At 41.2% G+C, this 72,089-nt stretch overlaps 1 protein-coding gene and 1 long non-coding RNA gene across 2 annotated transcripts in view; both read left to right on the top strand.

Annotated features, from left to right (window-relative positions):
* Nucleotides 1-30,098: 30,098 nt before the first annotated feature.
* Nucleotides 30,099-65,279, top strand: LOC147035111 (cysteine and glycine-rich protein 2-like). The gene is made up of 6 exons (XM_085893751.1): nt 30,099-30,240; nt 38,840-38,973; nt 41,537-41,705; nt 44,619-44,757; nt 44,871-44,964; nt 64,269-65,279. The coding sequence occupies exons 2-6, from the start codon at nt 38,868-38,870 to the stop codon at nt 64,343-64,345; spliced, it is 585 nt and encodes a 194-aa protein (XP_085749877.1). The 5' UTR covers nt 30,099-30,240; nt 38,840-38,867; the 3' UTR covers nt 64,346-65,279.
* Nucleotides 65,280-70,058: 4,779 nt separating this feature from the next.
* Nucleotides 70,059-72,089, top strand: part of LOC147035110 (uncharacterized) — a 7,564-nt gene continuing 5,533 nt past the window's right edge. The window contains exon 1 of the long non-coding RNA XR_015061377.1: nt 70,059-71,063. This is a non-coding gene — a long non-coding RNA (uncharacterized LOC147035110). The remainder of the gene's footprint in view (nt 71,064-72,089) is intronic.

Genomic DNA, 72,089 nt, shown 5'->3' with positions numbered 1-72,089 from the left:
GGAATTCCCAATTGTTTATTGTTCCCTGGGTGCGTATATCTGCTGGTGGGTAAGGTGTTTGCATTACCATTTATTTATGACATACTTGTTGATTGTTTGCTTCTTTCTGTTTCCTTCCCTGTGATCATTCTTATTATTAGCTTTTCTGGAATTGGAATTCCAGATGAGGTATTGTCATCATGCACCATCTGTCCGTCCGTTGGTCCATCTCCTCTTTCAACTTCTCCAGCCAAACTACTGGGCCGATCTTGCTGAAATATGCCAGCAACATTACACTTGTGACTGATAATGGGGATTGCAAAGCTTGTTCCAGTCACGTGATTTTAAGTAGGTCAAAATGGCAGAATTAGAGGATTTCGTAAATTCCTTCAAAAATCTTCTTCTCCAGACCCACTAATCAGAATGCTACTAGTCCAATCCACTGTGACCATACTCTGTACAGAGCATCAGTGCTGCTAAAGTCGTCTCCTGAACACAATCTTGGACAAGTCACCACTCCAATACAGAATACTCAACTGGCTCAATCATCCCAGAAAGCTGGCACTCATTTTGCCGACTTCGGAAGGATGACAGGCAGAGTCAACCGCACCTGGTATTAATTCAACAGCTGAGCGGGATTTGAGCTCAGGATCCTAGGATCCCAAGTCTTCCTTAACCATTAAGCCAACACCAGGCACCTTTACCCAGTCTCATCCAAACCCCTCTCCCATCTGGATCTGGATAGGATAATTATTTAATATTAAAAGTGATTCTTCACCATTGAGAGATTGGGCCAAAAAGGATGTAGTACTGTACAGCAAGATATTTTTAAAAATGTATTAGGCCCGATATGTTCTCAGGGATCAGGCTTTATGTGGTGGAGGTATGCGCTCTACCGAGTGCCCTTCTCGTAAGCAGTAGGTACGTTTTTGCTTCATGCACATAACTTAATGCACATAACACCTACACAGAGCTGTCAGTTGCCTATACACCGCCAAAATAAAGGTTTGTGTCAAAGAACGTGTTGCATGCTTGGAATAAGATCACCCACAGGATGGGTCCTCTGCTAGTTTGAATAACCCAAGATATTACACAATATGAATGTACATATGTATGTATTGGTGAATGTGTGTATGTATATTATATGTATTTGTGTGTTTGTGTGCATGTAGGAATGTGTGTATGTGTATATATGTGTGTGTTTGTGTGCATGTGGGTTTGTGTGTATGTCGGTATGTATGTGTGTGTTTGTGTGCATGTAGGTGTTTGTGTATGTAGGTATGTGTGTGTTTGTGTGCATGTAGGTATGTGTGTATATCGGTATGTATGTGTGTTTGTGTGCATGTAGGTATGTGTGTCTGTATATTATATGTATGTGTATATATGTGTGTGTTTGTGTGCATGTAGGCATGTGTGTATGTAGCTATGTATGTATGTGTGTTTGTGTGCATGTAGGTATATGTGTATGTAGCTATGTATGGGTGTGTGCTTGTGTGCATGTAGGTATGTTTCTATGTATATTATATGTATGTGTATATATGTGTGTTTGTGTGCATGTAGGTGTGTGTGTATGTATATTATGTGTATGTGTATCTATGTGTGTGTTTGTGTACATGTAGAAATGTGTGTATGTATATTTTATGTATGTGTATCTATGTGTGTGTTTGTGTGCATGTAGGTATGTGTGTATGTAGCTATGTATGTGTGTATTCATGGATGTGTTGCTGTATGTGTGTGTGTAGATATGTTTGTGTGTACGTAAGTATGTTGGTATATATATATATATATATATATATATATATATATATATATATATATATATATATATATATATATATATATATATGTATCCCGGTGTAGTAAGAGGCGAACAGGGTTGCGTCAGGAAGGGCATCCGGCGTAAAACATGTGCCAAATCACTATGTGGATCATACGGATGATCCGCTGTGGCGACCCCTAACGGGAGCAGCCGAAAGAAGAAGATATATATGTGTATGTGTGTGTGTATGTATATATGTATATATATATATATATATATATATATATATATATATATATATATATATATATATATATATATATATATATATATATATATATATATATATATATATATATATATATATATATATATATACATACATACAGCCTGGTGTGTTGGCGCAGTGGTTAGGGCAGCGGCTTGGGATCCAAAAGGTCCTGAGTTCAAGCCCTGTTGGGCCACTGAATTAATACACCAGGGGGTTTACTCAGCCTGTCATCCTTCCGAGGTCGGCGAAATGAGTACCAGTGTACTGGGCCGGTGTATACCCCGGTTAAAATAGGTGTACCATATCCCTGTGTCGTAAGAGGCGACCAGGGTTGCGTCAGGAAGGGCATCCGGCGTAAAACATGTGCCAAATCACTATGTGGATCGGATGATCCGCTGTGGCGACCCCTAATGGGAGCAGCCAAAAGGAGAAGAAGAAGATATATATATATATATATATATATATATATATATATATATATATATATATATATATATATATATATATATATATACATGTTGGTATACATATATATATATACATATAAATATATGTTTATGTGTGTGTGTACGTATGCATGTTGGTATATATATATATATATATATATATATATATATATATATATATATATATATATATATATATATATATATATATGTGATTGTTTGACAGTTTTGAGTGAATCATTTTGTTTATATATTATACAGGATATGACATACATTTGGTGAAAGTTTACTCTCTGCTGTTCATATTTGGGACCAAACATGGTTATCATTTGCACGTAGCGTTTCCTACCACTTGAAGGTGGCAAGTTCTGTCTGTGCTCGAGGAATGATTCGCATGTCCAGAATGGTGAGGAATCATCGCAAGCAATTCCGCTCCATATATGGTGTCACCAGACAGCCTCAGGAGGGAGAGAGGGAGGAGTTTTGTCTCAATTCCAGTAATGACGTCATACTTCCCTTCTCTTGAACACCATTGCATCACAATTAAACCGTTAATTATACCAATTGATTGACTTAATTCAGTCGTCCCAAGAATTCTGCTTCTTTACTTTGTCCAATGCAGTTGCTCAAACTGGATTGTGAGAGGTGGTGTGACTGTGTGACTGTGTGTGTGTGTGTGTGTGTGTGTGTGTGTGTGTGTGTGTGTGTGTGTGTGTGTGTGTGTGTGTGTGTGTGTGTGTGTGTGTGTGTGTGTGTGTGTGTGTGTGTGTGTGTGTGTGTGTGTGTGTCATTAAGTTTGTGCTGTTTCTCTGCCAAACGAAGATACACAAACTTTTTAACAATTGGCAAATGTTACTTTTACACTTGTGATTGTGAACAAGATAAATATTTGACCGTGGACCCCGTTGAAGACCGATCATTCGTGTCGTGTCGGATTGCTGTTGTGGTTGTGAATTGTGATGTTGATCTTTGAATGTTGGTGCCCTGTCTCTAGATTAAAACTTGACACCTAATGGATTTGAGATGTGTAAGTTCGAGTTGGCGAGATGGCCAAGAGGTATGCGCACTCAATGTCGCTTCGAAGCTGCTGACCCTGGGTTCGAATCTTGACACTGTTATTAACTTTCATCCTGATGTTTCACATGCAGGACGAGGCGTGTGTGTGTGTGTGTGTGTGTGTGTGTGTGTGTGTGTGTGTGTGTGTGTGTGTGTGTGTGTGTGTGTGTGTGTCGTCCCTCTGATGGATGTTTAACTGGGCGTTCCCTCGACTCGCATTAGTTGGTAGATGTTAAAGATCCCACGGTATCCTTTTTGAAGAGTCGCTGAGCTATCGCTGACACCCTGAACAAGTTACAAGTTGCTGCCAAAACGACTGCGCCAGAATGGTTAAAGGGAATCCCCAACGGAGCACCGAGGCCAAACACCAGTCTTGGTGAGGTTGAAATCAACTTTAATAACACACACGATACAACGTGCCCGGCTCGGCCAAGCCTTCCTCGACACAGCACCCCTGCACGGAAACCCCGTGCACCACGCTCGCACGACGAATTAAACCACGTACTCTACTGGCGCTGCTCGGAAAGCAATGGCAAACCACCCAGTGTAACCATTGCTCAGAAAGCTGATTTGGTGGCGGTGATGCTCTGTAACAAAGTATGAGGATTATCACAAAGTTGAACACACACATCATGTCGGCATTGTTAATAACAGTAGCCTGTACTGAAAGTCTTTAAACAAAGGTTGCAGTGCAACTAGATGAGCATTTAATTTTTATAAAAGAAAGAGGGAGTGGGAGGGAGGAGAGAGAGGAAGGGGGAAGGAGAGGGAGAGGAGAGAGAGAGAGGGGGGAGGCAGAAAAGACAAAGAGGATGAGGGAGAAGGAGAGGGGATAGGGAGGAGGAGCAGCAAAGAAGTTTCCTTCTGTATCCATCCTGTCCATCCCATTCCTCCCCACCCCTTTGCTCTCCAAATGGTCTTCCTATGGCATCCAAGGTCAACTCCACACATGGCGTTCTGACTTCCTCTACTCTCGTAGCCAACGTGTAGCACTCAATGGAATCCTTTCATCTCCTCTCACTGTTAATGCTGGAGTGTCCCAAGGCAATGTTCTGGGCCCAGTCCTATTCCTGATCTTCATAAATGTTCTCTGACTCTCTGGAAAATACTCTTTATCTATTTGCTGATGACTCCACACTCTACTATGACATCCCTCATCTTTTCGAGAGGCAGGTTGCAGCCTCCTTCCTTTATTCAGACCTTGAAAAAATATACGCTGGTCGAAAACTTGGAATATATCTTTCAATCCTGACAAATCTCACTCTCACTATCTCTCTCTAAAAGGACTGTCTGGAAAACCCTCCTTGCTCCGATGTACTTTATTAACAATCCTCTTGAGGGGGGTCAGTCGTCAAACTCCTGGGTCTCACTATCAGCCACGATCTTTCTTGGGCAAACCACAGACAGACGAACAGGGGTGAAAACAATGTCCATCCACCGGTGGCGGAGGTAATGACTGTAGAACAGGCATGAATAATGTCAAATTTTATTTTGCAAGCTGGATATTTCACCCCCTTTTTGGTTGAAATTTAACCTCCGCCACCCGATGTTGCACCACCATGGGTGGTATAAGTATCTCAGCTCTGAGTGAAACCAGGAGTGCAACACAATTGGCCTTTTTAAAGTCCATGAAGTAATTTAAAGTGATCGAGTAACTGCTCTCTATTTTTCCTTTAAACTTTTCCAGTCACTGGGGATGGGTACTCCTCCTTGTTTCGAATAAGTTCAAGGGATGTGGATAAAGCACAAGTTTACCTGGGCTACCTGACCTCTTGCGTCGAACATTTTGTCATGCTGGACCGAATTGCCTTTTCGAAGGTCACCATCTCCACTATTCCTTGTAAAGACATGCTTGCTTGAAATGCACTGTGGAACTTTATCATCTTATCCAAACAAACTTTCCGAGTGTGTGCTGTGTTGCTTCAACGTTGGTGACATGATGTACATGGTCATGCTCTGGCATTCCCGACCGATTTCATTCTGTTACCAGTGTCTTTTGCCATGTCTCCACTTTGTCATGCCATGACTTCGTGCTTCCAAAGACATTTGTACATTAGCTGGACTCCCTTTCACACTTGTAACGCTAATACTGGAGTGTTGAGTGTAGAGTGTAGAGTGTAGACATGTTTAACATCCACATTTTTAACATCTTTAACATCCACCAACTGTTGTTGGGACATGGGACACCCGGCTTCACGTCAGTCCGAGGAACGTCACACGTCACCTTGTGATGGAACCCCCTGCCTGTGAAGCAACAATCTGATACGAGTTCATACTCAGTTTGTGAATTTAACTCAGACGAGACAGCTCAAAGCTAAGTGCACTACTCCTGCATCAGTTCATCTTGACATCATAATCTACACTTAAAGTAAGCTTGACAAAATCCCATGACTGGTTCACAAATTAGCTCGGTTACAGAATTTTTACCTAACTGGACCTCTGGCCTTTTACCTCTTGACCCCATAATCTAATCAGTTCATCTTTGTATCATTATACAGACTGTACTTGCACCAAGTTTCACTTACATCCCTTCAGCCATTCTTAAGTTATCCCGGACGATCATACATATGGACGATCAAAAGTCCCTCTATTTCTACAATGTCTAAAGCTCATGGAAATGCTTTTACATACATTACATGTTGGACAAGCACATAGGAATACATCTATATATAATGGAGGAAGTGTATGTATAGCCACGAAACCATGTGATTATATATCTTTTAATTACATACTGTTTGAGCATCAGTTGCACCTTGACAATGTCTATTAATTACGTACTATTGGAACGTACCTTTTAAATCTTTAGACCCTAACTCCTACTGGAGTGTACCCTTTAGAGTAATTACAGTGTCTCCAGAAAGTCTACACCCCCCTTTCAAATTTTTAATCTTGTGTTTCCTTATAGCCTGGAATTAAATGACATTAAATCAGACTTTTTCCACCTTTATTTACACATCATATCCCACAACTTTCAAGTGAAAAACAAATTCAACAAATTTCAGAAAATTAAAGAAAAATACAAAACTAGAATATCTTAGTTAGATAAATGTCCACCCCCCTTATAATGGCAATTGTAAGTTAGCTCAGGTGTAACCAATCACCTTCAAAATCGCACTCCAAGTTAATTGGCCTCCACCTGTGTTAAATTGTAGTGATTCTGATTGTTAACTCTGCCACCAAAGGTGAAGGAGGTTATGTTTTCACCCCTTTCTGTCTGTCTGTCTGTCTGTCTGTCTGTTTGTTTGTATGCGGATCTGGATACGAGAATTATTTAATTTTCAAAGTGATTCTTCACTATTGAGAGATTGGGCCAAAAACGATATAGTACTGTATGGCATGATATTTTTAAAATGTATTGGGTCTGAGATGTTCTCATGGATCAGGCATTAGGTGGTGGAGCTATGCACTCCACCAAGTGCCCTTCTAGTTTATAAATGAAGAGATCAAACGAAACACTGTTGCAATTGAAGGAGGATACATGTCAGGAATACCTGCAAAAAACATGTACAAATTAAAATTCACTGGTTGCAAAAGTATTCAGCCCCATAGGTCAGTACCTGCTGGAAGCACCTTTTGCAGCAATGACTGCTGTGAGTCTTTTTGGGTCACTTTGCACAAGTCTCCCAGCTTTGCACGGTGCGATAGTGATATCTTTACCAATTCTTCATGTGATAATTGCTCTTGTTCAAAAATGTATTGGGCCCGATATGTTCTCGTGGATCAGGCATTGCATGGTGGAGGTATGCTCTCTACCGAGTGCCCTTCTAGTTTCAGAATAAAATCACCTCTTCATGTAGGTTTCCTCTGCTGGGTAGTGCATTTCACAGCAAAGACTCAATCATGAGCACAAAGGAGCTTTCAAAAGACCTCTGGGATAAAGTTGTGGAAAGGCACAGATCAGGGGATGGGTATAAAAATATTTCAAAGGCCTTGACTATCTCTCGGAACATAGTCAAGACAATCACTAAAAAGTGGAAGGCATATGATACCACCAAGACTCTGCCGAGGTCAAGCCATCCCTCCAAACTGGATGACCAAGCAAGGAAGGAGGAGACTGATCAGAGAGGCCACCAAGAGGCCAATGGCAACTTTGAAAGAGCTACAGACCTTTATGGCAAAGACTGGTCAATGTGTGCATGTGACAACAATATCCCAAGCACTCCACAAGTCTGGCCTGTACGGTAGGGTGGCTAGAAGGAATCCATTAAGCAAAAACTCTCACCTTGAGCCCCATTTGAGGTATGCAAAAAACCACTCCGGAGATTCTCAAGCCATGTGGTAAATATTTTTGTGGTCTGAAAAAACTAAGATGGAACTTTTTGGTCTAAATGCAAAACGTTAAGTTTGGCACAAACCCAACACAGCACATCACCGAAAGAACACCATTCCTCCTGCGAAGCATGGTGGTGGCAGTATCATGTTATGGGGATGTTTCTCATCAGCAGGGAGTAGGGAACTTGTCAGGATAGAATGGGAAATGTATGGAGATATTTTGAAAAGGACTTCTTCAATAAAATATAGAAAAGGATTCTTCCAAAAAGAAAAATACTAGAGGAAAACCTGCTTCCCTCTGCAACAAAGCTGAAATTGCAACAGAACTTCACCTTTCAACATGACAACAACCAGCAGCACACAGTCAAAACTACAATGGAGTGGTAGAGGACCAAAAAGATAAATGTTCTTGAGTGGCCCAGTCAGAGCACCGACCTAAATCCAATCAAAAATCTGCAACATGACTTGAAGATTGCTGTCCATCAATGCTTCCAATGCAACCTGACTGAGCTTGAACAGATTTCTGCAGAAGAGCGGGCAAATATTGCATAATCAAGGTTATGCAAAGTTGGGAGAGACCTATCTCAACAGACTAACAGCTATAATTGCTGTCCAAGGTGCTTCCTCCAAATATTAACTCAGGGGGTGGACACTTATCCAACCAAGATATTGTAGTTTTGTGTTTTTAATTAATTTTCTGAAATATGTAGAATTTGTTCTTCACTTGGAAGTTGTGGTTTACGATGTGTAAATAAAAAGGTGGAAAAAGTCTGATTTAATGCAATTTAATTCCAGGCTTACAAGGCAACAAAAGGTGAAAAATTTGAAATGGGGTGCTGACTTTCTATTGGCACTGTATACCTTTAAATCCTGTGGACCATCTAGAACCTTTTATATGCACACCACACAAACATCTATAGTCTTCTTGCAAAACACCGACTATACTTTTTTCAGTAAGTGACATGCAAACTCTACCCACCCTTTGGGTGGGTACTCTGCTAATGAGTAATTTTAGAGTAAGGTGGTGGAAATCCTGAGCCCCTCCTGTATCACATCTGTAGTCCTGCTTACGTCTGCACAAAAAAGGGTTCGTTGGCTGATGAAAAAGTGAGCAATGTCATCAGGAAAATGTTCAGGAGAGACAGAGAGAGAATGTGAATGTGTGTTGATTGTTATCTCCATATGTGGGTCTCAAAAGGTGGAACAGAGTCTTCCCTGGTTTTGAAGTATCCACCTCTGTTTTGGTAAGGGATCACGATTCATGGACTAAGCTGTGAAGTTTTGTTGTTCTCACAGTTTTGTTCCGAGGGCTTTTTTCAAGTTCATCATTGAACCCTGGACATCTTCAAAACTGGAGTTAATTTGTGGTAATATTCCCAGGGATGGTTTTAAAGATCTGATCACCATAAGGTTCCTCTTTGTCATTCCCATTGTTCCAATTATCAGTTACAATTTTGGCACTCTTCATCTTCCAATATATTTTGACTTCATTTTTAGGGATCCTGGTATTTGGTCATTTTCTTAATTTCTGTGTTGTTTAGGCCAAAAAGGCTGGGTACTGACACATCAATTAGCAATGCCATTTGTTTTTCTTAAATTGTGACCGGATATACTACCCAAGTAGTATATCCGTTTGCAATGCTTTGTTTTCAATGTTCACTCTCGATGAGATCATCAGGTCATACGTGAGTATTACATACTTGTTCTCAAGTATCACTTTTGGTTCCTGTTTCCATGAGTTTAGTGGAACTGGGATATCGGACTTCTTGAAGATGTGCCAGTGGATTACTCTAAAAACCCTGGTGTGCCTTTGTGTGTACAGCTGTTCTGACATGAGTTGTTTTATATCCCGATATGAGGTGCCTCGTATTTTCTGTTTCTATCTAGAATAACCAACACTTGTCCAATTGACTTATTCCTGCCATTTTCTTAAAGCCATTGGGAAAGTGTCCTTGGTCTTTTATTATTTTATTAGGATTTGTTCTTCATCCCAGTTGAGCTGATCTCTTCGAAGCCACTCCAATGAGTCTTATTTGTCTATGCCCAATCTGGCCAACTTTTTTTGTTGTTGTCGGTGTCTATTTGCTGATATGTTGTTTATTTTATATTTATTTTGTCGTTTTTGCAATATTTGAGGCTGTCTTCACTACTGTTTCACTTTCTTGTGTGAAACCGATTTGCACCTGTTTTTGAATTTTTTTGCAAGGTCGGTTAGGATACCTTGCTCTCTCTATTTCGAGTGCAGACTTCTGGCTGCTTGTTGCATAATTGGTTGGGACGCGGCTATGCTGCTGATGCAGTGTCCCCCTTACCAGTACACTGGTACTCAATTTGTTGACCTCGGAAGGACGACAGGCTGAGTCAACCTCCTGGTGTATTAATTCAGCGGCTAACGGGGCTTGAACTCGGGACCCTAGGACCCCAAGCTGCCACCCTAACCACAAAGCCAACCCCAGGCTATTCTGGCTTGCTGTCTTCATATTTGCATACAAATTAGATTCTGTAGTCTGTTGAAATTTTCACATACTCAGTCAATCCTACAGTTGTCGTTCTGTGCATTTTGTCTAGCTCAATCAGGCCGCTACCTCCTCGTATCGGCAGGCACATTCTTGGGATGCATTGGTTTTTGCGAACCATTTTGTGAATAGTGAGGAGTTTCCTTGTTTTGTTGTCTAGTTTGTCGATTTCCGATTGTGGGCAGTTTATTACTCTGCAGCTGTATTGGAACACTGGCACTGCAAATTCGTTTATGGCTTTTATTTTGTTTCTTGGGGTGAGATATGTTTTCAGGATCAGCCTCGTTCTATACAGGTATTCTTTGCCAATTGTCTGTGACATATTTGGTGGCCCTCTTCCACTCCAAGGTATTTATATGATGCTTCATTCTCTCGTTCCTGTGTTGTTGTATTTTGGTCTATTTTTATGTTGTCTGTTTTTGTTGGATTACCTTGCATGAATGTGTACTTGGCACACATATCTAGGCCAAATTCCATTTGAATGTCGGAGTACCGTTTCAGTTATTCGCCCAATTGTTTTGTCATTCAATGCGAAGAGCTTTAAATCATCTATGTACTATGGATGCGTCACCTTTCCAGTTTCTTTGGATGTTATAGTGTGTGTTTATGTTTGTGTTTGTTTATAGACTGTGAGGGTGGGGTGGGGGGCTATTGCCCCACCTTAAGATCTACATTCATAGACAATTGACAAATCAACTCAGAATATAGGATTTGAACATGGTGTTACAACTTCCAACTCATGAAATAATTGCTCACAAACGTGATAAACAGCAGGCCAACCCATATGTTTCGATCATATTTTGAAATTTGGTGATTCGAGTTGGCTTGCGGTGGTAGTTGAGCATAAAAAAACTTATGAGGGCATCTTTCATTGTGAAGAGGTTGGAATGGATTAACTTAATTCACTTTGCAGATGCAACTACAAGCTCAGCCAACAACTACAGGCTTAGGCCGAGACTGCATGGAAATATATCAGATTTGTTGGTGCCTTTACTGTTGAAACTTGGACTTGTAAAATAATACAAATTGGATTTTAGTAGGATATAAATGTAAGCCATTGGAATTGCAGTATTGTCAATGCCACAATGTTGGTTTACCATTAATAACCAAGATCAATTATTTAGTTTGTCATGGCGACTCGATTATGATTATGTGCTCAGTACAAACAGTGTGAAACCTTCCATGCCTTAGACATCTGCTTGCAAGTTTTTTCAGCTAATGGCTGAACAGCAGATCAGTGAAAAGGTGTCAGCAACAGCATTTTCTTTACCAGGGCAATAAATGACATCAAAGCTGTAGCATGACAGCTCAATGCGCCACCTTAAAATCTTCTCATTCTTGATTTTCCCAGCTTGTTTGTTAACGAACAGGAACGCAACGGATCCTTGATCGGTAACAAGCTGAAAGTGATTTCCCATCAGATAATGCCTCCATTTACGCAGTGCATCCACAATCACATGTGCTTCCTTCTCTATTGCCGAGTGCCTTTGTTCACCATCAGAAAGAGCTCTCGAGAAGCATCTAAGTCAAACCTCGATTTTGCTGTCAAACCTCGACTCATATTCTGCAACCGGACCAGACGGCATCAGCCCACATGTCCTAAAAACATGCTCTGCTGCTCTTGCTCACCCTCTCTCTGTTCTATTCACCCTCTCATTTTCTCAAGGTCATCTGCCATCTGCTTGGAAATCAGCAAACATTACCACTCTGCATAAAAAAGGTGCAAAAACAAATCCCTGCAACTACAGACCAGTCAGTCTGCTCCCAATCGTCATCAAGGTTATGGAATCCATCATCGCCTCTGACATTAAATACTTCCTCTTTTCCAATGGCTTGATTTCTGATCATAAATTAGGTTTCAGAACAGGTCACTCTACCCTGGATATGCTGCTTCTGCTCTCCCATCAATGGATGGAGGTCCTCAATGCCAGGCATGAGATCAGAGCCATCTCCCTCGACATATCAAGAGGTTTTGATACGGTCTGGCACCCTGCCCTGCTCACCAAACTCTCTTCCTCTGGTATCCAAAAACATCTCCACTCATGGCTCGCAGACTTCCTCAACTGTCACAGTCAAATTGTGTATCGAAATGAAATTCTGTCATCCCATCTTCCTGTCCAGGCTGGAGTTCCTCAAGGCAGTGTTCTGGGCCCTGTGCTCTTTCTGATTTTCATCAATGATTCTGCCGACTCTGGAAAATCCACTTTATCTTTTTGCTGTTGAATGCACTCTCTGCCATACCATATGTTATCCCTCTGATCAGCAGGTAGTAGCCTCTTCACTTTCTGCAGATTGGATAAAATCACAAGCTTGTCCAACTTTTGGAACATGTCTTTTAATCCTGACAAATCTCACACCTCACAATGTCTCTCTGAAAGGATGGTCTGGGAACACTCCCCCCCCCCCTCATATACGTTTTCAACAATTCCCTTGAAGTCCTTTCATGCAAGATTTTTGGCCTCACTATCTGCCATGATCCTTTCTGGGAAAGCCACATTTCCAAACTGGCCTCCAAAGTCAGTTGCCGACTGGGCATCTTCCGTCATGCAAAGTCCTTCCCTGGCACACCTAAGGTCCGAATCACATACGAAGCTTTCATCCGCAGCCTGATGGAGTACTGCTCTTCCCTCTTGGCTGGTGCTCCTGCCTCACACCTTGCTCAGCTCCACACTGTGGAAACCAAGGTTTTTAGGACCATTGAAGTGATGAAGCTGAGTCTTTGGGTCTCTCACTCTCCCACTGCAGACAGGTCAGTGGTGTTTCTGTCTTCTATCGACTCCTCTGGCCTTCCCCCCCCCCACCCCACTTCTCTGTTTGTGCCATGTCCCCTCAATATTTCCGCAGAGCGCTCAAGGTCTGCCAGCAACCCCCTTCTGGTAAAACTACCAAAATCAAAATCACTGCTCACCTTCACTCTTTAATTCCTCTTTTGCCCGCCTCTAGAACAAACTCTCACACTCCCTTCAATCCCACTCTTCCTTCCAGGGCATCCAAATAGTTCTTCACCACCACGTCATATCTTCCCCCATCCAAAACCATGATCTTAAATACCTCCATTAATCTACCCAAAACCCACTCTTTCTAATTCCCTATTTTCCTTCCTGAAAGTACCTGTAGTGTCCATCTTGTTTAAAAATGTGGATCGTGTGCCATCCCTCTCCCTTCCACAGATCTCCTAATGTCCCTGTTCCTGACTGTTGTTGTACTTCCCTCCCCGGCCTCTCTTGTCTCCTCCTTTTGTTGTATGATCTGCGATTTTGCTCGAGATGGTTACCATACCCAAGAGGTTGCTGTAGCTGTTGTCGTGGAAAATAACTCAATTTCCACAAGTTGGATCAGCATACCAATGGAGAATGTTTAATTTCATATATACGGAGGAAGAACATTGAATGATTGACTGAAACATTCGAATGGACTTCACTGAAACGAAAGCCGAAAGCAATTCCTCTTATACACAACTTGACATTCCAAAGAATGGGAGGGGAGACATTTGGCAACTCAACTACAGGGTAGCTGATAAGCATTAGGCAAAAAACTCAAACTGCAATACGTGTCCACTGGGTGAAAGAGAGAAAGACACAATTGTGGTGAAAGTTTGCAGTGTTATCAACCAGGTTACCCTGTTTCATAGTAAGACATTCCTTTTATCAATATGCAGGTCAAAAGCCTCTTGGGTAAAGGGAAACATCAGTAAGAGCCAATTTGACTATAGCATAAAAATTAAATTTATAAAGTACCAGCAACAATTATAATTGAGAGTACATGAATCTAATTCTTCTTCTTCCACACTGTGTTCAATAAGCTGATTCCAAGGAAAATTGAGGTAACACCAATCAATGAGCGTATTATGAAACTAAGGATTCATTCCTCTTTGGGTGTCATTTACCTGGTCTCTGCATATGCTCCGACTGAAGCGAATGATCTCACAGTGAAGGAGGCATTCCATACCACGCTCGAGTTTGTGGTTGATTCATGCCCCAGGCAAGATACTCTTCTCATCTTGGAGGATTTCATTGCATCACCTGGCACTGATAGAGATGGTTATGAGACGTGTTGGTCCTCATGGGTCTGGAAATGTGAACGAGAATAGCACTACATTCCTTGACTTTGCAAGAAGTCATGGACTTAGGGTGACTGGTTCATGGTTTCAGTGCCCACAGGCACATCGCTGAACTTGGTATTCCAACGCTGGTGGTGTGGCAAAGGCGATTGACCATATGCTTGTTGATGGCCGCTGGAGGATGATTCAGAACTGCAGGGTTTACCGGAGTGCTCAGTTCCTCAATGCCGACCACAGGTCAACTCTTAAGGTTTCAGGTTGAATCCAGGAAAATGGTACCATCCCAGCCTAGGCTGGATGTTGGCAAGTGCAGGGATGAGAGGGTAGCTGAGGAGTTTGCGAACAGGCTGAGTGGGGATTTGGGAGGTCGAGGTGTTTTGGGGAATCCTGAAAAGTTGTGGAGTGCCTTCAAGACTACCGTCCTTGATGTTGCCAGTGGATGTCTTACAACCCACTGTCAGGCGAAGAAGAATTTTGTCTCTCAAGGGACACTAGATACAATTGAGTCGCAGGGCCAGGCTAATTAACAGAGCTGAGCTGTTCAGGGAGTTGAGGCATAACACTGTACATGTGCTGATGGCAGTTAAGGAGGCCTATGTGTGAGTAATCTGTGAAGGGGTAGAGCAACACCTGTGGTCAAGTGATTCTCATCCTGCTTACAAGGGAAGTCGCGCATTGCATTCCACCAAGCCTGTCAATCGGTGTATGACAGTTGGAGTGGAGAGTGGTGGGCTCCTGAAAGAGGAGCCCTAAGTGAAGGCCCGCTCGGCTGGTTACTTTGAGTGGCTGTACCAGGCTGATCCACCAGCTGTTGAGTTGGACATCAAGGGTGTTATTATCCCTATTACTGACCCTCCAATCAACTGTGATCCACCTTCGTTTGTGGAAACACAGGTTGTGGTGAACCACTTACAAGGGGGTAAAGCTCCTGGGATCGGTGGCATCCATGCTGAACTTCTCAAGGCTGGTGGAAATGCTGTACTCGTATGCATTTCTATGCTCTGTGTGGAACACAGGCATCATCACAACGAACTGGAACATGGGCCTTGTTGTCCCTCTCTGCAAGGGGAAGGGTGATCACCAGGACTACAACAGCCACCGAGGGGTGACGCTGTTCTCAGTGTCTGGTAAGGTCTTTGCTCGGATAATTATTAATACGGTCCACCACCAACTGCTTGAGCACCAACACCCAGAGCAGTCAAGCTTTACACCAAATAAGTCAATGGCTGACCGTATCCTTACTCTCCGGGTCATCACTGAACAGATGAAAGTTTCGGCAGGGGCTGCTCACAGTCTATGTTGATGTCCGCAAAGTATTTGATTCAGTGCATCGTGTGGCCCTCTGAAGGATTCTTTGTCTTCGTGGGGTGCCACCAAAACTGATCACTATAATGTCTGAACTGTACTCTGGTACTGAGAGTGCTGTGAGATGTGGTGATACCATCTCCGACCTATTTCCAGTTGTTACTAGAGCTTGTCAGGGGTGTGTACTGGCCCCCACACTTTTTAGCGCTTGCATGGATTGGATTCTGGGGAGAATGTCAGACAGATCAAGCTGTGGTGCATGTATTGGGAATGTCAAAATCTCTAACCTTGATTTCACAAATGACTGTCATCTCTGCAGAGGCTCTGGAGATCCTTATGTGGCCCCTCGAGGCACTGAATGAGGAGTCAGAGCAACTGGGATTATGGGTTTCTTGGGGCAAAACTAAGATCTAGGCTTTCAATGACATCTTGGATGCTGCTACATCTTGTCTGCACCTGTTTGTGATGAGGGTGTTTATGTTACGGAGATATTCACTTTCCTTGGCAGTGATATCAGGCATGAGAGTGAGTCTAAAAAAAATTAGCCGAAAAAAAACGATGGGCCGAGGCCGAAGGCCGAGGTGTAAAAATTTTCAGGCCGGGATTCGGGGGGCCGCCCAGGCCCCCGAATGCTAAAGGTTCCAGGTGTTCTCACCTGCATTCTACTGCATTTCCTGGTCCCTTTTGAGAGGATTGTGTATAGTGTTGTCCTTGTTAACAGGGTAAAAGCACTGAAGACAATCATTGAAGACATGAAATTCATCTTGCAAATTATTAATCAATGTTCCTTTTAAGTACGGTCCCTTTTAAGAGGATTGTGTATAGTGTTGTCCGTGTTAACAGGGTAAAAGCACTGAAGACAATCATTGAAAACATGAAATTCATCTTGCAAATTATTAATCAATGTTCCTTTTAAGTACGGTCCATTTTAAGAGGATTGTGTATAGTGTTGTCCGTGTTAACAGGGTAAAAGCACTGAAGACAATCATTGAAGACATGAAATTCATCTTGCAAATTATTAATCAATGTTGTAATGTAAAATGTTGTCAAAATTCAATGTACAAATCATGACTCAATCTGTAGGATAATATTCTTTCATTGTCTTTATAGCAAATTAAACAAAGTTGACAATAATTGATACCGAGTTGCATAATAAGTTTGCATAATAAGTTGACAATAATTGATAACAAGTTTCACTAAAAGTTTGCATAATAAGTTCACAATTGGTAACACTGTTGCATCCACTGGTTGTTGAGTTCTTGAGTCGATAATGTCGACAGGCGCCTAACCACTGAACATTGTTCACTTCTTTGTCTTTTGGTTCAGGTTGTGCTTTTTCTTGCTTGCACGTTGGTGGGAAAGTCTTGCCTTCTTTGCAGCCTTCTCAGTCAGTTCTTTGGTCTTGCGCTTTGTCAACTTACTGAGAGCAGCTGCACCCACTTCTCGCCTTCTTTCTTCTTCTTTGTCCCTCCTGTCTGCCAGTTCTGCCTTGTAGGTTTTGTAGGCTCCCCTCATGTTCTTGCACAGGTCTAGGTCTATGGGACTGTGCAGCTTATCAGTCCTACTGTAGTACTCCACTGCAGTTTTTCCTGATGATCGAAGATTGTACTTGACACCCATCACTGCGCTGTAGGTCTCCATGTTTAGTCGGTGTGATCTGACATCCAAGACATCTCTCATGAGATTGAAGGCACTCTCAACTTGTGGCCCATGGAAGCAGGACAGCAGAGCCTTCACCATTCTTGAGAGAAGGGGGTACTTTCCACCTTCAAAGACCTTGGTCCACCAGTCGTCAATGCGAGCAGACTCATCTTCCTGAGCTGTTGCCAGGCTGGAGTCGATCTGGAAACTCCGAACCTCCAGTTCAAAGGCATCACATTCCTCTGGTGCAAGGACATTTGTCACCAGGCGTGGCAACTTCAGGAGCTGCTCCTGGCTGACAGTGTGCCCTCTGCTGAGTGGATCAATTGCTGAGGCACTTCTGAGGACAGCATTATGCAGGGTATTTTCTTCTGGAGGTACTTTCCACATGCACATAGGCCTTCTCCACACTCTGCAAGAAGTCATGCACTTCTCAATCTCCACTACGGGCTGTGTTGACAATCTCAGACACACCAACTCCAAGAAACATCTTCTTCACTTGCAGCAGATTGGCTTTCTCATCCAGGTCGAGGGTCTGAAGTCTCTTGCTTGAGGATGGCAGCTTCTCAGGTTTGACAAAGCAGGCAATCAACTCTAGGACAAGGTCCACCTGCTGGTCATTGGGCTTGTGGATCAGTGGGGCCTTCATCTCAAACAGGAGGATGTACTTCTTCAGCAGCGGGAACACTGATGTATAGAACATCAATATCAGTCTCATCAATTTCTTCTTGTGGAAGACTCGCTTTAGTATACGCTCCTTTCGTGCCTTTTTTTTTTTTTTTTTTTTTTTTTTTTGTATACCTTGGTCGAGGCTCGTATGAGAGCTAACACACAACTCACAGCAAGGAGGCATGAGACAAGAGGGGCGGGAGTGGAAGGGACAAAACATTGGGGAACAGACACAGGTGAACTGTGGAAGGGAGAGGGATGGGGATGGGACGGGGAACATGGCGAGGGGAAGATGGACATTAAAGGGACTTTCAGGAAGGAAAGCAGGAGAATTGAAGGAAGTGGGCTTGGGTGGATTATCGGGGGTAGAAAAGATCGAGGATTTGGATGGGGGAAGATAAGAGGTGGTGGTGAACAGCTGTTTTGAAAGCCTGGAGGGAAGAATGGGAAAGAATAGAGTGAGGAAGTTTATTCCAAAGGCGGGAAAAAAGAGGAATGAAAGAGTGAAGATGAGCAGTGATTCGTGATTTTGGTAGTTTTACCAGAAGGGGGTTGTTGGCGGACCTTGAGCGCCCTGTGGAAATGTGGTTGGGACAAATCGCAGAGAGAGCAGGGGGGCAAGGCTGGAGAGGAGTCGGTAGAAGACAGAAAGACCACCGACCAACCTGCGGTGATTGAGTGAGAGGCCCAAAGACTCAGCTTCATTGCGGGAGATGCCAATGATCTTAAAAGCCCTGGTTTCGACAGCGTGAAGTCGAGAAAGGTGGGAGGCAGGAGCACCAGCCCAGAGGGGAGAGCAGTACTCCATCAGGCTACGGACAAAAGCTTTGTAAGTGGTCAGGAGCTCAAGAGGGCCGAGGAAGGACTTTGCACGACGGAGGATTCCCAGTCGGCGACTGGCTTTTGAGGCAAGGTTGGAAATGTGACTTTCCCAGGAAAGGTCATGGCAGATAGTGAGACCCAGAAGCTGGAAAGAAAAGACTTCTTCCAGAGGATTGTTGAGAAAGTGGATGGGGGGGTTTTGTAAACGGTCCTTTCGAAGAGACATAGTGAGAGTGTGAGATTTGTCTGGATTGAAAGACATGTTCCACGTGTTGGACCAGTTTGTGATTTTATCCAGATCTGCAGTGAGCGAAGAAGCTGCTGCTTGCCGGTCTGAGGGATGACAGATGGTACGGCAGAGGGTGGAGTCGTCGGCAAAGAGAAATAGAGGATTTTCCAGAGAGTCCGAGAGATCATTGATGAAAACCAGAAAAAGAACAGGGCCCAGAACGCTACCTTGAGGAACTCCAGCCTGCACAGGAAGAGGGGATGAAAGAACTCCATTTAGGGCCACACGTTGACTGCGACAGGAGAGGAAGTCTGCGAGCCATGAGTGGAGATGGCCTTGAATACCATGGGAAGAGAGTTTGGTGAGTAGGGCAGGGTGCCAGACTGTGTCAAAAGCACGTGATATGTCCAGGGATACGGCTCGGATTTCCTGTCTGGCATTGAGGACCTCCATCCATTGATGGGAGAGCAGTAGCAGCATATCTAGGGTAGAGTGACCTGGTCTGAAACCAAATTGATGATTGGAAATCAAGCCATTGGAGAAGAGGAAGGATTTCATGTCTGAAGCGATGATGGATTCCATAACCTTGCTGATGATTGGGAGAAGGCTGATTGGTCTATAGTTACAGGGATCTGTTTTTGCACCTTTTTATGCAGGGCAGTGATGTTAGCAGATTTCCAAGCAGATGGCAGATGACCTTGGGAAAATGAGAGGGTGAATAGAACAGAGAGAGGGTGAGCAAGAGCAGAAGAGCAGGCTTTGAGGACACGTGGGCTGATGCCGTCTGGACCGGTTGCAGAATCTGACTCGAGGTTTGAAAGCAAGCTCTCCACCTTGTCAGGAGAAAAGGATACAGAGTCCAGGGACAGTTGGGTGCGACTGGGTAAAGTGGGTAGAGATAGTGATGGGTTTGGGACACAAGATTTAGCTGCAAACACCGAGTTTAGACATTCAGCTTTATCACGTGTGGAATCAGCAGTGCGGCCATTTGAGGTAAGGGAGGGGATGGAGGGGGAACATACACCAGAAACAGATTTGATTAAACGCCACCAGGATTTTGAGGAGGGAGAGAGGTTTGAGAGTTCAGACTTGAGATGAGAAAGATGTTGTTTTCTGGCTCTCCTGAGGGTAGCTACACACTTGTTCCGAGCTTTGTGGAAAGAACTGAGATTGCCCTCAGTTGGGTTTGCTTTCCATGAGGCAAAGGCAAGTTGTTTCAGGACAACTGCCTCGCCACAAGCTTCAGTAAACCAAGGGCGGGAGGAAGGGTAAGACAACTGAACACGAGAGGGGATAAATCTGTGCATGAGGGAGAGCAAGTTTCTTTGAAAGAATTCCCAGGATGAGTTGATGTTTGAGAAAGTAGTGATAGGAGACCAGTCTGTAAGTTTGATGGCTGCTCGGAGACCCTGCCAGTCGGCTTGAGTGAAATGCCAGACTCGACGGCGGTGAGGTGGTTCTCTGATAACAGCCAGAGAGATGTCCACTTTAACAAGGACGTGGTCAGAAGAACCAATTGGAGCGAAGGAAGAGCAGCAGATATTGTCAGGGAAATTTGTCAAAATCAGATCCAGAAGAGATGGAGTACCATTGGTTGAGATCCGGGTCGGGAAGTTGACCGATTGAGTCAGTCCCAATGAGTCACAGAAAGCTTTTGCTGATGTCCCATGGCAGGTGAGAGAGGTACCCACACCTAGCCAACTGGCGTGATGACAATTGAAGTCGCCACATAAGAGGAAGAGAGAGTTTGGATGAGAAGATAGAAGATGGTCCATGTTTTCGGAGAGTGAGGTGTAGATGGAGTCATCACTGTTCGGTGGACGGTACAGTACACATATAAACATGAGGTGGGAGTGGAGGGGAAGCCGAAGCCAGAGGTATTCCTGGGGGTGTGGGGGAGTGAGAGCAGTGCAGGGAGAGTGAGGAATAGAGTCTTTGATGAAGAGAGCAACACCTCCACCAGGACGAGGCTCAGATCTGTCATACCGTAAGAGGGAGTAACCAGGGAGAGATACTTGGGAGTCAGACACGTCTTGGGAGAGGAAAGTTTCTGTTAGGCAGATAATGTCTGGTTTGACAGTGGCAACCTGCATGGAAAGATCTGAAAGGTTTGAGCGAAGGCCCCGGATATTTGAGGTCCACACTTTTAATGAAGAGGTAGGGGAGGAGGCTTTGGGTGCAGGAGGTGGAGGGGCGGGGGAGGGTAGGACGAGGGACGAGAGGGGGAGGTAAGGAGGGTTGCTGAAGGAGTGTGGGGTATTGCAGAATAGCGAGGGGAGGGGGCCGAATGAGGAGGAGAAAAGGCTCTGTGGTGCAGGGAGAGAAGGGGGACAAGAGACAAGGAAGATGGCAGTTGAGTATTTGAGGAGGTGGAGTGAAGAGATGGAGGTGAGAGGGCAGTGGAGGGAGGCAGGTTGGTGGATGAGAGGGGGGCAACTTAGAGAAGGAAGAGTGAGGGGGATGAAAGGTGGGAGAAAGGTGAGGGGGAATTTTTGAAAGAGGTGAGAGGGAGGCTTGGAGGGAGAAGAGTGGGATGGTTGCTTTGAGAGTGAGAGTGAGGGGTGAGGGGCGTGAGTTGGCACTGAAGTTGGAAAAAAAGAATGGTTGATGGAAAGCGAGCATCCATGGCAAACTGTGGTTTTTAAAAGTTTTAGGTCAGAGATGCGATTTAACACAATTCTTGATGGGTGCAATGAAGGCGAATTCAGAGAATGGAGAGAAGAAGCGCTGTAATAGTTGGATTTTTTAGGCAAGGAATGAAGGAGAGGTCGAAATGAGAGCAGTCTGTTAAAATAGCAGAAGAGTAGTGCATTGTGAAACAGTAAAGAGTACCACATGTGTGAGAGAGGAAGATGAAGCATTATAAGATCGTTTTTGTTGTTAATATTAATGTATGAGAGAGTTCAACAGATTAGGTCATGGAAGTGTAAAAAAAAAAAAAAGAAATCGAGGAAGACGAGGAGGAAGTTAAGAGGAAGAAGAAGTAGCAGAATCGGGAGAAGGTGAGCGTGTTGTTGTTGTTGTTGTTGTTGGGTATATATATATATATATTTTTTTTTTATTTATTTTTTTTTTTTTTTTTGAGATAAGAAAGAGATTAGTTGGGAGAATGGGGGATGTTTGGAAAGTGGGGAGGATGAAAATTGAAGGTAATGGGGAGGATAGAAATTGAAGGTAATGGGGAGAAAAAACAAACAAACAAACAAAAAAAACCGATCGAACACCAAGTGGAACCGGTAGGCCTCAAGCCTAGGACTAGGCCTCAAACACCAGGTAAGAACGTCGACATAAATACTCACAAAATAGCACGATTTTTGAAACAAAACCGAACTAGGAACACACATTAACATGTAGGTGAGAAAATTAAACAGTTAAAACGGGACAAATAACAACCGGAACTTAACTTTGAGAATGTCAGCAGGGAGCCCCGAAGGAGACCTCTTGCCGCTCAAAACCGGAACCGGAAGTCCCTTCTTCAGATTCTTCTTCTTCAGAACATCATGGATCTGGCGTATTCTCTCCTTGGCTTTTGTGTCTACATGCCTGCGATGGTAGACCTCCACAACCCGTGACAAGTAGTACGTGCGATCAGCTTGAGAGAGGAAGCCAAAGTAGAAGACAACAAAGGCATCCCACAGCCGCAGAGTGTCAACACTGACAATCATACACAGAGAGCCACCTGTGACTGACATACCGCTCTGGCATGGTATACCTAATACCAATCAGCCCACAGATTTCCTGCAAGAACTGCTTTAAATCAGGTGACCACTTGAAGTCATTGTAGATGTCAGAGAGCATGCGCTCTGTGAAGTTATCGAATGGGTCGCTCAGCTTCTTGGACGCATTGTGAGCATGATGACAGGAGTCCCCATCTATGTCCAACATGTGCGGGGAATTGTTTTCCCTAATGCGAACTTCGACTCCTGACTTGGATCCCCGCATGACTGAGCAGGAGTCCATGAGGATGGATATGCAGTTCTTCCACGGTAGCTCATACTTCTTCAACAAGTCAACCAGTTCCTGGTGCAACGAGGCACTGTCCACTTTGATCACAACAAGGGACTCTAGATGCTGCACTATGACCTGCTTATGCAGTGGGCTGTAGTAACTGGCCAGGACACATAAGACCCTCTGATTGTTTGTGCTTATTGACTCATCAATGTTCAGAGAGAAGTATTCCCTCTGCAGTGCTGATATCAACTGGTGATGTACGGTATGTCCTAGTCCAAACCTAAGCTTGTAGGAAGCAGATGTCCTGTCCATTGTGAGCTGACCAAGGGCCTTTGCATCCAGGTTGAGTGCTTTGGCCAGGCTTATCAGTTCAGGGGCAAGGCTGAATGGTCGGGAATGCTGTGCGAGGAAGGCAAGGACCATGGCTTGAGCATTGGATACCCTGTCACCTATTGGTACAGCAGGCATCGGTGTACAGGGGATGGTGGCAGTAGAAGCAGCAGTGCAAGAGGTAGCAGAAGGTGAGGAAACACCTGGAGAAAAAGCTAAACCCAAAGCCAATGCAGAGTAAAAAAGAAAAGCCAATCACCATTTATAATACGTGCTTCAGAAAGTGAATACAGTGACCGGTGCAGTGATTACACTAAGCCTCAGACTACTAGTCATTGCCAGGTGCTATTGGTGGTAAACAAGATTGACCCAATTCTGAGTTGTGGCTTGCTTGCCAATTAACATAATTTATTACTGTAGTGAAAGTGCACCACACCACACTACACTACATTGACAGCATAGATGTCTACTGTGTACATGTATACTGATAACTGTACATGTATAAAGCCCAAGGCTATATTTACCAGGAAGACTGTAATTGGATGCCCGGATTCTCTGAATATCACGATGCTTCTTGCTCTCCACATGGGATTCCAATGACTTGTACCCACGTCCTCCATAAACAATCTCCTTTGAGCACCATGTGCATACAACCTTTCCTGGCTGGGCTATCTTTTGAATGAAAGCCCCACAAGCCACCGTACCACATGGCATACTCTCCAGCCATTCCCACTTCCAGGAATTCTTGCAAGTCTTGTGAATTAGTGCCTTCAAACAATCATCACAATCCCGGGACAGCCTGCAGCGACTGAATGCGGCCATGTTTTAGAAGCGACCTTGGCCTTGAATACTCGGAACACCATGCGCCTCGAGCTCGATTAATGCTGCTGTGAAAGTTTCAGGAGTAATGCGGCGAGGTGGTCTGAATGTTATGTTAATGAATCTGGCAATGACGTCAGTGCAGAGTGCCGGGAATCTGAATTAGGGACCTCGGAATACTTTTTTATAAAGATCGTCAGCGGCGTGAAATCACTCCCAACAATTGACTTAACCCCCCCCCCCCCCATACCTCCTATTTTTTTTCTCAACGGATTTGTGCTTAACTCAGGAACGTTCCTGGGTGAATAAATTCGCGGAAGTTTCTCATACCGGGATATTCATGTCTCCGCATGTTGTGAGCCAGAGGTCAATAGACATCTGGGTCAGACCTGGGGATTCCTGGATTCACTGGATCATGGAGTGTGGTGCTGTCGGTACCTGTGCAGGAGGATGAAAGTCCAAGTCTTTAAGTCCTTGGTGCTTCCAGTCTTGCTCTATGGATGTGAGACTTGGACTCTGACCAAGGACTCTGATGTGACTTATCTCCTTCAGTACCAGGTCTCCTCGGAGAATTGTTGGCATTTGCTGGTCAGACTTTGTGTCCAACAAACTGTTGCTGAGAGAAACGCAGATTAGATTTGTTACCTTATAGTCCTTGAGCTTCAGTTGTGGCTGTATAGTCATGTGACTTGTTTTCCTGATGCTGATCCTGCTCACTAGATTCTCTCAGCAAGGGTGCCTCATGAGTAGAGGAGGCCAACGGGCCAAACCACGTGCCTCGTGGTTGCAGCAGGTTGATTGATGTCTCATGGAGATGGGGACGGACCAGGCGTCTCCCTGGGGTATGGTTGGACGGTGGTCCCTGAAGTACCGGCGCAAAGTGGACGCAACGACACGCTGCTCTGGTGCATACTCCCTTCCCTGACCTGACCTTGTATGCCTCTTCAGAAGGTCATGGCCCAATATGGCATAAGTCTGGATAAGTCCTGGAGAACTGACAGCCTAACATCACTGTGGGTGCATGACAATACAACTAGCTCAACGATGCAATATCCCCGAACATTTCCATGCAGGGAAGTAGAGGCCATGAAAACTTCACCATCAGCAGAGGACAGCTCCAGCTTGTGAGCTTTCACCATTTTGTTACTCACAAAGCTTTCAGAGCTTCCAGTATCTATCAATGCATCGGCTGACAGTCTGTTTATCTGCACTTTCACAATAGCTTTAGATAGGCACCTCGGTGAAGCAGCAGAGATTATTGCAAGAGTAGGGAGGTCAGTTAATGTCGGTTTGGAAGAAGAAGACTTGCATACCTTAGAGAAGTGGCCTTTGTTACCACAGCTGTTGCACATAGCCTCTTAAGCAGGGCACTAGCTCTGATTATGCCTATTGTATCCACAGAAGAAACACTTAACATTCATGGCAGCAGAGGTGGCCATAGTAGAGGAAGTCATTTGTTCCAAAGGTGATTTTGCTGCCATGGATGTTTCAAGAGCTTCTCGGGTTCCTGGAGCAACACCATTTACAGGGACGAGAGATCACACATATGACTCGGTGTTTCTGGGCCATCTATAAAGCACGAGCTTGGTCGAAAGCTGTTTGGAGGTCCAACGTTTTGTTGTCCAGCAGGTGTTGTATGTGATCCGACTGCAGTCCATGAATGAACGTGTCCCGTATGGAGTTATCTCTGCACTGATCTGTGGTCATAGCCCAGAAGTTACAATCCTTGCTTAACTGCTTGAGAGCTTGCAGGTATTGATCGAGTCTCTCTCCTGCCTCCTGTCCGCATGTAGCAAGCAGATTAAAAAAAAAAATTATGTTGAAGGCTACAGGCATAGACTGAATAGTCCTCATCAAGGCCAAGCCTAAGATAAAAGAGCTGCATGAATAGAAAAGTAAGGAAAGAGAGATTCGTCAAAGAGTTTTTGATAAAGTAAAAAATCTGCTTCTTGAAAAGGGGAAGGTCATAAGTGTTTGGGAAGACCTGAGAAGGTAAAGAGTTCCAGAGTTTGGCAGCGGAGGGGAAGAAACAAACATCGTTATGGCCCACCCTTGAATTGCCAATGCCCACACAATAATCATCTGATGTAGTGGCTTGTCGAGTATTCCTTGCTCTCGCTAATGGTGGAGGTACAAAAGCAGCAAGTTCTTGCAAGCAGAAGCTGAAGTAATATCTGTAGAAAAGAGAAAAGAGCCTAATTTGTGGCACAATTTGAGCGAGTCAAGTTTTGAGGTCACATTGGTGGAGTTGACAAGTCGAATAACTTTGGATTCAATTCTGTCCAGTTAGCATGTGGTGCTGGAACCTTCCCAGATGTGAGAGTAGTACTTTATTCAAGGCCGAATAAATCCTTTATATAGTTGGAACAATTGTTCAGAGAAAAAGAATCTTCGACATCTAAACAGGACTCCAAATTTCTTCGAGGCAAACTTAGAAATTTGCGTAATGTGTGGATTCCAGGATAAATTTGATGTTAGAGTGATACCAAGTCGGTTTATTGTATCACATGGTGTAATTGTAGAGCTTTCAAAGGAGATTGGAGAGTTGAGAGGAGTTTTAGAGAGATAGATGAGAACAAATTGACTTTTTGAAGCATTAAACTTAACTTGATTACATTTTCCTCACTGGGAGATCTTGTCCAACTCCGAATTTAAAGAGGTGGCTGTGATGAAACGAGATGTAGATCGAGTGAGGGAAGACGGGGCAGATTGGAAAGACACTGAGGAATGTAATGTTGAAGCATCAGCATACGAGTGCATTTGGTTATTTGTGGAAGAAAGAAGGTCATTGATAAAAAGAAGGAAGAGTGTTGGAGACAGAAAGGAACCCTGAGGAACACAGCTATTGATCGGGAAGGGGGGGGGGAGATGTTGAACCATCAACAATTACAGAGATAGAGCGGTCAGAGAGAAAGCTCGATATGAGAGAGCAGAGTGAAGAAGGAAAGCCGAAAGAGGGAAGTTTGGATATTAGACCCTGATGCCAAACTCTGTCAAAGGCTTTTGAGATGTCAAGGCCCACAATAAAGGATTCCCCATAGTCTCTCAAAGAAGCGGCCCAGACATTCGTAATATAAGAATATATCACCTGTAGATCTTGCCATGTGAAAGCCGTTTTGGTGGTCAGATAGAAGACTGTGAGACTCAAGATGCTTGAGAAAATGGGAATTGAGAAGACATTCAAATACTTTGGAAACAGTAGAAGTCAGAGCAATAGGACAAAAGCAGTAGGACAGTAGTCAGAGCAATAGGACAGTAGCAATGAACTATCACCCTTCTTTAAAATAGGCTGTCTTAAGGCATGTTTCCCGGAAAGAGGAAAAGTTTGGGTTTTTGTGCAAAAACGAAACAAACGAGCAAGCACGGGTACAAGTTCTGAAGCCCATTCCTTCAAAACACAGGGAGGAATGCCATCTTGCCCGTAGGCCTTGCTTCTGTCCAGAAAGAGAAGTATTTTTTTGACTACATGAAAAGAGATTAGAAGGAGGGACATAGGATTGGTGAGGGGAACATCAGAGGGAGATGGAATGTTAGAGTTATCCAGTGTCGAGCTCGAGGAGAAAAGAGAACCAAAAAAAAGAGATGCTTTATCGGTCGGAGAGACAGCGATGGTATCATCAGAACAGAAAAGCGAAGGAAAGGTAGAGCGACAGAAGTTGTTGGAGATACTTTAGCTAATGACCAGAAAGATCTATTAGTGGAAGAAGATGAGAGGTTGTCACATTTCTTTTGAATAAAGGAATGCTTTGCCTCACGAATAACATGTTTGCAATGATTTCTGCTGGATACGAAAGCTGAATGCGAGTCGGAGGAAGAAGAATTTTTCCATATCCGATATGCGGCATCCCTTGCACGAATGGCCACAGAGCAGGAATTATTGAATGAAGAATTGGTCGGAGAGATATCTTTGAAAGAGAAGGGGATATAAGCCTCCATTCCTGCAGCAATAACTTCAGCTATACGTTCAGCAGAGACCGTGGCATTGCCCGAGGAGAGGAAGTGGTCTTTCCAGGGAAAGTCAGAAAAGAAGGTTCGTAAACCAGTCCCATCAGCATTATTGAAATGCCAAGACTGGCGTTTCGGCGGAGCAGTCGGAGGAGAAGAAGTGGTGGTAAGCAAAGTGATGTTCACAACATTGTGGTCAGAAGAACCAATTGGAGGTGAAATTGCGTAGTTGTAATGCAACGGATTGGAAGTGAAGAGTAAATCCAAAGTATTGGTCGTGTGGCCATGACAATCTGGGATTTGGGTAGGGTGGGTGATAATTTGTTCCAAATCATTAAGAATGGAAAATGTAAGAGCTTCAACTCCCCCAACATCTATGTGGGAAGATTTCAGCCACTCCCTCTGGTGTACATTGAAGTCTCCGAGAGAGAGAAATTCTGCTTGAGGGTGTTCGGATGTCATGGCCTCATGGCAAGAGTTAAGACGATCAAAGAAAGCTATAAAGTTTGTAGAATTGGGAGAGCAGTAAGTGAAACAGAGGAAGACAGTGATGGTCGGGAGACAAATCTTAAGCCAGATGGCATCAAAGTTTGGAGATTCGAGGTCCACAAGGCGTACAGCAGGCGTGTTGATGTTGGAGTAGACATAGACTCCTCCTTTGAAGCGGAATCATGAGTGAAGTTTGTAGTTTGAAACGTCATGTGATAATTGGGTCTCTGAGACGAGCAAGATATTAGGAGAGGAGCTTGCTCGACGATGTTCAACAGAGGAAAGATTCGAAGAAAGACCACGGATGAGTCATAATGTGAAAAAGAGTCACATTGGTTAAAAGTCTTGAAGTCAGATGTCTTGCAAATACCTCGTTCTTGGGCTGAGAGAATATCAACGGCAGCGTCGTATGTCTCGCATTCAGGAATTTACTCATAGACAGGAGGTGCAACGTAATTAATGAGTTTATTCAGCTTGTCAGCGATGATTCAGCGAAGGTTCGCTGCCAATGGAACCATTGTTTAGCTGCTGCGCTCGAGTTCGGATCAGCATCAAATCTCTGGCTTGACAAACTCGTCCATGGTAGATTGGCTTGAGTGAATTAAATTGTTGGAGGGTAGAGACGAGCTGACTTCAATGAGGCTTTCGTTCACCCACTCAAAGCGATACCTGAAACATAAACATAAACATAAACAATCCTAATAAAGGAGCAAATGTTTTGAAGGTTTGGATGAACAAACTTTTGTAGAATCACAACTGGTACGACGACTTCTTCAAAGATCAAGATTAATCCCATCTTCTCTTGCGGTCAGTTGGGGGAAATCATTTCGCCCAAGTCTTTCACGAACCTGGTGGCCAGGCCTGATGTTTAACTGAAGTGGATTGGGACAGGAATTTGAGATTTGATCAGGGTGCCCAGCGATAAGTCGCTTACTCTTGGTGAGACAACAACGAGGTCAAAAATCATCCACCAACCACCAATCAACGTCTACAAACCGAATGCTAGCAGACGGGACACCCGGCTTTGACGGTTCACTTTGTGATGCGTGACGTCCTGCCTGCGAATCCCCTAAATGCGAGTGTTTCGGAGTGAGGTCGGGAATCGAACCCAGGGTAGACAGGTTCAAGGATAGGTGCGCTACCTGCTTGCGCCGCTACCTGTGGGACTCGTATTCACAGCAGGATTCCTTTATCCACAATAAACTCGGAACTTTGAATCACATTATAATACATAACGTCATTGTTGTCGTCTTTTTAAAAAAAGTTTAATTAATTAGTCACCTTCACGATGACGTCATGAACGAAAATTCTGGCTCGAACGTTCTGTTCAAATTGTAAAATCATTCCACGTTTGTTTGTTTGTTTGTTTAAATGAAGGAATCATCACGTGAACTCACGATCTCCAACCATAGGCGGATTGGAATCAGGGTAAGAGGTCGTCCCCGTGCAGCGCAGCGCAAGTTTGTCCTTTTTCGGTCTTTCCTTCGGACGGGGGACTCACTGAGCACGTGGGGGTGGGGCACCGTCTTGGTGGAGGCTCCGCCCACTAGCCGTGACGTCATCCCCGCGAGCTCCTATAAAGCACCGCCTGAGAGTCAACCTCACCCTGGGTACCCAGTGGGGTTCTCCACAGGCCAGGCGGGTTCCCGGGTTCCCGGGTGACGGTCGAAGGTCGAAGAAGGTAAAACCCGCGCGTTCGTGCCGTGTACTCGCGTGTCACGATACCCCGACCGTCTCCCAAAAACGTGACCTTTAACCCGTCTTCTTCATCCACAACCTGCACCTCCACCCGTTTCCTCCGGGGTATCGTTTTCCTCGTGCGATCAACAAGGGCGTGCCACCACCGACTGGGCTCGTGCCACCACCGACTGGGCTCGTGCGCGGCGCACTTCGCACCACCCGTGGATCATTGCCTTGAGCGCATTTAATTAATTAATTTACATAACGACACTCGACCTTTTAAAAAAATGTTTGCTGATTGTTTTGTAACGGTCTCTTTGGTGCGTAAATGATTGGTGAACTCCGGTGTGTTCAGTTACCAAGCAGCTAGCTAGCGCTTTCCAAGCCGGCCGTTCCTTAATGGTTTGGAATGGAATGCTTGCTTGAGTGCTTAAAGAACTTGGCGAATGCTGTACAAGAGACTTGGTAACTAAACACCCCCCCTCCTAGTTTAACGTCCATCCGAGGGACGACACACACACACACACACACACACACACACACACACACACACACACACACACACACACACACACACACACACACACACACACACACACACACACACACACACACACACACACACACACACACACACACACACACACACACACACCGATGAATCACCATACCTGTGAAGCACCGGGATGACAGTTTATACTTGGGTGGGATTCGAACCCAAGTGAGTGTATGTACCTCGACGTCATGCTGTCAGCCTCGGTTATAACCATTGAGGAGTACAAGTTGATCAACATGAGCTGGGAAAACGTCCGACTGTATGTGTGTGCCAAATGGTTGTAGTTCCTTGTGTTTTGAGAGCTCCAATGTGATGTGTCCCAGTTGGAACTTTTTAAGCAAACTGCAGTGTGTGAGATTGTTTGGTATGGCGTGCAATGGGTCTCAGTGTTTTCATGTGTTTAGTTCCTTCCTTTGTAAAAAAAATACCTGACCAGGATGAAGAACTCGAGAAGTAAAACAAAGTCGCTCGCACTATATCGCATTGTCATCACCAGCATGTTGATCAGAAAATTCTGAAAAACATCTTTGGTGCTTGAACAGTTGAGAAATCCAAGTGGAATTGTAAGAATGTTAATCGTTTGGGTTTTGTTGTGAATGTGGGTGGTTTGGAGCTGTATGATGTGCTCATGGGGGTGAACTGGGCAGATGATTGCCTCTATTATTATTATTATTATTATTATTATTATTATTATTATTATTTTTGTATTTTTATCCTCTCCGAAGGAGAGAGTTGCATTTGGGTTTGCTTGTAACTTGCAAAATCGAAGATTTTTTATTTTTATTTTTTCTAAAGTATTGTTACGGCTGTGGAAATTCGCAATACACCATAAAGGGTCCTTAGATCAGTTATGACGCTAAGTTTATGTGCAGATAGTTCCCCACCGTTGTTTAAAGGGATTTCGTGTGATTCTTTGAGATAGCCTTTTTTCTTTTCTATCGTTATTTTGAACAACCCTCCACGCAAGCAACAAGCCGCATTAAAATCCGTCGAACGAAAAAGGGAACCAAAAGAGTTCCCTTTTGGGCACGCGGATTTTTTTCCCACCTATTTTCCCCCGTGCTTGGTGTGAAGGAAAGGGGGAGGGCAGCTCGCCACCGATTGGTGGATGAACGGCGTGAGGCGGAGGGGTGAGGGAACGCCCCTTTCGGGAACCTTCTCAAAGGGAGGTGGAGCCAAAAACAGAGGAGCGAAGGGCAGAGCCCCACGCTGTACAAGGCGGACCGCACGCGGGGCTCGCTCTCTCTCTGTCGGGGTCGAGTGCTCCTTTCTCTTGGTGGCCAGGGTCGAGCTCGCTCTCTCTCTGTCTGGGTCGTCGATGTCACTCTCTCTCTCTGGTCCATGAGCTCTGTCAGGGTCGAGTGCTTCTCTCTCTTGATGGCCAGGGTCGAGCTCTCACTCTCTCTGTCTGGGTCGTCGATGCCGTTCTCTCTCTGTCTGGGTTGTCGACGTCGCTCTTTCTCTGGTCCTGAAGCCCCTTCTGCCCTTCAGTCCTTCCTTGTTGGTCATGGGTCGTGGAAGCACCAGCAGCAACGCCGGAGAGAGCTTGCTGACCACGCCAGGGGCCCGAGGTCAGGCGCAGCTACGCAAGGCCGTGGGGAGTCGATGTCGCGACCTGCCCACCGTCGTGCCACGAGGGCTCGGGTAAGACCCTTCAGTCTCACGGGACCCGTTCGGTCCTCCAGGTCCCGTGCCATAAAGGTTTACGAACCACGTCTACCTCCCTGCCTATGGGGAGGGTTTTTCTTTGCTTTTGTATGATTGCTGTGGCGCCGTGTCTCTTTAAGTAGACCTGTGTAAGTGACTGTACATTGCTCGTATTCGGTGGTAACGCTTTCTATTTGTTTCTTGTACATTGCATGACTGCCTTGCTTCTGAATATGTGTGTTGTAATAAATGTTCTTGTGCGAAATGTATCCCGTTCATCGTCTTTTTCCCTTTTGAAAGTGCCATCTTGAATCGCGGAATAAATTAGTAGTGGGTTTTGAACACCCAGGTAAAGAAGGGAATCTGATCCGTCGAGGTCTGCGATCACACCGCTCGGTTATCACTGTAGCACGGAACGGACCACTTAAGCGGTTCATGTCCTAGGCTGACCTGCAGCGAGGTACGATCGCCCGGTCAACTACTCTCGCAGGTGCTTCGGTAGGTCGAATTTGGCGAGCAACCCTATCCTGCGCATGTGGGCAATTGGCACGATCGTGGTGAGGTTAAACCCCACCTGTGACTGGCTCCTGGCGGTAGTTCCAGGAGGATCACGACTGAATTGTCCGTCCGGTGGGCGACGCGGTTGCGATTGGAGTTGCGCAATCGCTCCCACGCCAGGTGGGCCAGAATTAGTAACAGTATGTTGGTTCGTCCATTTTGTTATTCAGTGTGTTTATCTTTGTTTGTCTGTCTGCTGCCTACAGGTCACAATTTTATACCCACCTTCATGAAACTTCACCACATGGTGGAGTTTGTCATAAGCAAGAAGCCTCTTCTTTTTGAGGTCAAAACGTCAACAACTTAGGTGGTATTGTTGTGGAAATGGGCCCTTAGAGTTATTAAATATAGGATTAGCCCAGATCCCCCCTTAAATGCATGTTTAGCCAGGTTGTTTGGTAATCCGACATTACGTGTGTCGGGAGGTGTAGCAGGCTGTCCATTGTTCATACAGTGGTGGTATACCGAGAGGTGCCGTTCTTCTTCTTTCTCCTTCCCCCCCCCCCTAGGAACCAGCCCCCCGCCTAGCGCTCTGACGGATTCGGTCAATGAGACGTGTCAGCAACCGATTGGCGGAGAGCGGCTGCAGGCTCGAAAGATGGACCAGTCACATATCCCCAGAGGCGGTCCAGAAGAGCGAGCCCCAGGAAGGCAAGGGAGAAACTTCTAGTGTCGAGTCTGCGATCTGTTTTATGAGTGACTCGACGAGCTGTCGCTCCTTGGCCATGGACCCAGCGTGCGGGTGATCCAAAGGTTCATCCTGAACCCAACCACGGAGCCTCTACCTGTCTTTGCTCCCTGCACGGCTCGGCATGTCTTTCCATCCCATCGATTCGCCTGCAGAGCCCAACACCCAGATTTGACTGAGTCTGGTGAACAGGCCATGCCTGGATTTGTATACTGGACCTTGTGAGAAACCAGCTGGAACATACCATAGATCTTTCGCTTTTATGCCGCCGACCTTACGGGGACTGAATGCACCGTGTGAGCATTGTGGCAAAAGGAGTGCATGTCACCATCTTGCCATGCCACGCGGCGTGCGTTAGCAGTGCCGACAAAAAGGAGGCCGTCACCACCATCTTTCCACGCTGCATTCTCGAGCTTGGGCGCTCAAATCCGTTGACATCGGCTTCTCATGAAACGCACTCATGCCTTCGACACTTTTTTTCCTCACATCTATGAGGCACTACCAAGTACTCCATGTCTTGTCTGCATGTGGCCAGGCCTAAGGTTTATTTTGCTAGGGCCCCCTTCGAAACCCATATCCGTAGCTCCCTAGTTAAGAGTTGGTTATAGATTAATTATAACGTTCGTGAATGCTTTGCTTGTGTCGTGTTCCCCGATGTGTCCCCAATAAATCTGGCTGAGTTGTACAAAAGTTGCCGCCTTGAGTTTATTTGTGCCATGCTGAGGAACAATCCGCTCGATTTGTATTTAAAACCAAACGGGCTACGGACTGGCAGACTTCGCCTGGTCTCTGACAAACCCATTCTGTAGCCGGGGTCTATTTCCTCAACTGGTAAGGCCCAGGTGTACTTTGGTATTGCGATCCGAGGCGCGTGACCTGAGACCTGTGCTGAACTAGCTGGCGTTGTAACCCCGGAGACTGCAGTGCTCTTAAGTGATGCCGAATCTTCAACATTTGGCTGTCAAGAGTAGGGTGCAAATCCCGCCACCGTCTAATCCTCAACAGTATTTCTAAAATCCTCAACTTTCATTCGATTGACTTGAAGTTTGAAGAGTTGCATATTTGCTCAGTGAATTCAACCACCAATTATTTTTGAGGTCAAATTTGTTTTATGGATTTTGCAAGTATCGTGCTCTGCATGACATAGTCTTCTTTTATGTTTTGTTGTCTTTGTGTGTGTGTCTGTTTGTCCACACAGAACTTTCGTGTTTTTCTCCAACTGCTTTTCTGATTGAGATGTATTTTTCACTTTTGGTGCGACTTCTCATGTAGAATGTTTTAAATGATAATGTTGCGGTTCTAGCAACCATATGCATACAACAGACAGTTGTCCTGAGTTAGTTATGCCATTAACGTGCAGATAGATCCCTTCCTTTTGTTTAGAAGGAAAGCAAAGGAGTGCGTTGCGATGGCTTTTACTTAGGTTAATAAATCATTTTCTCCCCCTTTTATTTTATTTTCCCTTTTATTTGAACCAGGGTACCTTCATCTTGCTTGTTACCCTCGTTTCGCTGGCCACAGCATGACGAGCGCCTACCCAGAGACTAGTTTTCTGAGGCAGAATCCCGAGGATGGTTACGTAGCTGCGCCACCATTCACCTTCCTAAACCCAGACATGCGGTGTGGGCGGGCCTTACCAGTGTCTGGCCGAAATCCCACCCAGGAAGGCAGACCACATGAAGGCCCGATCCAATCGGGATGGACAATGACGTCGGCTCCACCCCGAACTCTGTGATCTATAAAGCACGGGACAATCCTCAGAGTTGAGTTGGATGCAAGGGGTTTTTGAGTGAGAAAGAAGGAAGGTTGTTGTGGATTTGAAAGGTCGAAGTGGTTGGTTTTTGAAAGGGAGAAGTCGGGGTTGGTTGGATGTAAAGGTGTTCCCACTGCTTGGTTCTGCCCACGTCTCACCTCGACGGCCTGACTACGTTTCCCATCCTCAGGACCTCGACAAGCCTCTGTCTGGTCCTGCTACTGCTGATCCCCGCCTTGGACTCTGCTCTTCTCCCTTTCGAGCTCCTTCGCGGACAATATCTCCACATGTGCGGCTGTGGACCAACTACACAACCTTTGTCGGATGCCGCACCATGGAGCATCCCTTTCCCAGAATGCTCGGGTACCCTAAACTGTGACCTCAACTCCCACTCTGGCTGCAGAAGACCTTTTCTTTTCATTGGGTTTATTTTTTCTGAGTGTGTGACGCCTGTCTGTTAGATAAGCCTGTTTTCGACCTATATTGTAATTGTTGCTTTTATTCGTCTGGTGTTAAGTCTGCACTGTCCGCTTTTGTAAATTGCTTGCATAATTGTAACACCACACCTCTCATCTTCCCCTTTGTAACACACCCAATAAACCCTTTTTCCTGTGTCGCATGCTTTTCCTCGCCTATTGTAAATAAATGATTGTAGAAATGTTCCTAGCTCGTCTTTGTCTTTTCCTCCATTGGTCCAGCATGGTTCGGATCTAAGTTTTTAGCTGGGTTTTTATTCCCAATAATCCATTCCTTCGAGCTGGTACGTCCTTGGCAGTGCCGCTCGACTGCATCCGATCCGGAAAGGTAGTTGGTAGAGTGATCCGGTTCGGGCAAGGCGTATCGAGGGCGTGGTTCCCCGGTAGTTGAAACCGTGTGGTGAATTGGGTAACTTTGTTCTCGCAGGAGGACCCTACGCCATGCAGATGAGGTTTTGGCGTCCACGGTCGGTTAAGCGACCTGCCCCGTCGTGGAATTATCCGTTAGCGACTGCCTACAATTCCAGGGAGTTTGGTGGAAAACGATTTAAATTCCCCCACCTTGCGGTCGTTCTCTCTACCAGACCCTGGCCCGCAACAATAATTATAACGTCATTAGTCCTTTGGTGTGGCAGCCTTGTTCGAAAAGCTTTGGACCTCTACCTCTGATACCGCACCAAAGTAAAAATTGAAACTTGGCACCCTGCAAGTACTCATGGGGAATGAGGGTCTGCAATCTCTGATTGCTCTTTTTCTTGGTTGGTCTTGCTTTGCTCCTTTAAAAAAAAAAAAAAAAATTCTACGCGCACGCGCACGCGCACGCGCACACATACACATACACACGTACACATACATCTGCCTGATGTGTTGGGGCAGTGGTTAGGGCAGCGGCTTATGATCCAAAAGGTCCTGAGTTCAAGCCCCGTTGGGCCACTGAATTGATACACCAGGGGGTTGACTCAGCCTGTCATCCTTCCGAGGTTGGCAAAATGAGTACCAGTATACTGGGCCGGTGTATACCCCAGTTAAAATAGGTGTACCATATCCCTGTGTCGTAAGAGGTGACCAGGGTTGTCAGGAAGGGCATCCGGCGTAAAACATGTGCCAAATCACTATGCGGATCATACGGATGATCCGCTGTGGCGACCCCTAACGGGAGCAGCCGAAAGAAGTAGAAGAAGAAGATGTGTATGTGTATATGTATATGTATATGTATATATATATATATATATATATATATATATATATATATATATATATATATATATATATATATATATATATATACACACACACACACACACACACACACACACACACACACACACACACACACACACACACACACACACACACACACACACACACACACACACACACACACACACACACACACACACACACACACACACACACACACACACACACACACACACACACACACACACACACACACACACACACACACACACACACACACACACACACACACACACACACACACACACACACACACACACACACACACACACACACACACACACACACACACACACACACACACACACACACACACACACACACACACACACACACACACATCTTCATATAAACATCTGGTTTTCCTCCCTTTTAGTTTAGTGTTTAACCACAGTAGTGACTGTTGAAAAAGGTAATCACACGTGTTTGTGGTTTATAATAGTTTTTACTTCTGGTAGAGGTGCTCCATGAAATTCCACGAAAATATCTTTATACAAGTTGGCACAGTGTTTATTCAAGGAGGAAACACCCCTTGATGAGGGGCGATTATTATTTGGATTAATATGCTATTATCATTGTTACTTTTGTTGTTAGAAGCTATCTTGGAGAAACGCCATAAGCTATCCATCTTTCCGATAGTTCATGGACCGGTGTTTGTGGGTTTGTTTGTTTGTCCCGCTACTCTGACAGTTCTGGGCTAATTACATCCAGACTTGCTACAGAGGATTTGCATGACCCAACTTTATGTATGGGGGTGTTTTTATCTTTGCCGGTGGTCTTTTGGGAGGTGAATTTTCTGTGTCGTGTAGCGCCGCCTCCAGGTGGTGGAGGGTTTTGCAAGTCACCACCATTTGCAGTACAGTATTCCTGGCCCCACGTTTTCCAGTGCAGTGAGGCGTTTTTAATTATAAGCCGAAGGTATGTTTTTGTTTCATACACGTAACCCACTTTTTTTTGTACGTTTATTGCCTATACACAGCCCTAATAAAGGTGTGCATCAGAAGAGCGTGTTGCATGCACGGAAAAGATCACCTGTCGGGCAGGTACTCTGCTTGTGCACCTTAATATGGATCTCGCCTTTGGTGGAAAACCCCCTTGGGGAGGGGGGCAAATTAAGTTGCTACAACCTGTAATGTGGCCTTTCGTCCTGTCGAGCCAGACACCAAATTGTGTATTTTAATCTGATCATGTTTTATTACATTGTGCCCTCCAGTAGGTGAGTTATCCCTGCTCTAAATTCCAGAGGGATTTGCTTCATCAGTACAGGACCACTGATAAATGATGTGGGCCCCAAAGTTTTCAATAACTTTGTTCAATATGAATACGATGTGAACGGACAGGGTTTGATTTGGGTCTTTTATTTACTTGTGTTTTCTGAATGCTGTAATAATACCATCTGTCTTTGTAAGATAATCACCATAAACAACATTCATTGCATTTCAAAAAGGTGTGACATTTGCTGAATGGACTCTTGTATGAGTTGGTTGAGCATTGATTTTTGAATACGATCTTCGAAATGACTTCCATTTGTTTGTGGATAAGGAAAACTGGGATGAATCTGAGGTCAAAATTTGCATCTAATTTTATGTTGGAGTCTTCTTTCCATTCATGCAAAGGTCAAATCGAATACATTTAAAATGTAACTGCCAAACACCCCAACAGGAAACTGGCCACAAGATTATCGAGCAGCATGTGGGGTGGTGGAAATTCTTGTGGTGTCTGCAACAAGGTGGTTTACCATGCAGAGGAAGTGCAGTGTGAGGGGAGCTACTACCACCGGAGCTGCTTTCGCTGCAGTGAGTCCTTGTCTTGGTTTATTTCCCCCATGTTACCTTGAAGATGTGTTTGACGTTTGACCGTTAAACTCATTTTCTTGGTAATAACACTGGAAACCTCTATGCCTAGCTCCATTTGAATTTTGAGCAAGAAGTGGAAATGCTGCAGGTTTTTATTTATTTTTTCTTTCTTTCTTTCTTTGTCTCCTTGCATTGGAGGGGACAAAGTCTTCATCATGCAAATGCCTGTCCAGCCCCCTTCTCCACTTCCAGCAACAAAGCTTGGAGGTTGGATAACTGAGTAAATGATCTAAGGGAAAATGAGGGCAAATAATTTGAAAGTACATCCGATCTGTGGGGGATTGAATGAGGTTGTCATTGCATTCTACAGGTAGGCAAGGTGATTCTTCATACATGCCATGTAGAGGCCAATTAAGTTTATCATGGTGAACCCTCCCTGATCATTCTGCTGAAGAAGCATGGTGGTGGACAATGTGGAGTTGTCTACCACCCCAACAACAACACAAAATAACCTGTGGTGAAACAACCCAATGGTGATCTGTTGTTAATGGGCCTGATTACTTTGGCCTGAATATGGTACAGGAGGAGGAGCACCACCCTCCTATGTGAGAACAGTAATCTATCCTGAGTCTATAACCTGGGCTTTTGCTTTCAAAGGAGTCCCAGCTGGCTCAGTGTAATTTGCTGCTTCTGAAGAGGCCAAGCTTCCTTGGAGGCCTTTCCATCAATTATGGTGATGCAACGCTTCCAAAAGCAACCTTGATGTAAGCAGGGTAATAAATGCAGATGAGTGCTTGTTCCGAGTAATAGTTTTATTCATCCATCAAATAAATGGGCACATCCATGAGAAAATAAAATATAAACCTCCAACTTGTATCAATGCAGTTTGTAACATAGTTCCTGCTTTTAAAGAGGAAGCTAAGTTTCCTGGATGCCTTTCTCGCAATGCTTGCGATTCAAGGCTTTCAAAAAAGAAACCTAGATTTGTGTTGAAGTCCATGGTTTTCAACACTGGACCTATTGACAGTCACCAAAACCAGGGACCATCCTCCCCCTCCCCACTATTTACAGGGTATTATATGTGACCCCTCAATATCTTCTGGAAATCATTACCTTTTCCTTTTTTTTTTGTCTTTGTCCATGAAACAAACTAACAATCGAAGTCGCTCCTTCCTCGTTATCCTTATCTTTTTAAGTCCCACATCTCATTTGTCTTTTCTGTCTCTTGTCTCCCATTTTACCTCCTTCACTCTCGCTGTAAATAATCTTTTAAAATCCAAGACGTTTCTTCTCCCTTTACTCTCACCTGGAAATTGTATTTCTCTGATGCGGCAACTTCTTCCTCACTTCCTTTCATTCCTGGATAGCTTTTAAACTTCCTTCCTTACTTGTGCTATTTTATAACCATATAATTAAACCTTCTCAAGCCCACCCCTTCTTTTGCAAGTTGTGGTTCCTCTTTTTTTTTTTTTTTTTTTTTTTTTTTTCTCTCCACCCACTTTATTTATTTTTAAGTGGTGAAGTCGCTTTAATATTTGGGTCTGTCCTTTTTCTTTCGTTTCTAGACTTTGCCTATTTCATTTTAAAAATGTCAAACTGAACGTCGTCCGTTGTCGTCATCATTCTCCAGTTTTACATTTGTGTTCTTTTGGCCTCTTGTGCTTGAGCTTGTTCCTTTCCTCTCCAACCTCAAACCCCCCTCCCCCACACACATGAAAAGACCAGGGCCATTGCAGCCAACTCAATGCTGTCTCTCGCTACTTTATTTCAAAGAGGGAGAAAAATGGTGGAAATTCCTTGTCTATGCAGGTTATAAAGTTTGTCTCATTGCTGGCAAAAAAAAAACTTGCAAGTGCAGCAATTGGTGTCAGGCCAGTTAAGTCTTGTGAGGTTGCACATATAATGAAAACGTGGATGAAACTTAACTTATGAACATGCTTTGCTAATTAGCTTGACTCCATGCTTGTTTGTTCAGTATTCTCATCTCAATCTCACAGATTACCTTATAAAATAGGTCGTGATGTCAGTCCGATCGTCGGTTACCTTTTCGCTATTTTTGCTGCTACGACTTTTTCACCCAGCTGCTTGTTCTGAAACTTCACACATTAATACAAGGCAGAAGCTTGCACAATCGCTCGGGCTTTGACTTTTTTTTTCCAATTGTGGATCGGGGTGGGTTCACCAAATCTTAAGTTTTGGTTCCACAAGATCAAGTCAGTGTGGGTTCAAATCTCAGTTCAAATTTTCCTTTCTTTTTCGAATTTGGGCCCATGGGCCTCCAAATCTTCTGAGGATTTCCTCTATTCCCCAGATTTTGGATTCAGCTGAGGTCTGAATTACAACTTTGAGATGACCGTCGGCCCACTCGGGCCTATTTATTTTTCTTTATCAAATGCTGCCAATTTTGCAAATTTTCCAAAAACAAAATGTGTGAACCACTTAACATTACAAACCATTTTGTTTATATTTAAGTGATTGAAATAAGCTTTGGTTTCCCCTTGGTTGAGCCACATCCTGCAGATGGGGACAAACTGACCTTTGACACTCCCATTGTGTGTTGCAGTGGTGTGCAGAAAGAGCCTGGACAGCACAACCATTGCCACACACGAATCGGAAATCTACTGTAAATCGTGCTATTCACGAAAGTATGGACCCAAAGGCTATGGATTTGGAGGGGGAAGTGGAGGCTTGAGTATGGATGCTGGAGCGCATCTTGGTATAACACAACCTCAGTAAGTATAGGATGTGTGAGCTTCAATCTGATAGCAAAGCTTTTACTTGATGAATTCAAGTCAAATATTCATTGCAAGGTGGAGGAGGTAGGTTGGTCTTTGATGGGATTAAAAAGTATCCCCCAACATTTGAAGATCCTTTGTGAGGAAACTTTAATTCGCATGGTTGAGTGCTTCATTATGCAGTTTTCAGCTGGTGCAGTGACTCATTTCTTAGTGCTGCGTGACTTTCCTAAAACTATTGGAATGGAAGTTTGGAAATACTTGGTTTTGATGCGCTTTCTTTTTTTTTATGCCTCTGCAGCCTAAGGCTGGAAACATTAAGTTTTTAGGTTGTCTGTCCGTTATTTTTATTTCATTTTATTTTTATTTTTATTTTTTTACCAATGAGGCTCATTGTATTGGTAGGCATTGCTGTCTGTGCTGTTGCTGATTTATTCACCAGTAAGCGATGAAACCGGTCCGGCAGCTGAAGGAGTGTGTAGCATTGGGATTCTCATGTGTGTACGATTTGTGAATGTCTTTTTGCTGTGGAGGAACTCCAGGAAGGGGTTGAAACAGCAAAGTGCTTACCTTGTGTTGGCCTTCTTGGGTTGCTTTATGCAGCTTCATTGACTAGAGGAGTGTGGGAGGTGTGAATTGTTTATATAATCCTTGCCACCCGGGTTTAGTTGATTAGGTGAGAGGTGTGCGTGCGTGCACGATTACCAGACATTTAAATACAAATAAACCTCCTGTGGAAGTCGTTGAAGTTGGTGGAACATCTTCCTGAACAGCTCCATATTTGTAGATCAAAAGGAAAATTAACCCAGAAACATCAATGGTACATTCACGAGCATCCATTTGACAAACAACTTCGAAGGTAACACTTTTACAATGCTTCTTGGCTAATAATCTGCAGGGTGTTTACAAAGTCTTGTTACCCCCTCTACAGAACCTGATAAATGAATATAATGAACACATAAGAGGTATGAATGTAAACAATAAACATCCAAGACTTTTATCATGATAAAAAAACAAAATGGTAATATTAGCACGCACACACACCTTGTGGAAAAAAAAAAATTGGCTCTGTAGTTTAGAAAACAATGTGGCGAACAGCTCATAAATTGGATAGTATCTCTGGACAGGCAGACAGGCACTCCTGCTATATTTATATACGAAACATACCAGGATAGATGATTATCTCACATCCTCTTCAGGACGAGACAAATTATCCTCGCAGATACAGAATTAATTGCAACCACTCGCCTAAACTGCTTCAACAATAACTCCAACCTCACCTATATATTACTAAAACTCATCTTGTATGGAAATATGTATGTTCCCGAAATACAGCCAAAACGGTACACCATTGCGCAAAAATTTTAGGGCCACCTTATTCACCATTCTTCTGTGATGTGAAATATCAAGTTTCATTGAAATCTGACAACGAAAAAAATTATTAAAAAATCAATTTCCGATTCAGTCAAGTACTCGTCGGGATTATTTGATCAATGCAAACTACCTCGGTGGTATAGTTCATTGGAGCTATCTTTTCTTTCTTATTTTTATCAACCGCTGTCACAACGGGAACCCAACGGGTTCACGGGTCGTTTAGTGATCTCTATTATCAAAACTCCATTGAGCAGCATCATCCACAGAGCCATACCCATCTACTCATGATTTGGAATGTGTATCGTTGTTCCTTCACCAGACATCACTATTCCTTTTCATTTGGACTTTTGATAGACATGTAGGTCTTATCCCAATTTGTTTTCCTCCCCAAGCCATTGATTAACTTGCTTATCATGGTATAGTGAACTGTCAATTCTGAATTTGTTATTGTTTCAATGTTGGCCTCGATGGTTTGCTCTTTCTTCTCACCATGCCATCTTTTAAAGGTTGTTTTTGCTTCGAGTTAAAACAAAAAATCTTTAATGCTTCTTTTTTCAGTGGATGGTAATTTCCAAAGCATGGGTAATTTTCACCATTTTATTATCCTGCACACGCAAAGCGAAAGGTGGGGTTAAGCAATTGGTTCATGTTCGTCCGTCCGTCTGTCTCCAAACATGTTATGGTCAAGGAACCACTCAATTGAAATTGAATATTATTTTTTTTTTAACATAAATCGGAAAACAAACCTGTATATTAGCTTTGACTTCGTCCCGATTTTACGTGCGCAGAGAGGCTTGAAATAAAATAAGTATGTCATAAAGGACACAAACGGGTACGAAGAACGAATGTAATGTGTTGGTGATTTAATGAACACCACGTCGATGGCGGCAAATTCCAGAATAGATTTTATATGACTTTTCCAATCTTTATTTTATTTAAATTGAATTGTAAACTTGAACACTGCAGAACACAAATCACTTTATCATGTCCAATAACCTTGGTTTGCAGTATTTGGACATGGTAAATATGGGTGGTGTATAACACTGCTTTAATTGTGCTAAACTTCTGGAATTTTTAATGGACTTTGAAATCATTTTATTTATATTGAATGGATAGTTAAACACTTTGTGAGGTAACATGTTCTATGAACTCTCTAGTTGATTCACGTTTGATTACCCTTTCAATGATGTAAATTCCTTAAATGTAATGTGTAAAGTGGAATTTGGAAATGAAATATCCCAATCTAATAGAGAATTGTGGATTTCCTTTCTTGTTTATTATTATTATTATTATTATTATTTTTTTTTTTTTTTTTTTATACTTTCTTCATCTTTAGGAATGCTTTAAAATAAAAAATACGAGTTTGTCAGGTCTGATCTAGTCATTTGTCTTTGTCGTCAAAATGCTACACTGCCTCTGGGAAGTGGGTGGTTGGAAGAATGAGCCTTTTTATTGTTGTTGTTGTTGTTTTTATTTTTTTTTTTTTATTTTTTTATTTTTTTTTTTTTAAGATCTTTAAGAGCTAATTGTGTGCAGGCCAAAGACATGGGGCAGTGGCAATGCATCTCACTCATCAGCATCTTCCAAGACTGGCGAGTCTCTTGGAGGGGCAGAAAAGTGCTCGCGCTGCAACAAATCGGTTTATGCTGCTGAAAAGATCATAGCAGCTGGCAAGGTTCGACTAGTAGTATGAAATTTAACAAATTATTGTTTGTTTTGTGGTTATTGAAACGACTTCAACATGCAGAAAACATACCAGATGAGCATAATTGAAACTTGCCTTCGTAGGTTTGGCACCGCAGTTGCTTCCGCTGTGCCAAGTGTGGGAAAGGTCTTGAGTCGACTACTGTGACCGACAAGGAAGGAGAGATCTACTGCAAAGGTGAGTTGTGAGGGGGACCATTTTGGAGAACGGGACCTAATTATTTGTAGGAGCTGTGAGTATTAGATGTGGGTATTCCCAGGCTTCTCACCATGAATGATTATTTAAGTGCTGTACTTTTCTGTGTTTTAAGTCGATACTTTTTTTTTTTTTCCCCTGGAAGATTGGGCCTTAACTTGTATTCAGAATCGACTTGTTTATGGTTTAAGACATTGAATTGAATAAATGAAGAAATATTGCTGGGAGATATTTTCTGAAAAATTGTTAATTTAATACGCACTACAGATATCGTTGCTCACAACGTGTACCGATTGGGTGAGCAATTAAACGCTAATCTGCTCAATGTCTTATGCAACATTATCCAATCGATAAGGATCCATATCTTTCAATCCTAATTGTGTGTATCCATCCTTACTACATCATCTAAGAATGCCTCCGGTAAAGTCATGCAAGTCGTACATGGCAGTTTTTAAGTTAGAAGTCAAGTTGGCTGAGGAAATGACGAATATGACCGCACAGGAAATATGGTGTCGTCAAGAAATGTTTGGGACTGGCTTAAGTGAAGGATACTTTTTGGATAACAATGAGTCTGATCGCGTCTGCAAAGCTAGGTGGATAAACATTGAGGATAAGTTTGAGGAATGTGTGCTGCTTGTCCAGAACTTGACAGTGCAGCTGAGACTCCAGGCCAAACAAATCAACTTATTTGCGAGTTGAAAGTTTCAGAGGTCATTCTTTGTGGTGCTTAGGGTTTATGCACAGGAAAGGACTGTGTGTTGGGCAGCACAACTATGGCACATAAACTTCCCAAAGACTTGAAGTTCGACAACTCCCACAAATGCATACTGAGGAAGATCCAGTAGAACCATTTGGATATGTCAAACATGATCAACTTTGATTAGGTGCTATTGACTTTCTGATGAACAGAATAGTTAGTCCAAAAGGACGGAGGCCATTGCTATCAGTACTATGGCCCATGAGAAGTCTAGTTTGTCGTTCTCTTGTGTTCAGGGGATGGTGGGAAGTTACCCCCGATGGTTCTTTTTAAGAGAGACCATGCCAAATGAGAAGTTTCCCAATGGTGTTGCTGTATAAGTCCATCAAACCTTTTTTGATTCATAACACGTTGGGAAAGTGGCTGGAAATGTGTAACTTGCGTTGGTCTGGTGGATTATTATTATTATTTTTTTCCTCACATGCAGAGATCAATGCTCATCATGGACTCTATGCACGCACACATAAGATAAGACGAATGCAAAGGTCCAAAGTATGAAGATTGTGTTGGGCATCATCCCCTGAGGGATGACAAAGTTGTTGCAGCCAATTGGCATTTCTGTTAATCATTGCTTCAAGAATGGGTTCTGGAAGATGTGGGAGAATTGGATGACCACAGGCGGACTGTTTCACCAACACGTGATGTTTGTGTTGTGCCTCCTCGGTAGTTCAGTGGATCAAGGATACATGGGACAGTGTGCCCCAGCTGGTCAATGTTCATAACTTTTGCAAGGCAGTGGTGGTTAAAAGATCTGAGGAGCCTGAGGATATTTTGATATCTAGAAGACCTACATATTTGACAGTTTTTCAGATATCGAGTATGCAGTGTACTAAGCCTGGTGTTGGCTTAACGGTTAAGGTGGCTGGCTTAAGATCTTTGGGTCTTGCATTTAAGCCGCTGTCCTGCCATTGAAATAACACCAGGATGGTTGATTCAGCCTCTCGTCCTTCCGTGGTCAGCAAAATGGGTACCAGCAAACTGGGGTAATAAGCCAACCGAGTAGCCTGTGTCGGAGTGGCGACCCATCTCAGATTGCACTCCTTAACCAAATGAAACTGCCTTGACAGCCTTCTGCTCATCTCTCAGCATGAAAGGAATGGTTATTATTGTTATTATTATTATTATTATTATTATTATTATTATTATTCTGCAATGAACCAGACCAAACATGTTGAGACAGTGCTGAGTGATTAAGCTCTTTCAGGGATTAGAATGTGTTTTTATTTCGATTGTTTAGTGTTCATACTAATTCAGGAGTAGTGAACTGTGACCACATGAGTAGATGATAAATGGGGTTTCTGGGACTACCATTCAAATGAATGGGGGAAAAGGGAAAACTTTCTGACTCAAGCCCCAAAAGCCCAAAATAGGAGACTTCTCCCCACCCATCCCCTTCCTTCCCATACAAGCAAATGTAAAATTGAGACTATGAAAGATTGAGACTTACTAATTAAAGCACTTCTTCCCTTTCATATTTTCATTCCACTCAAAGAGCGAACCAATGAATATATTTGTCCATGTTCTACTTTAGGGAATAACTTGATTTTCTTATAACATTCATTCACAAAGAAGAACTTAGGACTTAGTTCTTGGTATAAGTGTCTTTGTTGAGCAGAAATGAAATGATAAACGTCTCTTAAGAGTGAATTTTTATAAGATAGGCCCAAAATGGTAACATTTGAATATTGATGTATTCAGATATTTTTCAAATTTTTATCCTTGGTTGGGTGTGGTCTAAAACTCAGCCAAATTTTTGATGTGATTGACCTATTTCCCGCCGTTTGGGCCACACCCAAAGTTTGGAGGTTTTTACACCCTTGAATTTTTTTTCTATTTTCAAAGTGAATTATTTTGAATAACCATCAGTTGCCCAAGGAAATTCCTTTACAAACTTATTTTATGGTTTGGGTACTAAAATATTTTGAACAAAAATCTTTGGGATCTGGATGGTTGTGGATTGTGGTGCCACTATAATCCCTTTTGGCAAACATTCACTTCAGACTTTCTCTGGCCATATTTTTTAATAACCATCACAGTCCCATGGATTTTATAGGTGCATAAGATGGTACAAGTACTGTACTATCCTAGGAAAGTAAAACATTAATGGGGCCTTGGTGATTATGGCAGTAAAGGGGGTCTCAAGACCACTTCGGGCTATACGAAGCCCTTTTTCGAGCCACGCCCACTCCCATAACCATCCTGATATTTTGAAACTAATATCAAATGAAAGTTCCATATCTACACTAACAAAACCAATCGAAAATCCATGGGACCTTTTAAAAACAAAGAATAAAACAGGTCCAAAGTTGCCTTGTTTGACAGATAATGTACATATCGATGTACAGGTATATGTATACGACATGTACATGGTCTACCTCTGTCACCAATTTCCATCACTTGCTGGAGAAGTCCACTATATTCCATTGCTGATTCAAGAGTAAAGTACTTTCACTAAATGTCTTATCTGTTTTTGGGCCATCCATCCTAAAAATCTATTTGTTGCCTTTAACCCCATGCTCTTTTGAATGTGGCCGAGATAGGCAGAAAAAATGTTTTTCTGGGTCGGCAGAAAAAAAATATGTGAATCTTTTATTTTCCTGAAAAGTTTGAAGAAAGTCCATGAAATATTTAGATACAATTTATGTAACTCTTGGGTATCATAGTTTATAAGAAACAGACAGTATTTTTAGGATGGTCCATGGGAATTTGATCAAAAATTTTCTATGCTAAACGTTTGTAAACCTTGGCATCTTCATAATCTTTCTTTTGGAAGATCAGCTGGCATTGATTGATAACCGTTGGCAGATGCATTTTGCACAGAACTGTTGAAATTGGGTGTTCTTCGATCTCTGGTGTACTGGGCCAAATGATTAATTCCTTTCCACACAAATGAAGGAATTAAACCTTGACAGCCTCTCCATTCTCCAGAATTCTGTGATGCTATACTGGTCAGCGAGTGAGCTCTTCGAGGCAGAAATGGGCTGCAAATACCATGATTTCCATTGCAGAAAATGCACGATCTATATGCCATGGCTGAGTGATGTCCCCTGAAACAAAAAGATGCATTTACTGTCACGCAAAAGTATGTGTTTGGAGAAGTAGGCCTAAACTTTTATTGGTGCATGAATAAAAGGATTTTTTTCAATAAGATTTTATTTAGCCCATGCTTTTTTCAGATTGTTCTGAACATGAACAGCAGGAACCAATGTTAAAATCACCCCATTTTTCTGCGGACTTTCATTCAACAAACCAAAATATAAACAAGCAGTCATAGACTGGTACTTACGAAATTGTCAACTTGACCTCTGACCTTGTCTAATAAATGCTGTCTCTATAGCAAACCAGAAGTTTCTACAATGATTCTGTACAAAACCATCAAAAATCGAATGTTTGACCAAAATCTAATGAGCGCTAGCCATCATCCTCCTGAATCATGTGGTGCAATTTGACATTGGTAGCTTCTTCCGTTCTCGAGTTATCGTGCCTACAAACAGAGGAAGGAAGTCATCAATATACTTACGAAATCTTTAGATTTCGTAAGTAATAAATCAACTAAGCATGAACGAGACTCAGCCATGCTATCCCTGACATCATGGCATTAGTATGACCAACATTCATAATGCCTAATGATAGAACTTTGCTGATTTCACATAGGAACAGACAGGAAAGATATGGTATCTTGGATTGAATTGATGCTGGATTTCAAAACTGCTAATCCCAGATAACCTTTGACCTATTTATAAGTAGAAAAATGTGGGAAATTGTAACTTACCAGGTATGATATATAAATTCAGCTTTCTTTTTTTACATGTTCTTTCATCTTGCCAAGACAAAGAAAATGAAATTACAAATGGCATGATGTGGAAAAAAAAAAGTCATGTAAGGCAGCAAATACAAATGAAAGAAATCACCTTGCATCTCATTACGTGGTTTCAAGATAAAGAATGTATACAAAAGACAAAATATGCTCAAAACAGCATTTATTTCATAATACATACATATTTTACAGTTTCAAATCGAATCAGCAATGGAATATAGTGGACTTCTGTTGCAAGTGATGGAAATTGGTGATAGAGGCACACTATGTACATATACCTGTACATTATCTGTCAAACAAGGCAACTTTGGAGCTGTTTTATTCTTTGTTTTTAAAAGGTCCCATGGATTTTACGATTGGTTTTGTTTGTGAGGATATGGAACTTTCATTTGATAATATTAGTTTCCAAATATTCAGATGGTTATGGGAGTGGGTGTGGCATGAAAGAGGGCTTCATATAGCCTGAAGTGGTCTTGAGACCCCCTGTACTGCCATAAACACCAAGTCCCCATGATTGTTTTACTTTCAGAGGATAGTACAGTACTTGTACTATCTTGTGCACTAATAAAATCAATGGGACCTTGATGGTTATTACAAATAGGGCCAGAGAAAGTCTTAAGTGAATGTTTGCTGAAAGGGATTATAGGTGGTGCCACTCTCCATAGCCATCCAGATCCCATATATTTTTGGACAAAATATTTTAGTACTCAAACCATATAATAAGTTTGGAAAGGAATTTCCTTGGGCAACTGATGGTTATTCTCAATAATTCACTTTGAAAATGGGAAAAAAATTCAAGGGTGTCAAAATCTCCAAACTTTGGGTGTGACCCAAACGGTGAGGAATGGGTCAATCACATTAAAAATTGATTTTCTGAGTTTTAGACCATACACAACCAAGAATAAAAATTTGAAAAATATCTGAAGGCATCAATGTTCATGGGTAGGCCGATCTTATAAAAATTCACTCTTAATGCTCTTATTTCACAACCTCATGAGCCACGTATCATTTTGAGATTGCAATAAATTGTTACTTACGAAATCTTTAGATTTTGTAAGTATATTGATGACTTTCGTCCTCTGTTTGTGTGTTTGTTTGTAGGCACGATAACTCGAACGGAAGAAGCTACCAATGTCAAACTACACCACGTGATTTAGGAGGGTGATGGCTAGCGCTGATTAGATTTTGCTCAAAATCGGTCAAAGGTCAAGGTCACAGTGAGGTCAAACATAATTCCGTAAATTAATGTGGAGAAATGGAGTATTTTTGCTTCGGTCGACGTTACGAGTTCGTTTTAATTTCGATTTTAATTTTGTCTTCAGTTTTTTGTGATCGCTTAGGACACTTAACATTTGGTTGTCAATTCTGGTAAAAATTGGACGTTTTGGAGACGTTTTAAGATTGTATAATAAATATTTCAGTCGCCGCGTCATGGCTCGTCACGTGGTGCAGCGCGCTCGAGCAGACGTGTCGTTGAGTCACGTAAAGGTTTTGCGTGTGCGCGCTGACGGTGTTTTCGATAAATATGGTGTTTAGGTCATTTTTATCCCAATAAAGGTTATCGTCACATGCCTGAGTAGCTAAGCCATCGGATTATGTAAATATTGTTGGTGGATGGCCGAATATTACGTTTTTGTGACTTTGATAAAATAATATTAAATAATTGCATCGAGAAATGGAGATTTTTGCTTCGGTCGACGTTACGATTTTTGATAGTTTGGTACAGAATCATCGTAGAAACTTCTGGTTTGCTTCGCCACCTTCTCTTGAGACAGCTTTTATTAGACAAGGTCAGAGGTCAAGTTGATGATTTAGAAACTACCAGTCTATGACTGCTTGATTTTTCAATTGATAACCAAAGTTTTCAGTCCATTCAAGGATATATTTTTTTTTTTCTTTACATCCTTCAACTTATTTGTAATTAAATTTATCAGCTTATTTGTTTTATCTACTTTTACCCCGGTTATTTCTTCAATAAGACTTATTTGATATTTCTCACATTCTTTGTTTCCCATTTAAATACCAAGGCTTATTACATCTCCACTCTTTGGTTTGGTTTTTGCTTGGTTCTATCATTTATAAATCAGTAAAAAGAGGTGGTAGCCTGTTAAAATTCCCAACCCAATATCTTAACAATTATACTTATAACCATAAGGGAGACCGATTCCATTCTCTAAAATATATCTTTTATCATCAAAAGCTCCTCATGCTTTATTTATCTCTTCTGTAAATAATTGATGTTTATAACTTATTGTTGTATTCATTTTTCTGTACTCTTCTTTCTTTTAGGTTAAACAGTTGTAACAATGTTTAAAGTTTATAGTTTCCTTGATTATATTTTTCTTTATTCCCTTTAGCTTCTTATCACACCTTTCAATGTTATTATCAATATACGTAAAAGCATAAGACTTTGATCTCAATCCTATAAATTCACTCTTGATCTTCCCACCCAATTAATCTTTAAATTTACCAATAACCTTTTTATTCTTTGATGAAAACAACACATCACCTGTCTTATAATTACTTGTATTATATATATATATATATATATATATATATATACACGAGGTGTGTTCAAAAAGTATCCAACCTTAATTCTTCGTGTGTAAACAAATGAAGCGAGGCAGGCGTGGTTTGGTGCACATATGTAGGCGATCTTAATTCGTATGCGTGAATATTTTCCTGCCTGCAGAAGCTGTCAGTCGCCGACAGACCGCCGATGAGTGAGGAAGTGTAAGTGAGCGCCGTCGGATTTTCGTTTTTGACAAAATTGACGGATCACTGTGGTTTCATCACCAGTGATCACTGTGTTGAAGAAGTTGATCGCTGTTCAGTCTCCAGCATGTCCTGTACGATCTCCAAACGGAGTTGCTTCTGCTCGATCGTTAGCAGCTTTGGCACGAACTTCACTGAGATTCTCCTCAAGCCCAAATCCTCAGTCACAATGGAATGAATGGAACCAATGCTGACGCCCACCTCGTCTGCAAGTTCTCTGATCATGATTGAATGATCCTGCATCAGCAGGGTCCTCACTTGGTCAATGATTATCTCATTTCGGGATGTTGAGGGCCGACCAGAATGTGCTTCACTTTCCACTGATGTGCGACCATCTTTTAAGCGGTTGTACCCCCTCTTTTATCTGTGTGGTGCCCATTGCTTCGTTCCCGAATGCCTGTTGAATCTTGCGGATCGTTTCCACTTGGGAATCGCCAAGCTTTACACAATTTGATGCAGTAGCGTTGTTCAAATTTTTTCCGTCATCTTGTCAGAAACGAAAATCCGATGGCGCTCACTTACACTTCCTCACTCATCAGCGGTCTGGCGGCGACTGACAGCTTCTGCAGGCGGGAAAATATTCACGCATACGAATTAGGATAGCCTACATATGTGCACCCAACCACGCCTCCCGAGCTTCATTTGTTTACCCACGAAAAATTAAGGTTGGATACTTTTTGAACACACCGTGTGTGTGTGTGTGTGTGTGTGTGTGTGTGTGTGTGTGTGTGTGTGTGTGTGTGTGTGTGTGTGTGTGTGTGTGTGTGTGTGTGTGTGTGTGTGTGTGTGTGTGTGTGTGTGTGTGTGTGTGTGTGTGTGTATATACTAGTAGTAATGCCCGGCGTTGCTCGGGCTAGCAATAAAGCCTGGCGTTGCCCGGGCTTTCTTGCAAATTTCCTGAATAGCTGTTAGCGGTTAGGGTAGCTAACCCTAACACTAACACTAACCCTAACCATAACAGCTTGGCGTAGCGGAGGTAAACAGCGCCCGGGGCAAAGTGGAAATTTGCATCCCCCATAGGTCTTAAACTTGAGTAGATTTGAATGGAAAATCCCATAAGGGATATCGATTTATCGATTATTTTTTTATTTTTTTTTTTTCGAATATCGGAAGTGTTATGGAAAAAATTTATAGCCAATGACCTAAGTTGGACCAAAAGCCATAATCGTACCGAATTTGAATGGAATCCGTTGGAGTTTGTGAAAATGCTTCAAAACGAATTTTGAGGGGCCTCTTAAGGAAGACTATAATATCATTAGTATATGTGCCAAATCTTGTTTCATTTCATGCAGTAACAAAAATCTGATGGTGGAACAAAGAAAGGGGCATGCCGAAATATTAATATAGATATGCAGTCATGCGCCGCTTAATGATGGATCGCATATACGACGGATCTGCCAGCTATGAAAAAAAATGTCGCTGAAAAATTCCTATCACCGAGTGATGTAGCCGACATAGCGCTGCCAGTCGTATAAAAATAGCACATAGAATTATGTATGCTGTACAGTACATACTTCATAATGAGAATAAACGACAGTGTGGCCCTGTTGTCATGCGATCGTTGAGGTCCATAAAATGTCATCACAAAAAAGCAGGGTCGTGCTAAATCGGGATTCAAGGAAATCGGCTTTCAAACTGAACCAATGTTTGCACGTTTACCTTCCAGCAAGTAAATTACCTTTAAATTGAAGAATTCCGCAAATAAATCGTTTTTACAGTCGAAATTAAAACACAAATTTCTTTTTGGTGAAGCTTTTCATGTTGTTAAAACAATCGCACTGTTCCGAAAATATATATCACAATTAACAGGTGCTCGTTTCTTCATTTATAAATTATAACATCGATGCAATGATTACGTATTTATAAAATCCAAACGCTATTTATTCATCTTTCTATAATCGATGCGAGAGGAGATTGTAAGCTGCTGCTAACAATACCGATGGCCATCATGAACAGCACAAAGGTAAAACTAACGTGTCTTCCATCTCTCTTGGATGTGTGTTACAATTGCCAACAGTATTTAGTACAGTAACGTGCTGTACAGGTTTGTATCCGAGGAGCAATAGGCTATACCATATAGCCTAGGTGTGTAGTTTTGTGAAAGTACGATGTTCGAAAACGAAAAAAAAAAAGATGTTCGCACAATGACGCGTTTCTCAGAACGTAACCCCGTCGTTAAGTGGCGCATGACTGTATATAAATATTATCAGTCATATCATCATATACATCACTTGCCTTAATTTTGAATATATAACGATGACACATTATCCTTATACTTTGATTATAAATTATTAATTTATAGTAATAGTCATACATTAACGACTTTGACAAGTCAAGAATTGATGTTCCTATATAAATAGGTTTATCCATTTCAATACTCTTTTTTTTCAAATGAATAGCGCAAAGGTTCTCTGAAAACACATCTGCTCGCTCAACTTGATCTGTTGATTAACTTTGAAGCCCGTTTCCAAGATGTAGCAAGTCTTATGTTTTGTCGATTCCTAACATTTTCCATAGTCTTTCCAAATACGGCATTATTCATGAATTTATAAAAGTCCTTCTCAAAATCTGTTTTTGTTTCTGTTCTCCTTTTTGTATTAAAATCAATATACTTCTTTAACCAATGACTTTGTTTAAATTTCAAAATCCGATGAATTTTCCTCACTCTCAACCCAGCAGATAAATAGTCTCAAGTTCTTTTGATGCAAAACATAATTTCTTTCTCACTTAATGTAGTAAGTAGTTTTTCTGTCGATTTACCTTTTATATTAAATGACTGTTGGTAATCACTTAACCATTCTTTTCTTGGGCTTTCTTTATGAGAGGCATAAGGTCAGTCTTTATGTTTGTGATGAAGTTCTTCTGGATATTTTATATCAACCTCAAAATAATATTCAGCTTCATCCAATTCTTTTTGAGAGGAGACAGCAATATCTTGTAAAACTTTTTCATAATGGTTTTCTTTAACCTTCGTTTTTATGACGTTTATCATAATATTCGTTTTTATGACATCATTAAGAGGATGAAGATCTTGGCTTATTTGAGCTTGTTTAAACCACTTTTAAAAACTTCCCAGGAAAAAATTATAGATGCTTCCACAGTTCCCACAAAAGAATGTACTCCGAAAAAACTTCAAATGTTAAAAGATTTCAGTCAAATGACTGAGGAAGAATTAGGGCAGATAAGGAGAATTGGAATATGATGATGGATTATTTCAACAACTGGAAGAGATTAATCAACCCCCTGATTATATTGTGAAGGCTCTTCAAAATAATGAATATTCAGCGGATTCAAAAACCAAAGCAGGATTCATTCCAACAGAACAACCAGCAATATTTCATCTTGTTCAAGAAAAGGGATTGATATTTAATGATGAATTAAGGTCCTTGAGTTCTGCTCAACCCCCTGTTATACTAACTCTGAGATTAATGTTTCTTCTAACAAAAGATGGAAAACAAGGTTCAACTGTGAGGGATGAATCAAAGTATTTTGATAAACCATGGGATATGAAAAATAAGGATTATAGAGTATATATTGATCTGCTGGACCCTCTCTTAATTATAGGGTTAGTCTACCTGGTAAGAGAAGGAGAAACACATTATTCAGGCTTTAAGTAGGTTTGGTTCAGGTGTTGGTTTTCTTCCAAATGACCCATCACAATTGGTTAATAGACTGTTATTGCTGTTTGGTGGTAAGAAGGCTGGAAAGAACAATTGTTTTAATGAAGCATCAGCCATTTTAGACCAGTTGATGAACATGAAAATAATTAATAAATGTCAATACAAAGACATTTTATCCCATATTAAATAAGATGAGAAGCACAATCCTAAGTTTTAATTTCACAACAAGTCACCACACATCTTCATTTCCATACCCACAACAACTTGACGCAAAAAAAGAATAGAAGGCATCTTTATTGTCCATGAAAACTAATAATACCTTGTTTAATATCACGGATAAAAATGAGAAGTTTAGTTATAATCCGGGAGGTGGAAACAAAACGATAACAGCTTCACCCGGAGCATTTGAGATTTCTCAAATATCTTCTGAAATTGCTCGCCTTATGAAAGAACAGGATGATGAACTAATAATATTGTTATAGATATTCAAAAACTAACTTCAAAACAACGATTAAATGAAAAATAACGACAAGGTTGATTTCACAATTGATAATTCATTTAGAGTTATTGGGTTTCTCCTCAAAAAAGATTGAAACTAATGGGATGTTTTACAGTGATAATGTCATTCAAATATCCTCAGGAATAAATTCGGTATTAATTCACTGTGATTTGATTGATGGTGTTTATAATGATGGAATAACAAATACAATGTGTTCATTCAGCGCATACTCAACCCCAATTGGTTATAAATTCAATATGGAACCCAAAAATCTGGTTTATCTACCTGTGTCAGGAAAAACCATAATCAGAGTAACTTTTAGGATAACCGACCAAGATGATCACATGATTTCATTTAATGGAGAAATTATATCCATCAGAATTCACCTATGTGAAGTTTTCCAAGAAATAAATACGATGGTTATTGTAAGGAAACACGAGTTGGGGAAAATATAAATTAATTACAGGGGATGGGATGTTCCTTTCTCCATACTACAAGGGTGAAGGTATGTATCTTGGTTGAGGATACTATAAACCTAAGAGACAAAGGGGTGTCGGACATTAATTTAGAAAAAAAGGAGATGGGATAATTCATACTTCAATGGATATCGGTTCAACTGTTCCTAAACATAAAGACTTAATTCGTTCAACTGATTCTGCTGTGGGAAATGTAGCGGGTGCTATCAAGAGTATAAAAGATGCCCAAAAGGAATCTAATAAATTGCAAGCAATAAAAGAAATTAAGAAAGGCAAAACTCAATTGTCTCCCCAAATAACGACAGAAAATAATTCAAATACTTGGGTCAGGGTTTCAAAAGTTTTTTAATATCTTTTTTCCTAAATAAATACAAGTATGGAAGCAATTGATAGTATCTGTTTTGAATGATACCATTATCTCAAACTCTACTAATAAAGAAGACTACTTCAAGGTAAATGCAATAACTGGAACAGGCTGGCATACAAATGGAACAAGTTTTGAAATACATAATCAACAAATTATTTGAATCCAGCCGAAAGTTTCTTGTGTAAATTTACATTCACTAAGGCTGGGAATAACACAAACGCTACACTCCTGAATGATTTCTTCTGGAAAATGTTTGATAGTGTTCCTTTGTACATTGGAACACAAGAAGTTGAAGTGGTTGATTATGTCTCTACGACATCTGAAATGATGAAATTTATACGAGATTCATTTAGTGATAGAATGGGAAAGGGGGCTGTCGAAGGTTTTATTCCTGATATGGCAACTGGAACAAACAGTCCCTGGATCTAGTCAAAGGAAAGGAATGTATAATGATGATACAAAAAGCAGGTAATAGTTTTACTGTGGCAGTTCTTCTTAAAGGTATATTTGGATTTTGTGATAATGATAAAGTTCTGGATCGTCTTAAAATTTGATTTCAACTGCAAAGGAATGATAATGAAAATAGATTGCTTTTTGGTGTGGCTCATGCTATTGCTGATCAGAATAAATTTCTAATTGATGAAATTAGTTGGTATATTTGTGAATATACTCCTAATCTTAAAACAGAAGAGATGTTGAATAGAAGACTCAACTCAAAGAAGCCACTCAATGTATTATACCTTAAAAGAAGATGCCAACACGTTAAACTGAACCAAACCACTTACACATGGAATTTGGGTGTTCTCGAAGGAAAGCCATGATATCTGTGGATCATTTTTTATAAACCAGATGGTGATACTGCTACTGATAAGAATAATGCATTGAGTGATAGGCTAAGTTGTTTCACTTTAGCATTTTCTCCAGGTGGAACATTTTATCCAGAAGATAGATTGGAAATTAATTGGGGAAAAAAATGATTATGCTAAAGCATACAAGTCTTCCCAAAAGGTGTGTGAAAGCAATGGTAATAAAGAACCCATTTTGGATACGACAGCATTTAAAAGTTTGTATACAATCTATGCGTTTCACCTGAGTGCTCAAAAGGAAACTATAAAGTCTAATCGAGTGGATACTTAACTATACATTGAAAGAGGAGAGAGTGAAGAAGTTGATGCATATTGTTTGCTTTTGGAAAAAAAAAACAGAATTGCACATGAATACAGACATTGGTGTTATGATTAGTCTCACATAATTTTTTTGCGAAATAAATGAGTCCTAAACTGCCAATTGGGGTATATGTTGATCAAATCAATCTTCATAAACTATCATCTTGTCTTCAAAATCAAAAGCCTTGTTTGATTAACGTTAATACAATTCAGAAAAAAGGCGCAGTAAGAATTGATGTTTTGCTCACAAGAGAACAGGTGAAAATCTTTAATGGTACTGGCTCATTAAAATTAAAATTTCAAAACCAATGTTGAAAAAATATTCAATAAGTGAGATGAGTGGAGAATTTCTCCCATTTCTAATTCCTTTATTTGCTGGTTTAAGTGCGCTGGAGCATTGACGGGTGATATTTCAGCAGTGGTGAAAACTGCCAACGAAAGGAAGGCTCAACTCCGGCCTCAAAAAGATTTGGAAAGACATAACAGAGTTGGAGAAACAAATTAGTGGAAGTGGTGTCATTGTCGATTTTGCTGAAAAACTTGAAAGTCTGCCTGGTAAAGCAAGATTGTTAGTTGGAGATATGCTTTCTTCTATTGCACAAGCAGGTGTAAAATTAACTATAAGGGGTAATGGATTATATCTTATAAATAAATGAGCATTGATCAGTGGTTTAAAGGATTTGGAAAGAATACAACAAATTTAGAACTTATCAAATATTGTAAGAAATTAAAAATTCATTTTGTGGTTATTTGTCTGAGAGATGAATAAACAAAGGTGCCTCAACATACAAATAATATTAGTATGAACTTCGAAGATAATAATGGGAAAGGTTCTCATTGGATTTGTATTTTTAATAGTCAAGACAAATATTATTTTGATAGTTTTGGTCTTCCACCACCTGTTGAAGTAATAAAATTCTTACAGAATGGTGTTTCTCAAACATTTCAAGTCCATTCATTAAATTCCAAGTGTTGTGGTCAATTGTGTGTATATATATATGTATATATGTATATATGTATATATATATATATGTATATATATATATATATATATATATATATATATATATATATATATATATGTGTGTATATATATATATATATATATATATATATATATATATATATATATATATATATGTTATTTCAACTCAAAAATAAAAATTTTAATCTAATATAAATGACATATTGGTAAAGATGGTTCTAACTTTGGTGTATCCCAAGAACTGAATATTGATAAAATTATGACACAAAGGCACAGGCTGAATGAGAGAAATATAGTATAGCAAAAAATATTAATATGAAAAATGCTTATAAATTATCCAAGCCTGCAAATTACTTGGTGAGATTAAGTGATTTATCATATGTATATGTATATGTATATGTATATGTATATATATATATATATATATATATATATATATATCCTTAAATAAAACGGCTGTGTATTCTAAAGATACAACAGTGTTGATTTTATCTCGGAGTCATACAGAATTCACAGTTCCAATTAAAATAATTTTTTATAAAGAAGGGCATATCGTTTGTATGAGAATAGAACAATGGGGATATGATGTGAATGATTTAGGGTATAATTGGTCATTTAAAATTAACCTAGAATACCTGGAACAATTAACTCGGTCTCGTAAGGAAGAATATTATCCACTTGGTGCCGAGAATGAGTTTTCTGGAAGCACGATTTGCAAACAACAAATACAAAATTTAATTAGGGTAAAATCAATAATGGTTTTGCCATAGTTTATATCATGAAAACACAAAGAACAGGATTATGTATAATAAGTAAGGGAATACAAACTGATTTAACTTTGGGAAGATGTGGAGGTGTTTCCTATCATATTAATCTGTCATATTTTTCTAATACATAAATGACAGCAAGAAGGCTTCAAGAAAATTATCATTTCTGTGTCCAAGCATACCTTCAAGAAAAGGGTATTCGATATTTTTAATAAATATGTTCTACAACATAAGAATGAGGCATTTCCAATGAAAGATTGGCTTTATACTGATGTAAATAAACCAACAACTTTGGATTTAACTAAAATGTTAAATAATGGAAAAATTTTAAAGTTATGAAAACTCAATGCACTTTGGGACGATCATAAGAAATTTTATTGTTTTCCTATTGTAAAAAAAATTGATTTTTGATGCTGGAATATCAAGTAATTCGGATGAATATATGTATGATATTCTATGGGGTGTAAGCGATTCAAGGATAGTAAGGAAGGAGTTGAAGAAACTCAGGAGAGGGAGAAGAGGGGAAAAGAGAGGGAAGAGGGAGAGGGAGGAAAGAGGGAGAATAAATAAATGTAAAAATGTGGAAACGAGTGAGATTATTAAAAGATCAAAGGTATTGCAGAAAATAAATACATCTCAACGCACTGAGGAGGAAAACAAAGAATTGGCAAGTTTATGGGAAATAAATGCATCAAGACTATTAACATCTGTTTCAGGGAGAAGATTTAAACGAGAAAGTGGAGATAAAGAAGGAAAAGATTATATTATTGATAATGTTGCTGTAATTGCCTTTGATTGAAGCTTTACATTTTTTTTTTCTTAAATAAATCGAGGAGAGGTGAAGACATTTCTAAGGATTCTTTGTTTTAAAAATTAAGATTCAAATGTGCATGTTGGAAACTAAAAAACGTTTTCGCAGTCTGTAGGAATTTTTCACATAAATAAATGAGTTATTGTCTAAAATGTAAAATTATCTCGTATGTTAAAAGTAAAAATAATAGGGTTATACGAAAAGATACATGTTCGGTGTGTGGCTCAAAAAAAGAGTGAATTCATCACCAAACACAAACAAGGCGGAGATACACAAAAGTTTTTATCGGGAAGTAATTTACAACAACTGGAATACCAGGAGAATTGCATCTACCAGGGTATTCTTTCTGTGGTCCAGGAACAAACTTGAATAAAAGATTAGATGAGGCTGACAATCCTAAACCATGGAGCAAACCTATCAATAGGGTTGGTGAAGTGTGCATGAAGCATGATATTGATTATGGGAATAGCACTATGTTGGAAGAAAAACATGAAGTCGATAGAGAAATGTTGTATAATGTGTCTCCGATACAAAATCCAACCTTGAGAGAAAAAGTTGAGAGGTTCATCGTGAAGAAGATGATCAGTGCTAAATTGAAACGGGCTTGGAAATTCAAAAAACTTATAGGCTCTAATGTCATAAAGATTGAAGAGCAATTAGCTGATGAATTACATAAACCAATAATCACAAAGTTTCATAGAAGGAAGTTGATTATATCTGGTCCGCTGATTTAATTGAACTCAATAATGATGATGGGTACAAATATGCTTTAACCGTTATTGATTTGAGGAGTAGATATGCGTGAGTTATTCCTTTGCAAAACAAAAATGGGTAATACTCTTATGTTAGCTTTCCAACCGATACTCAACAAAAGCAAGAGAAAACCTAAAAAATTGTGGACTGATGAGGGTACAGAGTTCTCCAACAAAACATTTATGAATTTTCTTAAAAATAACATTGCATTATGCAGCACCTTTTAATGAAGGAAAAGCGGTTGTTATTGAGCATTTTAATCGCACTTTTAAAGAGAGACTATTTAAAAAATTCACTCAACTCAGTTCTCAACAACGGTTATCTTTAATTTCGAACATTGTAGATAAGTACAACGACACGGATCACACCTCAACGTAAACTAAGCCATCAGAAGCATTTACAAAATTAGAATATGAAAAAGATTAATGTCAGAAAGCCTAAGTTTAAAGTTGGTGATATAGTAAGAATATACAGGTGGAAATCTCATTTTGAAAAAGGTTATACCAAGCGATGGACAAATTAACTTTTTTAAATTGTTGTCGTCGGTACATTTCCTTGGATTTACAAATTATGTGATTTAAAGGGGGAAGAGATTTTAGGTTCATTTTATTCACAGGAATTACAAAAGAAAAAGGTAAATTGAAATTTTTTTTTAAACTCCGCCCACACAAGCCCCACTCACAAAAGCCACATCCACAAGCCCCACCCCATCCACACAAGCTCCACCCACACAAGCCCCACCCAACTTTGACCCACCACCCCCTCATCCCACTCCCCACACACACGGGGAGAGGGATGAGGGGGGTGGTGGATTGTTGGGGGATCGCACCGACCCCAACCCTAACCCCCCTCCCCCCTCCCCTTTACATCTACTTTATTCTTTTTTTTTGTAATTCAAAATCAGATAATTATAAGCAAAGCATTTAAAATGAAACAAAAGTAATAACATTGAATGAAATATTCTTTCGCAGCAGTCTGATGGTTTGTTTTGGTTTTGAAACTCGATAAACACATTCTGTTCAAAACAGTGAAGAACAATTAGAGTATATAAAGATGATTATATTACGATATTAATAAAATAATAAATATGACATTTACCTCCAGAAGATTAAGTTGTGTGTTTGGTTCATCCAGACAGTTGTTTAAACTGAAAAATAAAATAAAAAAATGACAGAGACAGACGCACACACATATATATATATATATATATGTATGTATATATATGTATGTATATATATATATATATATATATATATATATATATATATATATATATATATATATATATATATATATATATATGTATATATATAAAATACACTAGATGACCTGTGAACCCATTGGGTTCCCATTGTGACAGCGGTTGATTTAAAAAAAAAGAAAAAGATAGCTCCTGCGAACTATACCGCTGAGGTTGTTTGCATTGATCAAATACTCCCGAAGAGTACTTGACTGAATTGGGAATTGATTTTTTTTAATAATATTTTTCGTTGCCCGATTTGAACGAAACTTGATACTGCACACCGCAAGCAAATGGTGAGTAAGGTGGCCCTAAAATTTTTGCACCGTCGTGTACCGTTTTGGCTATTTCGGGAACATGCATACATACATACATACATACATACATACATACATACATACATACATACATACATACATACATGTACATATATACATACATACATACAAGATGAGAGTTTTAGTAAAATACTAGATGACTCGTGAACCCGTTGGGTTTCCGTTGTGACAACGGTTGATGAAAAAATCGTTTCATGGAAAAAGAAGAACATAGTTCCAGCGAACTATACCGCTGAGGTTGTTTTTCATTGATAAAATACTCCCAAAGAGTACTTGACTGAATCAGGAATTGATTTTTTTTTTATATATAATTTTTTTTTGTTGCCCGATTTGAACGAAACTTGATATTGTGCGTCAATGTGGAAAAAAAAAAATGGAGAAAAGAAAGTCGAAGAATTATTGTGTGTAATGTTCTTTACAATTTTATTTATTAATGAACACGGAAGTATTAGATCAAAATGACGATGTTTATTTTATGCCTAAAAATAAATCGTTTTTTGTCTGTACTAAATGTTTGAGATTTTTTTAAATAAATCATTTCAAGAAAAAAAAAAGATAGCTCCAGCGAACTATACCTCTGAGGTTGTTTGCATTGATCAAATTCTCCTGAAGAGTACTTGACTGAATCGGGAGTTGATTTTTATTTTTTTTTAATTTTTTGCCTGATTTGAACGAAACTTGATACTTCACACCGCAGGAGAATGGTGAGTAAGGTGGCCCTAACATTTTTGCGCAATGGTTTACCGTTTTGGCTGTATTTTGGGAACATACATACAAGATGAGAGTTTTAGTAATGTATAGATAGGTCAATGTTCGATAACGCCAACTGCATTGTATCCATCATAAATAAAGTTGGTGTATGTGTTCAGACTTTGCTTTGTTATTGAAACAATTATTTTGTCCTTTTTATTCCAGGTTGTTATGCAATACATTTTGGACCAAAAGGTTTTGGATTTGGGCAGGGTGCTGGGGCCCTGCCTTATACCCAGTGAGTTCTGTGCTACTCTTGCTAATTCCTCTTCATCATACACCGATGTCTATTTGTGGAATACATCTCCGACCTGCTTGACTTGCTGTGGTCATCTTTCTTAATTTCACTTTGGAGCAGAAATTGTGGAGTTGTATACAATGAGATATTGAGGCTGCACTTGCTTTTCAACCTTCTCCATCCTGGTGCTGCTCAGTTTAAATAAAAGATTAGCAAGGAAGATGGTCTTTGGCTTTGGCTGCGAGCTTTGTCCAACATTTAACTGTTGCAGAAGTTTTTTTTTTAACTTTTGTAACCCTGTCTGCATCTACTTATTGATAAAATTGGTTCCCTTATTTGCTTATTACTGAAACCGGTTCCCACTTGTTCTTGTCATGCTATTACATGGTAACTGATTGTATTAAACGTGAAAGTTATCGTGAAATTGATGAGTCGTTTGTATGCAGCTTGAGGAAACTTCGAGTCATTAACATCCTGAATGAATTATACGAGTTCCTGCCTTGAATGACTGCTGGGAAGGTAATGGCAAACCACCCATCATGAACCCTGCCAAGTGACTGTTTCATCAGCACTGATGCTCTCAAAGTATGGTCCATTCATGAGTTGCTATTTGGTCCCTCCATGCCAACCGTTTAAACATTCCATTCAATGATCTATGCACAATTTAGGTGGACACAAGTTTTGGGATTTATAATTATAATTCGTTCCACTCCACGTTGCTACTTGCCATTAACGTGATTTCCATTTTCCTGATTTGTACCACGATTTTGTAATTCCTCCTTGGTTGTAGTATCTCATTGTTATGCAGGTTGGTGGGTGGGCATGATGTGACTGGACAATGAATCCAATGTTTTGTTTATATCGTTTCCATTGTCGTGAGCTGTCTTAAGCTGCAAGTTTGTAACCTTTGTTATGTAATAAAAATGGCTGCTCCATGATGTGCTGTTTGCTCAATTTTATTCAATTGTTTGTCAACCAAACACAATCCCATAAAAGTGGTTCTTTGAAATCTTTGAAATCCCATAAAAGTGGTTCAGACTTGAGCACTTTTCCCTTTGTACAGTTAACCTCGTAGTGTTAATCATGACCATTTGCAGCAACATGTTAAACTACAAAGGCACTCTGTAGAGTGCATACCTCTGCCCCCGTAATGCCTGGTCCACGAGAACACATCAGGCCCAATACATTTTTGAAATATCATGCTATATATCGTTTTTGAGCCAGATCTCTCAATGGTGAAGAATCATTTTTAAAATTCTTGTAGTCTGACTGATCTGGACTCGGATCTTCACCAAAATCTAATCAATTTATCCTGGTCACATATGCAACCTTTCCACCAAGTTTCACCCGAATCCATCTGCAACATTTTGAGATATCGTGCTATATATTAGTTTAGCCCTATCTCTCAATGGTGAAGAATCACTTAAAAATTATCGTATCCGGATCTTCACCAAAATTGAATCGATTCTTCCTTGCCACGCACCCATGTCCAAGTTTCATCTGAATTAGTCCAACATTTTGAGATATCGTGCTATATATTTAGCCCCATTTCTTCATGGTGAAGAACGACGTTAAAAATATTCTCATAGTCTGATCCAGATCTTCACCAAAATCTAATCAATTCGTCCTTGTCACATCCCAAACCTGTCCACAAAATTTCATCCGGATCCTTTGACAACTCTTTTTTGAGATATCCTGTACATAAACAAGCAGATCAGGGTGAAAACGTAACCTCCTTCACCTTCGGTGGCAGAGGTAACTAGAAGGGCACTTGGTGGCGTGCATACCTCCACCACGTAATGCCTGATCCATGAGAACATATCGGGCCCAATACATGTTTGAAATATCATGCTATACATTACTATATTGTTTTTGGCCCATCAATACAATGGTGAAGAATCGCTTTAACAAAGAAATAATGCTCTTATCCGGATTCGGATCTTCACCAAAATCGAATTAATTTAATTCGTCCTTGCAACACACACAACCTGTGCACCAAATTTCATCCAGATCCGTCCACAACTTTTTGAGATATCCTGTGCACAAACAGACAAAGGGGTGAAAACATAACCACCTTCACCTTTGGTGGTGGAGGTAAAAATAAAACAAAACACCAAATGTATTTTATTATCTCGACCAAGTAGACTGAGGCAATGAAAACATGCACCAAATTATAATTGGCATGTATTTCATAGCATGTGAAAAAGGATCAATGAATGTCTGCAATTGCGTGAGGTTTGTCAGGGACGGTCGCACAGAATCTGCACAGATGGGAAAATCGTGACATTCATGTGATGTCACAATGTCAAACGATGCAGGGGTCTAAAGTCACTATCGAGTGTGACCACACTTGAAGTCTACGGGGTATGCATAAATGCAGGTGGTGGATCAGAGCTTGTGGTGTTGCTGTCCAATGGAACTAAGGCTGCAGGAAGTTCTGCAACACTGCATGGAGGGTTCATTTGATTGCTCCCCAAATCATAACACCGCCACCTCAAACGGTCTCTCTCAATGCAACCTCGAGTGAAAGTGTCCTTGCCGACAGTACGCGCGAAGCCATCCATCTGTAAAATTGACGATCCTCGATTCATTGGAAAGGATGACGTTTGTTCAGCGCCGTCTCTCACCCAAGTTGCCACCAGCTGCTGTCTATCGTTGTGCAAGTACGTAATGTCAAGATCACCGATTCGTCCCCTTGTTCCAATGGTCTTTCTGGCTTTCTCATGCTGTGCTGAAGTGGTCGCAGAGATGACTGACCACGATGTATCAGTCTTGTCTTGCGGACGTCATACGCTGTCCACCAGGCCGAGGAGAGTTGTTGACCCTTTATGTAGCTCTGTATTGGTTTTGTAGCCTAGAAACTCTTGACTGGTGTACATGAAAGCGTCAGGAAACTTTCTTGACCGATTCCACTATTCAGGATACCGATGGCTTGGTTCCTCTGATCATTTGTCAGACGTGACATTTTAATTGATGGCCTCACAATTAAGGCAACATATGCTTTCATAGGACATGGATACACATGTTGCACATGCAGCATTTATTTATTTATTTTTAAACCCATGCTCATTTCCAAGATTTATCATTATGGTTTCATTCAGATTCAAACATTAAACCACATTCCAACACAATCAAATGCCCAAAACGAAATCCATCGTGCGTGTTTTATTAACCTCCGCCATCTTCGAAGATGGGTGGAGGTAACTGTTTTCACCCTTTCTGTTTGTTTGTTTGTTTGTGAACAGTATTACGGAAACTCCTCGACGGATTTCGACGAAACTTGGTGGGAGGGTTAGGTATGGTCTAAGGATCATGCCATTAAATTTTGGACTTGGTCCCCCCCCCCAAAAAAAAAAATTTAGAGAAAAAAAATTTTTTTTTTTTGCATTTATACATGTTTTAAGTGATTTCCAACCCCCCCCAAAAAAATTGTTACCCCCCCAAAAAAGGGATTTTTTTTTTGCATTTCTCCATGTTTTAAGTGATTTCCAACCCCCCCCCCCCCAAAAAAAAATTAGAGAAAAAAAATTTTTGCAACTTTTTTCAACAAAATTTCGATTTCTTTTTTTTTGCATTTCTACATGTTTAAAGTGATTTCCAACCCCCCCCCCGCCCCACCAAAAAAATGGAGAAAAGAACTATAACTCTGTCAGCACTGTTGACATCATAATTAATGAATAAGATATAAGGTTCACTTGAGTGACCCAGCAGTAGTGGCGGCGGAGGTTTTGCACTCTCCCGAGTGCTCCCCCTCTAGTTACTTTCTGTTTTGTTCCTTTCTCACATGATATGAAATAAATAAAATGTCAATTTACATTGGTGTGCAATATTATTGCCTTTCGTATGTGTTGTGTTGAGGCTTGTCCGAATCCCGATGAACAGCAACAAAGCGGTCGCACAGGCTAAATGATTCTTGTACTGCAAGCAAGTTCTTGGCCTGTTTCCCATGTTACCATGCCCAAGTGGAACATGCGTAGGTACCATGTAGCCAGTTAATCTAATTGGAAATCCAAGCAGAGATCGCTGGACGCAGGTATGGTCTCTTACCGGACGCTAATTGCCCAATCTCAATCTGTCCTTTAACGGACCTTTAACTCATCTACTCATGATCGAGACACTCATCGCTCAGAGACCAATGAATTTATAGTGGAGTAATGGACAGCAAAAATGATAGGAACACAAAAGAAGCAATTTCTGCACAATAAATCAACCCATAGGCACCTTGAATACGTACGATCAGCATATCCTTAATTATCTAATTCTTAAGAAAAACAGATCAACAAGACTGAAAATGCTCAAGGCTGCAGCAGACGGGGTGTGTCTTGTGCCACATGGAGATATTCTCGGCAGGAAGGCCAGTTCGTGCTGTTCACACAGACAGGTACGAGGGGAGAGTGGGCACGGCTTGTGGTGGGAGACATCAGAAGCCTGCAGACGGATGCATCCCGTGCCGCAGAGAAATTCCTATGAGTCAGAGTGTAGATTCTCCAAAGTTCCCATGCATCTCCATCTTTGCGGTTCGCACCACTCTTATAGTCTGTCCCCACCTGAAACCATGACCACCAGCCCACTCCCTTTAGCTGCCATTGATTGGTATCCTAGCCTGTGGGGGAGCAACCCACCCTGACCTTTCGCCCACTTTAGATGGAGTGCTCTCTTTGTCGTAGCAGCGTTTTCTCGCCTTTACGAGCACTGACAGCTGGTCTGACCACTTAAAGGAACAAAGATTCTAAAGGAATAAAACAAAAAGGATGTGAAGGGATTGCGGTTTTAGACACATGGGTTGGGAAGACAACAGCTTTCTGTACATATGACTCCTGTCCCTATATCACAATTAAATTGCCTCATGCCAGAGATGTCAACAAGTCACTTGAGCCAAGTCTCCTGACTTTGAGGGAAAGTCCCAAGTCATCGTGGTATTACTTCAACTTGTATCAAGTCCCAAATTTACTTAACCTTGGAGAACAAGCTATCAAGGAATTAACACACAGGGCTTAAGTTTTCGTTGAATCTGAAAAGTTGTTCAACTCAAGTTTAACTTTTTCAACTTCATGCAGTGGACTTTTTGTGCTTTGTTCACATAGTCCAGGAGCAAGGACCTGAAAAAAATGAAATCGTTCAACACCCCCTACAGAAAAGGTTTGACTTGACAGAGTGATAGAATAGACCCTATAGAACACCTCCAGGTAGTATGTGGTTTCAAATTGTGGTATCATTAAAATTCTGCAGGCCATTATACATACTAAGGGTACTTACCAAGAGGGTCACTGTAGGCTAGCAAAATTTAGGGGGAGGAGTAACGTAAACGTGAATATCTTTGTCGAGACTCAACCAATTTTCAATATTGAGGTATCATTGGCTTCGTATTATAATTCTCTTTCAGAATATGTACAGAAATGTCGATATTCATTCAACTGTACAACCACAAGAGTTAAAAAAAATCACAAACAAATCAAATATGAGCTTTTTTATATTTTAGGCATCTTTTAGAGCATACTAAGTTGTCAAGTCAAACTTTTCTGTAGTGGGTGTTGAACAATTGAATTTTTCACAGGTTCATGCTGCTGGACTAAAAAATGCTGTGTTAGTCTATTTTTTATGAAATTCTTATGTACTTGATAATTGCAAAAATAAAGTTTAAAAATGTCATGTTAATAATGATGGTAAAAGAGGCTGTGGGTTAACATAGTTGCTTTTCTGTGTCATTCCAGATTGAACATCTGAAAGAATCCTACTAGCCAAATGAAGCAATGGCCAGTTCAGAGAGTCAGGCAGTAGTGCAACTTTTACCTGTAAAGAGACAGAAGTTGACTAACTTTCACAAGTGCATAATTTGTCAGATGGACTCAAACGACACACTGAGGAAAGCCCGAGATACCTCCATACAGACACTTGTTGCAGCACTGGAACTCCGACGAGATGAAGTATATGAACGTTTAAAATCAGATTTGTTAGTCAAGTGATGATACATGTTAGTTGATACAACGATATCGCAAAACGTGTGCCAAGTGTGAAGGCAAGAATCACTGGGCTGATGTGTGCAAGGGTGGAGGCACAAAAAGGGTATGTCTTCTGGATGCAGATCCTGAGCAAGTTACTGAAGAGTTTCTGGTCATAGATTCAGTGCTACTGGATGATGACGATTCATCCTGGATGATGACGTCACCTGGCCTGTAGGCAGGTGGCAAGAACAGCTTTCAGTTGGCCAGAGTGTTGTGAACATCAAGCTCGATACAACGTAATTCTCACTGCTTTTCGTGATGGCAAGTTTCAGCCATTGGGTACAACAGTGAGTCCCTACAAGCACAAAGGGCAGGACTGGAGAATCAAATTATTTGTAACTGAGAAAACCACTGTTCCCATACAAGGGCAAAATGCATGTAAAAAGCTGGGCCTTATCAAGCATATAGATTCACTGCATGCTCCACTGACCAAGGAGAGGCTGCTCGAACAATACACAGATGTGTTTACAGGCACTGGTCAGTACAAGCAGGAGTACGAAATTGAGCTGAATCCAGATGTCACGCCGACTGTTCAGCCAGCCAGACGTGTTCCCTTTGCAAAGTATGAGAAGCTGAAAGACACTCTGGAGCAGCTGGAGAAACGTGGTATCGTGGCCAAGGTCGACAAGCCCACCGACTGGGTTAGTAACCTTGTGATCACTGAAAAAAAAGATGGCCGCATGAGAATCTGCCTCGACCCAAAGAACCTTGGAAAGACAGGTATGAATGTTGGGATTCTATAATTAAGATTACAATTATTATGAGCTGCTCCTCTATATTTCCCTGTTATATGGAAATGACCTCTAACCTTTTTATCAGTTTTTACCTCAGCCTCTGACCATATATGACAAATCCTTGCTTCTTCAAATTATTTCTCTTCATTTGGAGATAAGTCAAGGGGTTTATTTGTTCTTGATATAGTTTTAGTTAGCTTAATACAATCATCCTCAATCCTTTTAACAAATTCATCAGCAGCATCAGGTCCTCTATACAACTCCAACTTATCAAATTTATTTCCTACAGATGATTTAATGTAACAACTAAACCTGCAAGGGATATGCTTTTGATATTTTTTATTATCATCAGTCTTTTCCAAGATGCTCTCAAAATCAGCATGTATTACAAATGGGTGTTTTATACATTTATTTGTTTCATTAAATACAACTTTCTCTCCTGGTTCTGGCATCTCCTGGATCAGACAATTCTTGAAATGTTTCTCAAGTCTTTGTTGATATCTAAAGATATTTAGACATCTCTTACAAGGATATGATTTATGCTTTGATTTATAAACTTGACTACCTACCAATCAAGAAAAGTTTTTGATATAAGCAAAATGAGTGATTTCTTTTATAAGTGAAATAAAGCAGATCAACATGCCGGTCATTTGACCAATTATCATTGGATACAGTATTATTAACTCTGAGAATTTGGACTTTGTTTTTATCAGTTAAACCATAAACATTCATTGAAAGGTTATTCATATTCTCAGACATTGTTGTATCTTTTAAGCTCATGGGTTCTCCTCCAGAGATACCTAGATCCCCACTTTCTAATTTATTCTCATATTTCTTATACTTTGAAACTCTCTCACTGTACCTTTCCTGTGGATAAAGATGTGCTAAGATACTCCAGAGAAAGCATTTATGATCAGTATTTTATATATTAATTATTGCCTTTTTATTCTTTATATCTTTAGATAAATCAATATAAGAAGAAGCCTTGAGCAGACTAGATTAAAGAATATTA

Source organism: Eptatretus burgeri, chromosome 1 (assembly GCF_056783735.1).
Source record: "Eptatretus burgeri isolate ZD-2024b chromosome 1, Ebu_testis_v1, whole genome shotgun sequence".
Taxonomy (NCBI): Eukaryota; Metazoa; Chordata; class Myxini; order Myxiniformes; family Myxinidae; genus Eptatretus; species Eptatretus burgeri.
This window is presented reverse-complemented; position numbering and strand designations above follow the sequence as displayed.

Excerpts from the sequence above, each read along its gene's own strand:
- LOC147035111 (XM_085893751.1), top strand. The coding sequence starts at position 38,868 with ATGTGGGGTGGTGGAAATTCTTGTGGTGTCTGCAACAAGGTGGTTTAC. Across the intron at positions 41,706-44,618 it reads CTTGGTATAACACAACCTCA|GCCAAAGACATGGGGCAGTG; the intron begins GTAAGTATAGGA and ends AATTGTGTGCAG. Across the intron at positions 44,965-64,268 it reads AGGAGAGATCTACTGCAAAG|GTTGTTATGCAATACATTTT; the intron begins GTGAGTTGTGAG and ends TTTTTATTCCAG.